The sequence below is a fragment of the Pipra filicauda genome, unplaced genomic scaffold, assembly GCF_003945595.2.
Source record: "Pipra filicauda isolate LSUMZ 115617 unplaced genomic scaffold, ASM394559v2 scaffold81_size6448238_pilon, whole genome shotgun sequence".
NCBI lineage: Eukaryota > Metazoa > Chordata > Aves > Passeriformes > Pipridae > Pipra > Pipra filicauda.
In genome coordinates, this window is record NW_024104998.1 from 5,401,277 (window position 1) to 5,473,365 (window position 72,089).

Here is a 72,089-nt window from a genome sequence, read left to right on the forward strand (position 1 = left end):
ATACTTTGATGTAGGATTTTTTTTTTTGCTAAAGCTTGCTACTCTTGGCTACAACTTTCCCTGTCTAATCCTTATTCTTATCTTGGGCACTGTTTCATCCATCTACACCATCTATGTTCTTGCAATGCTGATCTGATGGAGGGAAAAGGGAAGGAAATTTTTCTCTTCACCTTTTAATGCTTTTTAGTTATAAATTTCCCACTCTTCACAAGGACAAATGTAAAACCTCACCAAAGCCAAAATGAGGCCTCTAAATAGGCAAAGAGATTGAAATATGAGAGAGCAATATGATTAACATAAATTTATTTCAAAGTCTTGGGCTGAAAAATGCAACCCATGGACACGTGAAAACATTGCCAATGTAATTCAGGGTCTAAACCTTTTGTTCAGGATTTGAGAATTTTGCTGAATTTTTTTGCAATATGGAATCTAGTTGAATTTATGATCTCTAAGATTAACTGAATTATATTCTCTGTTCTACAGGACAATTCATCTTAGATTGATGTAATTTAGTACTGTAACTTGCTTATTCTGATTTATGTGGGGTTTATCTTGACTGTGGGTAATGAACGTTAATGTGAAAATGCAAATATAACCACTTACACCTGGAGTTTATTTTAAACAGTAGACTAGAACCACAGTAAATATTTGGGTGTTGTTTGTCTATTTGCTATGATTTGCAAGCTCATCTCTTGCTTTTGTTAATATAACTCTGAAAATAAATTATTTGGAAGCTACTTTTCCTTCTGGAAAAAAATTCTAAATACATAATTGTGCTACATTCCTACTGAAAAATTGTTATAATTGTGCAATCAAAAAAGTAAGAGACTTTGTAGGTTAATGCCACACTGAAGACCAAGATGTGTCATGGTTAAACTTTGTACCATGGTGCAGTAAATTAGCCACAGCTCAAATCTTCCCCCGCCTGACCCCACAGCTGTGGTCTTTAACTCAACTTGATTCGGCTTGCTTGGGTGGCTATTTGCTATAGGCACCCTCATGATTATTGGGTGGATACACTTTTAGAATAGAATTTAAACTTTTATTAAAGGTGAGATGGAAAGAAATCAAGTTGACTTGTTGTTGGCTACATATAGGGTTAAAAATCAGAGGAACATTACTTGCCAACTAAGCTCATTAATATGAAAAATATCGCATGACAGTGCTATCAGTTTTCAGAAAGAAACCTGTAATTTAAGGTTATACAAACACACCTGTTGGTTTTCTTATCAGCAGTTGCTTGACAGTGAACTTTCGGGAAGTAATAAATATGGCTTTAAAAGGAAAGCTTTAAAAAGAAAGCTTTAAAATAATTTTCCTATGTTTAACAAGCCGTTGAAGTAGGAGACACGTATGATGGGCTTATCGTAAGCTGTTTGAGTGGAGACTGGAATGTATTCACAAAGGTTAACTTCAGTCTGTTTGGGCTCACTGGCTCAGGTTTCCTCAAGAGGCAACAGAAGCAGAGCCACTCTCAGCCATCTGTGGGAGGAGCATATCTCCCTCCTTTGCCTGCATGAGCAATATAAAGAGACAGCTCATAAGGTTAGCACTCACCTGGGCTGGATCGTGTACACAGATTGAAGGGCAGGGCAGAGCTGCCCTCTCTAGAGCAGGCAGCGTACCACACAGATACAAGGCTTCCTGCTGCTCATGCCTGAAGAAGAAAGTGATTATATGCAAGCTGTCAGAGCCAGAATGGCTGGAGGACTTCTCATGTCTTGTGTAGTTTCGCAGGTTGCCTAGGCAATTTTCAGCTATTATATATGTAAGAACACCTGGCACTTTGATGAAATAAAATGTTTAATTTTAAATTATGTAGTTCCTTTTATTATTACCAAGAAAAAATGGGTGAGAAAACATGCATTTATGGAGGTTAAAGTAAAAATATGATCTTGGGAAAAAATGAGAGGGGAAAAATCTGAGCATACTTCTCCCAGCCATGTGATTTAGTAATATGTTTTTGTGTGTTTTGTAATGAAGATCTCTCAAGAGGAGGTCATGACAAGGCAAGAAGGCTTTCCTCTCTTAAGGATTACATACATCCAAGTACCAGATAATTCTGACAACTTCCAGCTGTCAGGTGGTTAAAATCCCATGGTTTAACTTCTAGGACTAATATATGCTGCTGCAGATATGTTATGAGAGGGACATGATTAAAAGGCCTTAATTATGCCATTAATACTAGCAATGATGATATCAGTGTTACTGTGACTGGACCACTGAAGTGCTTCTTCACTCTTTATGATAGAGTACAATGCAACCTGGGAAATTTGACTTTCGTATTAGAAATTTGTTCACCAAAATCAAATATACATGAATGTTGTAAATTTTGCTGGGAGGATATATTAGATTTCTCAATTTAACAATTGTCTCCTATGAAGACAGGCTGAAAGAATTAGGGTTGTTCAGCTTGGAGAAGAGAAGACTCAGGAGAGACCTTACAGGAGAGCTGGAGGGGGACTTTTGACTAGGGCATGTAGTGATAGGAGAAGGGGGAACGGCTTTAAAGTTAAAGGAGTAGGTTTAGATTAGATAGTAGGAAGAAATTCTTCACTGTGAGGGTGGTGGGGCACTGGAGCAGGTTGCACAGAAAAGTTGTGAATACACTATCCCTGGAAGTGTTCTAGGTAAGGTTGGATGGCACTTTGAGTAACCTGGTCTAGTAGGAGCTGTCCCTGCCCGTGGTGGGGGGCTTGGATCTAGATGGTTCCGATTCTATGATATCTATCCTTTCTGTTGTAATAGAAAAATTTTTTTTCATGTGACAGTGTGGTTAGAAATAAGCTCATACTTTGCCTGCAGAAAAAACCCGGAGAGTTAAATTTTCAGAACCATTGTAATTTTATTCATACAGTATTCAAATATGGAGAGACTTTATAAGAAAAAAAATACATACTTTAAACATAATTTTTCCAAGATTGTGTACCAAAATGAAACACATATGTAAGCATTTCCTACATCTAAGTACACATCATTAATGAAAACAACTGGAAAACAACTGCCTAAGCACATGCTCTGGAGAAGGTTCTAGGATTATAACGTATTTCACTGAGTGGTGTGAGAAAGTCCAGGGAATATTTCTAAGCAGGAGTTCTACAAAATAAAATTATTAAATGAATTTGTTTTCCCCACATTAGAGAAGAAACACTGAGCAATGTAGGAGTCATTATTTGTGTGAGTGCACTTGAAGAAGAATATAAAAAATTTTATGTGAATTTTGTAACCATACAGGGAGTTTACAAGCTACTGTGGGATGTCTGGGAAGGACACAGTACAGTTTTTAATTAAACTATCTTCATACTGAATTCACTGAAAGGCTGGGAGTATCCTTAGCTTTTAGGAAATGGATGAACATTAGAGTAGTATAGAATTCCATGAGGAAAAGACCTAAAGAATTTTTCTTTAAAAGTATGAATTAATATTTAATATTATTATTTTTTATAAGAAATTGATTAAGCAGTGTGAGACTTGAACAAATAGTGAATTTGCAACGTTTGGCAGAGATGCTCTCTGCTCTGTTCACCACCTGTTCTTGACACACAGGAAATTTCACTGATGTTAAATCTATTTACAAGTTAACTTTGAAAATTTTCTCTCAACTACCATCTGAGGGACTCATTTGTGAGTATGTTTATTGTTTATTTAAAAATTCTTGACTTACAACAGAGTGCTTGTTACTTTACTTACAAGTCAGTCTGATTCTGATCTCACATAAAGTGCTGTAAATAGGCATTTTTAACTTCACTAATGTAATAGAAATAAAAATCAATGTCCCTTAAAAAGGTCAGTTGGATTGCTTTGTGTATTGATGAGACTATTAAAGTACCTGTTTTGAAAGAAAGAAGTAAAGAAAAGTAATGTGAAGCTCTCTAGAGAAAGGAGTTAATCTGTTTTTTCCAAGGAATTGCAAAGAAAAAAATAACCAATACCGAAATAAAAGATGCATTGTTCTCCAAACACAATTTCATGGGCAAGTTCAGATGAAGGACCAGGGTAAAACACCTCATAAAAGAAAAAATGGACATCCCACTTAGTTTTAACCAATAATATATAAACGTATATTTACCAGAACTCTTGTCTTCATAAAGCTCAGACTTCTACTTCTCAATCAGTAAATTTTTGGTTAGTTAATAATCTTTCTTTTATTTGTTAATTAGAGGAGTTGTTACTAACTTTGTTATTCTGTTGAAAAGGAATGTCATAAGTCAAATATCCCTTATTATTTTTGTTGTGATTTATTAAGTTTATGGGAATTTGCCTTGCATAAAAAATACTGGATCTGACTTGAGATTTTTCATACATTATTAAAATTTTTTCTCGGTTAATTCGAGGAAGCCCAGAAAACAAGCTACATAACTCTAAGAAAGAGACTTTTGAAAATGACTGTTTAGATTACAGTGAACATCTACAGGAATTTCTTTTCTTAGTACTAAGACAGTCTTAATATAGCTTTGCTTAATTCACTTTGAAAATTAATTATGTCATACCATATTGGTGTTACTTTAATTTTGAATGAAACTGACCACTTAGAAATCTAATTCAGTTTAATTAATGTATTTAAATTTGTAGCTAATTTATCTGATTAAAATTAAATTTCCTGAGTAGTAATATGTAGTCCATTTCTCTTTGAGAGCTAACTGTGGAAAGTCAGAAATAGTTTCTGCAGAAATTACTATGTATAATGCATATTCATACAAGCTCTTAGATGACTTTGGAAATACTTTGTTATCTCTGTCACGTACTGTGATATTTGCAAACTGCAATTTGTCAGCTTTTATCCTTTTTCCTACTATGAATAAAATTATCCTTGACAGGAATGCAAATTATAAACTTTATTGCAGATGTAATACTATGTCATAAAATGTACAAATGCATTTTCCGTAGTCCTTGACCTGCTTTGTGGATGCAATGACTTGTAGGATGATCAACATCCGTCTGTTTCTACAGTCTGCTAGTCTTCTATGAATTTCTTTTTTCAAAGTTACCTTCATTGTTAGTTCCTGTAGACACATTTTCTTCCTGCTGTTTATCACTTCATATTAAACCAAGAAGAATACCACGCACTCAGAACTCCGTCTTTATTTTACCATCTTTACTGTCATGTAAAGATGGTAACTCCAGGACCTTACATAGGCCTCATAACTCCAAAATGTCCTCTGCATAAACTGATTAAGTGTGGTGCCATTTACTTCCAGTCTGAGTTATTTATATTTACATTGGTATTGATGTAAAGAGAACAGGATCTTACTGTAACAGCTCTGTTAGAATTGTCATTCACTTATGAGTTCACCTCTTTATATTTTCAAATCTTTTCAAACTTCAATGCTTGCACGTGAGCTTGCCCTAAATATTATCAGTTTTGTTTCCTCCATGATCCCCAGAAGTCTTATTTTAGTCCCCAGAAGTCTTCACCATTTTCTGATCATTTTGGCATCTCTTTCTAACTTGGTACTCAGCTTTCCCTGCCTGCCCTGGGCAGAGAGTCCCCAGCTGACCTGGGCAGAAAGGTTTTCTTTGGGCTTGCACTCACCACTTCAAGGTGAAGGAAGGGGTTAGAGGAAACAGACCTTATGATTGTTCTCTATCACATTTCCCATCATGTACAGTGGGAATAGAGGGGCTCAGTGATACTTCCTTAGCACTCTATACTGAGCTAAAAAAAATGTTACACTGTTTGTGACGTTCATTTCAAAATTCCTTTAGTACAGACATTTTAAAAAATAACAATATGTTAACTCAGAAAAGTAAGTTTTCATGATGGGAAAAAATGATCTGTTGTGAGCACACAAAAATATTATGCAACATACTTTTGACTATAGTGCTAAGCTAGAATCTAGAAGGGTAAAAAGTTTGCTGTGGTAAAGCTGTTAATTTCTCATATAATTTAAATTTTTGTTAATGCTAGATCTGGTATGACTATAAATTATTTGATTCATTTAGACTTAATTCCAGGATATCTATATACTAAAGCATGGAAAGTTTGTTACAAACACCAGTTAGTTTATTTCAAAACTGTTTATGGAAAAGGATTTTTCTCATTGACAGTTCTTCATTTTTGAGCCATGAAATTATTATCATATTTTATTATAATATTTTTAAAAACAAAATAAATTTGGGCATCAAATGGCTTATTATTATGAAATATAGTTCTTGGTTCACCTTTTTTAGTTGTATTTATTTAAATATTACTTTTCTGATCTAAATTGTACTTCTAAGATCCTTCAGTAGACAGTGGAGTAGACCTTCAGGTAATTTATTGTACCCTACAATCACTGTTTGAGAACTGCGGGATAAATCACCAGCTCAAGCACTCATTTCTGAAAAAAAGTCTATATTTTATGTGGTTAAAAATAAATTATTTGAGTCTTACTCTCTATTTCTAACATATAGAAAACCCCCCCACCAAACTGTCCCACAGAAATGTCCTTAACCAAAGATGAAATATTTTATTTAGATAATTTCAAATGTAAATAAAAAATGAGCTAAAATATTTTAAAGTACCTAAATAGCATAGTTGATTTATTAAATTTTAATGATTTTTGATAGATTTTTCAGGATCATAGGAATTCTTTTAATATGAGACGAGAAATTCTTCCACATCTGGCTCTAGAGCTAGCTATGTTTGCATTAGCAAGTAGTGGGGCTCAGTACCAGTTGATTTACAGAGTGAAACAGCTGCTACTGAGAACCCAGTATTCACAACATACACAGTTCACTAGCCCTCCTTTTTCAAAACTTGGTTCCATCTCACATTTCTATGGCAAAGGCAAGTTAGAAAATTGTTAGTTTTAAGAGACAAGGTTGGTGTGTGTTCTTCTGGGACATAAAACTCATTGAATGATTAGCAGAGAATGGGTCCTGAAAAGCTGTCAGATTCTTATTTTGAGAAAAGAGATTTGTTTTGACCTGGAGTCTAAAGCATGAGGATGAGGGAGCTGCTAGATCCTGTTCCTAACTCCAGTAGTCAGCTCTACTGTGCAATCTTGTTTCACCAAATCTGTGTTCACTACTGACGGATTTCAAAGGGAGTTTCTCACTGCATAAGAAACCCTCTCAATCCATCTGTTCCCCAGTTTCTCTATCTGCAGAGTTGGAATAAAAACTCTTTGAGATTCTGGCCCTTGTTTTAAAATATCTGAATTCTTTGAAATTGGCAAGATTTCCTTCCCTCTTTGCCATGAATTTTCCAAATGTAGGAGGTAAATTAATTCAACAAATTAAACAACTACTCTTTGGGAAAATTTGGGAAAAAACTTTGCTTCACAAAAGAACCGAGATGTCTGTGTGTTTGCTATTCAGCCATCTGTCATGTCCCCTGGTTATCAAATTCTCAAAGATCTGGATGATGTTCAGTTAATTTGTTGATTTCTCATGCCTCTCCATATTGTGTTATGACTATGGTGGGGCTTGGGGTGTTGGCTTCTTGTAAAAATTTAGTTGTGGTGATTTTTAGTTGTGGTGATTTTTAGCAGTATCGTTGCATTAATTCAATTTAATTCAAATTAATTCAATTTCTACCTTACTTTGACATAATTTATATGGTTCAATTTAATTTTTATCATCAACCTTCCAAGAAGCATGAATTTGCAAGCACATATTTGTGCTTTTCTTTTTTATCTTTCCTAGTCTTTCTCCTGCTGAGTAAAGTTTCTGAAGTTTTTAAAATGATTTATGCACTTTTGCTTACTTTCTGTGCTGAAATTTTAAGTTTCTGTAATAGTAAAATGACTATTTCCTCAGAATATGCTTTAACACCTGACTAAACAACATATGAAAGAGTATGTTTCAAAACTCTTTAAAATCAATGGGAGTCTTCCCATAGGTTTAGATTCCTTGTTGATCACCTTTTTCCAAGTACATATTGATTTTCCAAGTGCATCTCTGGTATAAAAATGTAAGTATGGCATCTGGTTGGTCAATCCTGACTATCTGCATTTATAGACATGCATGCACTTTTTTCAGTACAATCTAAAATGCTTTGTCATCAAATAAAAAAAAGTAGGCTTGATTGTACCCAGAGTTAAAAATAACTGTAAACCAGAAGTACAATTGGGAGGTGGAAGAACAAGACGGTGAAAGAAGAAATACTCTACTGACTCTTGCAGATCAACTTCGTCACTGGAGAGAAGCAGGGCTTGTGGAAGGGCTTGTGGAATGGAGCAGAAGCGTAATAGAGCAATGTAGGAAAATTTTAAAAAGGCTTGCCAAAGACAGGGGTAAGGTAAATAAACAGTAACCTGTCAAAAAACTTGATATAGCTAACTGGATAATATTGTGGCTCAGTATACAGATTTATGTCTTTTTATTTTCTTCAGTCTGATATTTTTTGGTATTGTTAAGACTGTAACATTTCATTAGAGACCCTCAGCTATTCTATGTATGTATTGATGTTGTTTGCACTACAGTGGGATTCCTTCTTACTCAGTTGTTAAAGCTGTCAGAAGATTGTAGATTGTATAGAATTTGTTGAACACTGTGGATCTGTGATAGGAAATAAGAGTCTCTTCACTACTTTCTTTCCAAGGGAAACATATCTTTAAACACCAAGTCCAAAACCATTTTGCATTTCTCTCCTGGGAAGCCTCTTGGAAAAGCAAAGTGCATTTCTGCTTGAAGCTTTGTGAGTGTCATTATTTGTTTCTGTGGGCTTTGAACCAGGCAACTCAGGGACTTTTGGGAGTTACATTCAGTTGTCAAAACCCAGCATTGGCCTTGCAGCACCAGTTCTGAGGCAGACTGGATGTCGTGCTTGAGAGGCTGCTGCTGACTGTCATCCGGGGTTGAGGGCATCCGGGTTTTACGCACATTGCCTGAAAACATGTAAGTGGATTAGTATATTGTCAGTGCTATACAAACCCATTATGAACAATTCGGGGGAAAAAAATAGAAAAGTAAGTCCTCTACTCTACATCTAGTGTTTAGTACACTGTGTTCTCAGAAGTGTTAAAAGCTTCCTGTCATTCTCAAATGCTGTTCTTCAGTGCTGGAACAGAGTCTGAGGGTCTTAAACAATTGTCCATGATGGTTTTTTTCTCAGATGATATATGACCAGGCTGAATTGGGAGGTGTTGAAAAAATTGAGTTAAAACCTGAAAATATTAGGATAGCTGTTGGTGGATTTAAGACAGTGGTCCTAAAGCAGTATATATTTCTATTTCTGTGTGCATTTACATCCATCCTCTGCTCTCTGTGAGATCTAATGTTTCATGGTTTGCTATACTAAGTTAAAACACCATCTGGTCAATGCTCATTAGGACTTCTTCATTAAGCTGCATTCTGGATTGACCTTTACAATAGCATGACAGTACACCTTACCAAGCCTAAATTGTGATCTCACCATTAAAACTGACTCTGGGAAAGGTTTAGAACACACTTATCAATTCTTTTTAGGAGAAGATCCTTTAAATAAAGTTACTGCATGATACCTTTGCTCATTCTTGGGAAAAGGCAGCACAGACCCCTGACCTATCACATCGGATTTACAATCTAATTGAGGTTGGGGGATTTTTTCAAGTCATCTCATGGTCATCTAAGAAAAGGCTCGGGCATTGCAAGGCTTATCCTTCCACCCATTATTCTTAGGTACTTACCTTGCACAGTGAAATTGAAGTCCTATGGCAAGCACTTACATGTTATATCGTGTATGGGGAGTAGGGAAAACCAGCCGTGAGAAAACCCTATGATGTTGGGAATAAGTATCTAAACCTTGGCTCCATGGAGTTGTGTCCCTCTTCAGTAAACCTTCAGTAAAAATTCACGTCAATTCATTTTAAGGAAAGACTTGGAATGGTTCATCTCTCTTCTACATAGAATGTAGGACACTCTATTTTTTGCTTAGCCATTGCCTGAGGGGTCTGAAGCTCTGAAGGTCAAGGCAATAAACAGCAAACTATTCACTGGAGATGCTTTAGCTATGTTTTTACTCCAAGGACTGCATGTTAGCTAATGATTGAGTAACACAAGACCAGAAACAGACTTTAAAAGTGTGAGTGGAAAACGGGGTTTACCCTTTCCCAAGAGAGCTGCCTAATCACTGCCAATAATCGTGCTGCTTTGCTTTTGTTCTTATTGGCTCTTCCTGACTGAATCTTTAATAGATTTTAGTTCTCTTGGGGTGGAAGGAAGTCCAAGTGCATCTGGAGTTCTCTGATTGGAAGGTATCAAAGAAAAATTGTGGGAAGAGAGTACTATTCTATGTGAAAACAGATATTAATACGCTCTTTGAAGACAATGGTCATGATCTGTTTTTTAGAAGAACTTCTTGTCTTGTCTATAACTTGGACACTTTACTGTACAAGACTCAACTGAAGGCATGAAGTAACTGCTGAACAGCTAAATCTGGAAATCTTCTGTGCACGTGTGCCATCAGAGCTTACATGCTTAAGTGACTTAGTGATAACATAGGTGTTATGAATCAAGGTGGAAGCTCTCAGGATCATGGTGGCTCATACTTTAGTGTCGGAATCCTTGTGTGAATCTTAGAGTTCATCTACTAGGACATCCTTGGTGAAGTAAAGTGATATAAACACTAATAAATTTAAGAGACAGGTTTTCTTTTCGTGATTTTTCTCTCCTCTAACAAGTTGCCTCATAAAATTGGTGAGAAGTTCAAAATTTTGAGAAGCCAATCCTTCTGTTGTATTTGATCCTTGTTTGATCACCAGATTTAAGAGCCACTGGGAAGAAATGACCTTCAGAGGTATGTGTACATACACAATAATTTCATCCCTTTTCTTGAGATATACTGACCTCTCTTGTAAGAAACTAACCATGGCACACCATTGAGTTTTGCAAAGTTACCAAAAGTCCTTCAACAGCAGGTGCAAAGCTGAGCATAGGAAGCCTTCATAAATTTGGAAGATGCTGTGTTATAAAGACATTCATGACCTTTAAACACAGCTTTCTTCAGATTCAGTTGTTACAAAAAAAAAATAATATTAAGATATTTCAGCTAAATGCAATTGAATCTTCCAGTTGAGGTACTCAGAGTCTGGTTGTGCTAATTTTGGCATTTAAGACTGTCAAGGCTTCACATGCAACAGGATGACTGGCAGCTACTGAAAAGAAGACAGTAAGATAAGACTACACAGCCTAAAAATAATGGAGGACTGAAATGGGCAATGCATGACAGTAATTAAAAAAGTAATGTTACTCACCTAATACATACACAAAAGAGTGACTTCAGATCTGGAAGAAATTATTTCAGCTACATTCTGAACTTGGCCTCATATCTTTTGTTTTGAAAATATCTTCATGTGAGAATAGATGTGATAGTAATGAGAAAGGTTCTGGGCAAGGAGAAAATAGTTGCTTGTACATTAATAAATAGACAAAAATACAGTTAACGACTAAAAACATGGGCCTCTTAAATTTAATTAAAAATTGTTATCTTGCAAGTTTCCAAGCTTTGGTCTCACTCAAAAAAGCAGTTGCACTTCTGCTATGATTATTCTTAGCAATTACAATTTTATATAGATGACTCCTGTTGAAATGGGTTATTTGTCTGTAACTACTTAACAATTTGCATAAAGCAAAGACAGAATGTGATTATCAAGAACTTTTTCAAAACTGTTAACATATGATGCTGTCATTTTCCAAAAACTCAGTAGAGAAGTGCAGGTAAAAGAGAAATAAAAAAAAAATATTTTGCTGGTTGTATGTTGAAAGACACTATTAATCTGTTGCACAAAACTTAGTTAAAATAATTGTAATGATTTTTTCAGTTTTTATTTGCTGTTGTGATTGGTACTTAACATCCCCTAAAGATTACCCCAAACAAAAATGCCTTGAGGTGGATGAGCTGTCCAAGTGACACACTAGAGAACAATACTCATTCAAGTTTGTCATAATTTTGCATATACCCTTATATTATATGACTTCTATTATGCAGTCTGGTCGGCTTCAAGGTCCTTTTCTTCCTGCAAATGAGTCAATGGGAGTGCAGCTGAGTCTGGAGCTGATCCAAGAACATGGGGTTTTGTGGGCACCAACATGAACTTTTTCTGCATGTGGTGGTGGGAATGAACGTGGCAGGTTCATTCCTAATAGCATGTCCCAGATCTTTTGGGCTTTAGAGGTTTGCTGAAGTTCTATGTACAAAAATGTGCCTCTTAAATTTTCACAAAGAATCAAAACTTGCTTTATGGCCACATTTTGATTTTTATTTTCTTCACAGTTTAATGCCATCATGAACAAACTACAGTGTTAGAGTATTCATAATATGCTGAAAGCAGCCACAGCTGGCTCTCCTTCCGTCTTGGGGTAGGAGTGAGGAGCAGATGATCAGGGTCACAGCAGTTCCAGGAGATTACTGTAAAGAGAACAAAGGGCTGAGCGGTGGTGGAAGCCCAGAGGCAGCTTTGTGGCTCAGTACAGATCCCACAGGTTTTGTCACTGCCATTTCTGCCCTCCTGCTTGGAGCCATTCAGGCCTACCCACACACTCTTGGCTACAATTAAATATATATATCAGGCATGACAAATAGACAGGATTTGTCACACAATGTGAGAAACAGATTTTGTGTTCTCTCTTCCAGTGACTGAATTACTCGAGGCACAATAAGCTATGGAATAGTGTAGTCTGATGTAAATAAATAAAAATTCTCCCGCAGAGCAATAAAGATGAGGGCAAATTTTATATCAGTGAATCCCACAGCCTATGATAAATGGAGTCCTGGCATGAAGTATGTCACAGATCAGGAATGAAAAATTGAATTTCTGATGTGTTTCATAAAAATCATGATTTTCCAAGTTTTCAGGTTTAGACCTTCCTCCAAATGTCGTTGAGTATCTACTGAGCATCTGAGGAGGTTGGAAATTGCACGATTTTGTCACTTTGAGAAACCAGGCTGTTAAGAAAAATAGCTGACATCCTTTTCACTTAATGCCAGCTTGGTGAAATCATGTTAAGAAACCAAATTTAGACTCCACCCTTTCATAAGTTATGTTGAATTAAAAAAAAAAAAAAGGCAAACAAGCAGTCTAGATAGAATTTGTTTCTATAACCTCCCTGCTTTTGGAGTGAGATATTTAAAGGAGGTTCTAAAACTCTGGGGAAACTAAACAGTTAACTATTGCTGTGAGATAAATGAATAGTTTAGTCACAAGTCCAAAAGCTGCTGTCTTTTACTGTCTGAAGTGAAGCCAAAACAGATGCAGAAGCAGAGACAAAAGTTTTTTTAAATTGATTCAAAGGTGTCAAACTCTTGCTTCTGGAATGAGACTGAAAAAAGTATCTTGCCATGTAGCAGAAAAATATGGCCAAAAAAAAAGTCCTGCTTGCTGCAAAATGATCTGCAGCAAGAGGACATGGAGGATAAGAAGCTATTTCCTTTCATTTTTTTTCAGTTATTATTTACTTCTTTATTATTTACTCAGTAATGAGAATTAAAAAAATGAAAAAATGAACTGAGTGAATTTTATAAACATTTAATAAAAACGGTTGTGTGTCATCATCTTCTGTAAGGAAAAACTATATAGCATTCAATTCAAAGGACAAACTTTGCACAGCAAGTTATGTTAGCAATTTGAAGAGATAAAGTCGATATGATATTCTACTAAGTCCTTCAAAGGAGGAAATAAAAAATATTTCCTATAGATGTTCTGTTTTAATTTTGGCAAATAAATTCTACTATGAGAAATCTTACACTGTATACCTTCTCTTTTCAGTGATTTAAAAAGGCTCTCTCAGAAGCATATTTTTCTATGAATTGTAATTGCTTTAGGGTTTGTTTATAGTTTTGGTTTTAGGTTTTTTTAAATTTATTTATTTATTTTAATTTTGTTTGTTTTGTTTGGGAGTTTTTTGTGCACTTTTTTTGGTTTTGGGTTGATTTTTTCTTGGGGGTGGAGGGGGGATTTGGGTTTTTTGTGATGATCATACACCACAGAATAAGTTGTTTTCAATTGATTGAAAGATGACTAAACCAGAAGAGTCACCCTGAGTAATCCTGGACAAGTTGTCTATGTGTAATGAAGAAAATTATATCTATTGATATGGACTGTCTTGTAATTTTTCTTGCTGTCCTTTAAGTTGGTGAAGTTAATAACATGTTATCATTTTCTATACTGGTAGTGTGATTTTATTTTTTTTAGTTAGATCTCCATTCACACATTCATCCACCAAACAGGAAGAAGAGGATGTTTTTAAACTCGAAAGTATCACAAATGTACTGAAATCAAAACAATAAATCTTCCTTGGGCTTAGGCAAAGTGAAATATTTTATTTTTCCCTTATTATTTATCTGCTTTTCAGAAGACAGCAGGCATTTGCAACAGGTTCCTAAAGATACCAGAAAGAAAAAGTAGTTGATTGAATTATAAATGATACTTTTCTGAAGTATAAAGTGCTCATAAGATGTAGAGATATGACAGAGAGAAACAAAGCAGAAGCACGAAGAAATGAAATGGTTGCTCTGAAAGCTGTAGTGAAAAAAACCAAAACAAAATAAAAAACCCAACAAACAAAACCTAAAATTTTAAGGCAGCATTGCCAGGAAAAAGCAATTTAGATGAACAGAAGAGGAATGTCTTGGTATGTTGTACAACTATAAAATTAAATACTGCTAAAATTAAAACCAGCCAAACAAGTGCGACAGCATAACATGATATTGAGATATCTTTTTGCTGAAATATGAAAATATATTTCAAAGGGAATTGCAGAAGGAAAAGGTTTGAAAGGCAATCCTTAATTCTCTGCATGGGAATTATTAGAGGAATCTTACTGATAGTGAAGGGGTACCCAACAGGCCATTAAATTATTAATGGAAAATTATTAAAAAAATGAATAGTTTATGTCTCATATTGATTGAAATCTTCTGTGTGTCTTTCTGCTTTTTATTCTGTTATTAAGTAGAAAATCTTCATTTTCTTGCATTTCATTGTAAAGAGTGCTGTATACAGCTAACTAACTTTGAATGAAAAATACTCATCTGTAGACACATTCTTAATATTTAGTTATCTGACAACAGGTCTTCTGTAAATTGAACATCTTGTTTACTAATACAGGGATAACATGAAAATGAAATGGTTTTCCATCCCAAAATCTAGTATTTTTTTTGTGCCTGGAAGCAGTCAGCAAGTTCTGTCAAAGGTTCATCTTCTACAATTTTAGAAAAAAATGTTTTACTGAAGTTCAAGAAAGCTTGTAAGGATCAAGTGATACTACTGCTAGAGGAACATATGCTTTAGATCCACTTCCATTAATTCTTAGTCTGTCCTACTTCTCACTTATTTTAGAAAAAAATTCAACTCCTGCTATCTTTTAAACCTGGCTAACTTGTTTCCCCTTCAAAAGTTCATCTTCTTTACTCTCTTTTTCTTATATTTTTCCCAAGTCTTTTTGGCTTCCACTGGTTTCTCTCTTATCAGGTAGATGGTTTATTGACATTAATAACAATGTTTACTCTCCCAAGAGGAATGCCTCCTCCTGGACATATTTCTCTCTTCCCTTCAGGACCTCCATGTCCTGTGAGTGTTGGAACATTATTTTTCTTCTAACTACTGCTCTCCATGTTTCAGGAAAGGAAGAAGAGTTGATACTGCTTTGGGTAATTAAAGTCTGCCATTATCTAACCACTTCCAATGTTGTAATCCCAGAACCTTACCCCAAAAAGACATTTGCTGCAGTGAAAACTTTCCATAACTGAATAAAAACTGCTGAGTAGGGAGTGGAAGAATATAAGCATACTGTAGATCTCTGAAAAAATTTTGTTCAAATGCAGAGAGAACATCCATGCCCTTTGATAATGGAGAGTCATTTTTAGACCTGTGTTCCTCTGATTTGGAATAGTACTTTCATTTTCAAAACCTCAGGATGTTCTCTGCTACATTTTTATTGCAAGGGCAGCTGAGGTAGTCTGAAGCTAATACAGGTGATATAGGTGACAGATTTACCTAATGTTGTAGATAGAAAAATCCATTCAGCCAATTCAGGATCACAGTTTATTAACCTTGCTTTTGGCATGCTGAGATGGCACTCTGCAATATGCCATTCATTTCAAAAGAAGAGAGTTGAATCCATGGTTTGTTGAAGTCTGGAAAGCCATCGCTTATCAGAAAGAAGATCATTTTTTTTTTGTAAGGAATTATTTATTATTATATTAATTATCAGGAGTTGAGAAATAATTATTTAAAAATCACATTATTAGGCCACATAAATCTTTAGTGTAATTTTGTTATACCAATGGAAGGATATCTGAAACACATTTGGCTATAATGTTCAATATTTCAATATAATTGCAGAAAAAGTTTAGTTTTACACAGTTTTAAAATAAGTAATTTTAAATAAATATTTTTCTTAGTTTCTGTATAGTCTTTTAAATTAGATGCTTAAATTAGGAATCTAATTTTTTATAATGAAGGTGTAGATTTGAGCTCTGGATTGAGATATTCTGAATCACCTTTGGAACGTTATAGACCATATTAGTTCAACTATTGACATTAGTCTGATAGTCTCATCCCTCCTTCTACTTATTTTCCCTTTCCTCCTGTTGCATAAAAATGCCTCTATCTTCCTTCAGCTCTTGCCCTTACACTTTACTTTCAATATAATTCACCTATTCTAGCAAAACTTCTTTCTTTATAACCTTTTTAATTAAAGGCAGGTAAAGATTAAAGAGTATATATCTTTTTAATATACATCTTTTGATAGTCATTCAATTTGGTTAATACTGCAGTAACACTTTGTGGGCAGAAAGAAGAATAAAAGAAAACAATGTTCAAAAGCAAGTAGTAAATCACAAACTTTGTCAGTATCTGTCGAATAATTCTTCACTTGTTGACTCCTTTGGAGGTCATAGTGGTTTTCAGACAAGATGGTGACTCTTTGAGGAGATGTGTATTAATACCTTCTGGGAGTGTTGATGCCCATTCCATTTCAGACTGTCTGTTACAAAGTCTTTCTTCCTAGATAAGAAAAGAGAAAACAAGTCAGCTTTTCTGCTCAGGATACTTGAGACTAAAGAATTACCAGGGTCTGATATGGCAAAAATAAGCTTAGTCTGTCCTATTTCTGTAAAAAAGACACAGTGTTAAAAAGAAAAAGGAAAAAAAATAGACCTTATATAGCAAATACAAAAGTATTGTGGCTTTATTTTTGTTACTGTTGAGACGATGAAGAGAAAATAAAAAATAAAGTGAACAGAAGGTGGCAATGAATACTGAAGATTGAAAGTGTCATAGAAGAACAGCTGCAGTTTGTTGAAAGTTCATATGGGTGTTATTGTTTAGGATCAGTAATACAGTATAATAATAACTTACATCTGGATCTGTGGAAGGTTTTGTGAATCTAATTCTCATTGAAATTCAGAGAGGGATGTGTAACATTCATGTTCTCTGTTTTAACACATTTTTTTGAGTCTTGGTAGCAAAGTCATGGACTTTATTTTCATTTTGTGAAAATAGCCTGGTGCTCAAGAAAAGAACCAGCTATTATTATAATAAACATTTAGAAATAGATTGTAAATAAGGACTTCTAGGAGCTATGGCAGATTATCCCTGCTGTGGAAATACTGCTTCTATTAACTTCAAGTGATTATTATCACTGTGCAAAACACAACAATCCTAAATGGCTGGGATTTCTAAAGATCATGTTCTCCTCTGAGCTCTGTTGAGGAAATGTTTTAAAAATGGGGAGAAATAGAGCTTACAGAAAGGACAGGACATGAAATCGAATCCTGACAGGTAGACATTAAGAGAAACTGTATACTCTAAGTGAGAATAAGACATTTTGTTATAATTAATATTAAGTTGAGAAACTTCAACAGTTCATGTGAAATAGGATTTTTTGGGAGTAAAAAAGGTACGTCATGTGCTAGTCTTGCTTTCCCACCCTGACAACATTATCCAGGTAACAGAACTGCACTGTAAGGGATATATTCAGCTTCAAGGTGGAAGAAGTAAGGAATTTTGATGCACTTTAGATCACTGTTATGTGCATCTATTTATGATGAGGGATTTTGAAACATCAGCTAGGGTGGTTGAGTCAGTGGTTCCATTTAGAAACTTATTATTTACTGAATGCATAAACCTTTCCAAAAGACCCAAACCTTTGCCTTGCTTCTCCCTTACTCTGTCTGTGAACAAGCAACAGATAGTGAGAAGACAGCAACACATTCAGGCTGTATTTATGCAGGGAAATAGTAATAATGGCAGAGATCAGAGAACAGAAAGTCCTAAGCCGGAGCAAGGCTGCCACGCTCTGTTGTGCGGTTCAAAAGAGAATAAAATGATCCAAGGGCCCAATTTTTACAGTGGTTCCTGATTCAATAATAAGTGACGATTCCAGCTGTTTTACTAATAGACCTGAGCAGTTTTGAGCCTCAAAAGACAAATAGGAGGAAAGTATGGATTTACCTGGGGAGAAGTTGAATTATGGCTTTTAGGTTCCTCTGCCAGTCAAGAGGAGTGGTCATGCCTTGCCACTAGCCCCAAGTGCCCTTTATCTTGCAGTCAGGTAATAGTAGCATCTTCCTCTGAGAAGGAAGATGGAGTTTTGTTAAAGGAGAGAACTCCTCTTGGCTAAATAAGTTAAAATAATTGTTAAGCTTTTGTCTTCTCAACCCATCAGTTTGGGGGAATGAATCAGCTACAAAGTAGAAATGAAATGGAAATGGCAACATCAAAAAAGATGATTATTTCCTTAAAACAGGAAGAAGTAGGAGTGTTATTCAAGATTCATATTGTCAAAAACTTAGTCTGTAAAGCACTGTGAATTCTAACTGTAATAATTTCTGTTGAGTTATAGTTTATAATTGCTTAAAAATTACTCTTTTTAGAAAAAGGACAGAAAAGGGGAATATATTTTAATTGTTAACAAGCTGATTTATCTAATGATCCCAGTGATTTTTACTTTTTTTATTTCCCTTGACAAATACTTTCTGAGTGGAATTCTACAAAAATGTGAATTTTTTTCGTGTTTCATTGCTGAAAAGGAGAAAAACAAGTGGATTAAATGTACTGTTCTAACTGAAAATAAATGTTGTGAGAAAATTTCTGATTGAATAGACACTGCCATTTTTTTAAAGATTTCTGAAGATTTATGTTTATGTTGGTACTATTTAGGATTCAGATATTTTTTCTCTTTTAGTAATCATTCGAAATTTTAGGAGACTGGTTGAGAAACTTCGTTGTGAAGTAGCCTTGAAGGGCAAGGGAGTCCAGGAAGGTTAGATGTTCTTTAAGAAGGAAGTCTTAAAGGTGTAGGAACAGGCCATCCTTATGTGCCAAAAGATGAACTGGTGGGGTTGAAGACTGATCTGGCTGAACAGAGAGTTTTTTCTGGAATTCAGGGAGAAAAAGGGAGCTTTTCACCTCTAGAAAAAGGAGCAGGCAACTCAGGAGGACTACAACGACATTGTAAGGTTCTGCAGGGAGAAAATTAGAAGGCCCAAAGCCCAGATGGAATTTAATCTGGCCAGTGCTGTAAAAGACAATAAAAAGTGATTTTACAAATACATCAGCAACAAAAGAAGGGCTAAGGAAAATTTCCATCATTTATTGCATGTGGGGGCAAACATAGTCACAAAGGATGAGGAAAAGGTTGAGGTACTTAATGTCTTCTTTGCCTCACTCTTTAACAGTAAAACCAGTTGTTTTCCTGCTACCCAGTCCCAAGAGTTGGAAGACAGAGACAAGGAGCAGATTGAAGCCCCCATAATAGGAAGGAACAGTCTGCTACACCTAGAACATCACAAGTCCGTGGAGCTGGATGGGATCCGTTCAAAGGTACTGAAGGAGATAGTGGAGAAGCTCACCAAACAACTTTCAATTATTTACCAGCAGTCCTGGTCAACTAGGGAGGTTGTAGTTGACTGGAAGCTGACAAATGTGATTCTAATCTACAAGAAGGGCCAGAAGGAGGATGTGGGGAACTACAGGCCTGCCAGTCTGACCTTGGTGCCAGGGGAGGTCATGGAGCAGATCATCTCAAGTGCCACCATGCAACATGTACAGATCGGGTCATAGGTTTGTGTAAGGCAGGTCCTGGCTGACCAACCTGATCTCCTTTTATGACAAAGTGACCTGCCTAGTGGTTGAGGGAAAGACTGTGGGTGTTGTGTACTTGAACCTTAGACTTCGTTTCACAGAATATTCTTCTGAGAAACTGGCTGCTTATAGCTTGGATGGGTGTGCTGTTCTCTGGGGGAAAACTGGCTGGATGACTGGGCCCAAATAGTGGTTGTAAAATGGAGTTAAATCCAGTTGGTGGTCTCTGAGAAGTAGTGTTACCCAGGGCTCAGTATTGAGACCAGTCCTGTTTAGTATCTGTATGGATGATCTGGACGAGCGGATCGAGTCCACCCTCAATAATGTCTCAGATCACCAAGTTGTGATAATGTTGATCAGCTTGGTGGGTAGAAAGGCTCTACAGAGGGATCTGGGCAGGTTGCATTGATGGACTGTGGCCAATTGTATGAGGTTCAACAAGGTGAAGTGCCAGGTCCTGCAACCCCATACAGTGTTACAGGATTGGGGAAGAGTGTTTGGGAAGATGCCGAACGGAAAAGTACTCGGTTGGTGAACAGTCAGCTGAATATGAGCCAACAGTGTGCCTAGATGGCCAAGAAGGTCAATGGCATCCTGTATCAACAACAGTGTGGTCAGCGGGACCAGGGAAGATATCATTCCCCTGTACTTGATGCCGGTGAGGCCACACCTCAAATCCTGTGTTCAGGTTTGGGCCCCTCACTCCAAGACAGGCATTGAGGTGCAGGAGCATGTCCAGGGAAAGGCAATGAAGCTGGTGAAGGGTCTGGAGCACAAGTCTGATGAGGAGTGGTGTAGGGAGCTGGGGTCATTTGGCCTGGAGAAAAGGAGTCTCGCAGCAGACTTTATTGCTCTCTACAACTACCTGAGGAGGTTGTAGCCAGGTGGGGGTCAGGCTCTTCTCCCAGGTAACAAATGACAGGATGAGAAGAAATGACCTGAAGTTGCACCAGGGTAGGTTTAGATAAGATATTAAGAAAAATTTCTTCATGAAAGAGTTGTTGAGCATTGAAACGGGCTGCTCAGGGAAATGGTGGAGCCACCATCCCTGGAACTGTTCAAAAAAGGTTATATAAAAAAAGGTGTGGACATGGCACTTGAGGATGTGGTTTAGTGGTCAGCATGATGGTGGTAATAGGCTAATGGTTGGACTTGATGATCTTAGAGGCTTTTTCCAACCTTAAAGATTCTATGATTCAATGAATTCATTTGAATATGGCAGTATGAATTTGCTATTATTTCTGTCATTAGAATATACACTATTGGTGATTTTTTCCTAGCAATATTTTCATATCAGTAAAAGACCTATTATATGAAATGATAAGGGAAAATTACCAGAGGGGTTGAAAACCCTCAGAAGCACTGCAAAAGTAGTTCAACAGAGATCCTTTCAGCTGGAGAAGGAGAATGGAAGACCCTAAAAAGCAACTCTGTGTGTGTGTGCGCCTGATTGAGTCAAACAAAGAAATCAATGGACTTAACCTAAGGTGTGAATTTAGCTCATTGTATTCCAGATTCTCAACATAAATAAGTACAGAGGAATGTGGTGTATCCTGGCCTAAAACTGCAAGCTATGACCCCAGATTATGGAAAAGATGAAGAGCACCTTGAAAAACTCAGCAGGAAAGTGTGTGTTAGTGCTGCGAATATTCAAGAGAAACAGCATGCAGCAGAGGGAAGAGAGCACAGAAGGATAAAATTGTCATTACACCTTACTTTAGTCACCAGTGGTGCTTCTCCGAGTCCCTGCTGTCGCATGACATAGCCAGCTATTGCTTCAAAGCAGGGATTTCACGGGTAGCAGGAGTTTCTAGGCATGGAAAAAGAAGAGATGCTCTTGCCCAAGAAATGGGAATAGTGTTTTTCTGCCAAAATACAGTAAGTGTTGGAATAAAGTTATGGCAGAGATGAAAGGAAAATGTGTGTTTTACGATTGGCCAACACCTCAAACAGATATTTTAGGAATAGGCCAGAATATGTGAAAGATTGTATAGAAAGATGAGTTTCAGAGACATTTTTCACATTGAAGTGGGAAAGTGAGAAAATAAATAGAATTAGACAGGCATTGATAGGCTTTTATATAGATGGGAATCTATCAATCTATTGGCATTGACCCAGTAAATACAGCATGTTCAGGACCACTCATTATAAACTCTGATTGATAACTTTATGACTGTCAAATATCTCTCTAGGAAACAAAGTATAGCTGAATTTTAAATGGAGAAATTATGGTATCCTCATATAGATTATTGAGAATTTTATTCTTCAAGGAGTTAGACTGATTTTTATGGCATTTTTTCTCCAGAGCAGATGAAAGGTGTATTTACATCTATGCTAGTAGATCTATTTTATATCATGAGACTGTAAAGCAATAATGTAATTGAAATATGGGTAAAATTGCAATCTGTTTTGATTTAAATTAAATCAATATTTATAGAAATTAATCTGAGTAATAACACTCTTAATAGGAAGCAAGCATTAAAATTAGTGCTTTTGTCAATATAATTATAATGCTTCAAACTCACAAATTAGATTATGTTAGATTATACCTTTCAAGAGTCTACCTTAGTTAAGAGACAGCAAACAGGAAAAGAGACTTTTGCTCCTGGTCTTGTGTCTAATCTCGGAGGTTGTTAATAGTTTGGGCTTCTTTAATGAGCTTTACTCAATATTTTATCAACTATCTTTCTAGAAAGCCGGTAGGCATAACTGTTTCTTTTTGGTCTAGGTTCACTTTGCATGTTCGTATCCATAGGGACTAATCAGGTAGAAACATGCAGGTGGTGAGGAGACAAACTTTATCCCTTCTTTCTTTCCTCGTCTTTCTCCCCCATACCACAACCTTGAAAATCCTATTTTCTTCTTAGCAAATTTTATTTTACTTCTGCCTGTAGCTAATCATTGCATTAAGTTTGTTATTGGCCAAATGATGAATGATTTATCTTTGGATATTTTTCCCTGTGTTGTGAGGATTAGGCATAAATTGATGAAACCCCTTTTAGACTACATCAGCTGGTAGATGTTGGTTTTCACCAAACTGTATGCTCAGTCATTAATGAGCAAATAAAGTTTTACATGGTGTCTGCTTTATTTGGGATCCACTTTCTTAATACTATCATAAAAAGTAGAAACATACATGTGAAAATAACATGAGACCAGATCGTACTTGTACTTTGCTAACTTCTTCACACTTCTTTGTGAAAAGGAGCGAATATTCCTTCTCTTACAAAGAGTTCGCAGACAGATGTTGTCCTGGTTGAAAAAGAACCGCTGAAATTAATTGGGATAAAAATTTCAACAATTTTGCAGCATTCATGAACTGTATGGGTAAGTCCTATTGCTTTAAATCAAAATAAACCCAGAAGCTTTGTCAGGAACAACTTCTAATTCCCAGATTGGGAGGTTTGGTCCACCTAGTCACTGTTTCAGGCGCAAAGTTCTCGTGTCACCTGTATGAATGAATGTGTGTAATTGTAGTCCACCTTATGACATGAGAAAACTATCTTAGAGGCACTGGGGTTTTGATGTGTCTGACCACAAGCTGTGCAGAGAAAAAATCTTTTTTTCAGAGAGAGGAATGCTTGTAAATACATGACTTTACAGTATTTTAAATATACCGAGGTGAAATGAAATTATGAGGACTCAAGTTGTTATTGTTCTCTTTAAGAGGTTAGAAATGTTACATGGGTTTGGAACACAAATAAAAGAAGAAAACAAAATTATTCATTAATGATTAATTAAACCCGTGAACAGGGACAGAACTCTTCATATACCGAATGTTTCTTCACAGGCCAAATTCTAAAGTTCTTGGAACATGTCCCCTGCTATAAATTGAAAATCTCATGAAAAGATGCAGGATTTGCTCAGACTTTTCAGGCAAAAGACTCACTTGTTGAATACTGTGGGCTGTGTTGAAACCTGTCAAGTGTTTATGACATGCCATAAAATGAATATATAGTAGTGGATAGCTTTGCTATTTTAGTCATAGAAAATCTGTTGTTCGTTGCCATAAACTTGCAAAAACTGCTGAAGCTGTGGAAAAATTTCTTTAAAGCTGGTTAGCTGAGCAAAACTTGTAAGTCATAAGTGACGCTTTTGAGTCTGAACTTTCCCTGCAGGTGACCCACAGAAGCATGTAAGTATATGTGTTTCGAACTTCCAGTATGTATCATTGTGGGTTTTTCTTTGGCTTTTTTTTTTTTTTTTTTTTTTTTTTTTTTTTTTTTTTTTTTTTTTTTTTTTTTTTTTTTTTTTTTTTTTTTTTTGCTGGTACCTACGGGTAGTTCATACTTGAAAACAGATCAATGAGTAGAAATGCAAGCTGTAAATTCTGTCAAATTGGTTCTCTATAATATTTAGTGGTTTCAACACAGTAAATGAGATTTCCTGGTGGTCTAGTGGTTAGGATGCGGCGCTGTCACCGCCGTGGCCCGGGTTCGATTCCTGGTCAGAGGAGTTCCCCGGGCAGAGGAGTCCCCCACTACACCCGGGCAGATGGAGCTCGTCAGCCCTGTAAGGCCATCCATCTAAGAGAAGGTCACTCTAAACAAACCTACGTCCCGAGGACTTCGCTGCCACTGTCTGAGCTTTGCTTGGCCCTGGCAGTTGAACCTCAGGATTAAAGGGTGGGCTCAGTTCAGCGCACACTGTGTCTCACCTAAAAAATCCACTGGCCATACATACATACATACATATACACAGAGCACAGGTGACTTTGAGATGCTAGCAGAGAAAAATTTAAAATGTGGAGCTTTAAAGTATTAAATCTCTCCAACACTTCACATCATGATGCTTGGCTGGAGATGTAGTCTATGAGGAAAACTCTCACCTGGACCATGCTTAAAGGTCTCTCTTTTTTCTACAGGACTGATGAACTTCTGTGATGGCAAAATGCATTTCCTAGTCACCCTCATATCAAGTTCATAGTAAGCACATTGCACATCGTGTACAGAAATCCTTGCTGCTTGCCACAGTAGGCGGTCTGAGGTGAACCTCATGGATTTTGTGGGTGATGAACAGATGTAGAATCAAGCTGACACCACATACACCCTGAAGACATGGCACTGTCAGTCTGACACTTTCAGAAAAGGATAAATTTAGCATACAGCTGAAATATACTCCATATTGTACATACCAGCTATGGACATGAAGCTCAGAAGTGGCCATCTACACAACTGAAGGTAGACTGTTTCCTTTCCAGCTGAATAGTCTGGTCATCACTAGTCATTGTAAATGTTTTCATCTTTGCTCACTTTTCTCACAGCTGGAGAACTCAGAGATTGTATCAGGTGTGATGAAAGTTGCCAACATGTATGGAGCTTATTCAGGGTGTAAGAGAACTCAATGTAGGACCATGGTGGTCTAAATAGTTGCATAAAGCCTTGTGTGAGTAGCTTGTGCAGAGCAATATTTGTTGGATTATGTATCTATGGACCATGGCATGCATGCCAATGCCTTGAAGAAGAACAGAGGTGCCAAGAAAAATATCACCTGTCTCTAGGAAAAGACAGGAGTACTTCTAGAGATCTAGAGATGATAAGCATCCCATCTTTTCTTATTCTATTCATTGTAGTGCTTGGTAGATCCTATGGCATAGGTTTGAAATGGTCAGTATGAGGAATTAGGGCAATGGAACTCCTACTTTTCTTTGAAGTTTGCTGCCAAACACCCAGTAAAAAATCCTTGGGCATTGGCAAGCTGATTATGGGGTTTTACTGTGACTTCTGAGATGTGCGGGCCCTGGAATCTGCGGCTGTTTGAACTAGTTCTCCCACTCTTGTGCAGGAAGACATTCTTTCATTAAGGAAGATAAATTTTCCCAAACCAATGAACTGGCATTTAGTACTAATCTTCAGAGGAGATTCTGAGATTGCAGGAAAGAACATACTGCTGAGGAGTGTTTGTGCTGGGGGCATAATTGTCTCAGATCAGACCTGTGAATTTCAGGGCTGGAGTATCTGTAACAACTTTTTTTCTGATTAGTTCTGATTCTCCACCTGACGTATAAGAGCTGTCTGCCACTTGTCTTCTTGTCCCTTGATCAGGGAAGAAATACGATAAGATGGATCGCAAATATCTCATGAGTACTGTGGAAGTGCTTGGTTTGGCTCTCTATTTACTTGGTTCTTCCAGGCTCTCTGGGCTACTCCAAGTAATTGGTGAAGTTGGGTCCTGTACAGGCCTCGGATAAAGCACATGCCAGGGTTGTCCTTTGCCCGGCCAACTCTATTTCATCACCAACAAGTCCCTTTGCCTCCTATGGTGGGAGCTAAGGGTGTTACTGCTCCATGAGCTGTAACACCCTTTGTTACAGCTTTGTAACCAGTTGTTCCTTCGGCTTCAGCTAGCAGTCTCACAGGGAACATCTTTTGCCACTTCTAAGGGCTGTGATATGACTGGCATGTCCTTTGATTCAAGAGATCTCCCAAGAGGTATCTCTTAGATTCAAGTCTTTTGCCAAGACCTCAGAGTTTTTAGGAGAAACCATGTCTCTTCTGGTTCCAAACTGAGTGGATGTCCTGGCAGAGACTCTGCTGCACAACTTTCCATTTTTACCACATATAGGTGGGTATTGACTGGGGAAATGGATATCCACTTATCCTTTTGTGCTCTGCCAGAATTCTAGACTCCCACACCTCACAGACAAGGTAGTCCCCACATTGCTTGCACAGTCTTATCCCATTTTGGACCACAAGTGAAATATTCCTTGAACCCCACAACACTTCCTACACAAAAGGGGTAACCCCCACACAACTGACATGTGAACGTGGCAGACCTTCTGATTAAGCCTTTGATCTATGAGCCTCTCTGTCCTCAGCTCCACTCCTGCACACCACTTTTGAAGGTGTTATGGCAGTCTTTCAGACAATTCCCAAATAGCACCTCCACCACGTACTTGTGCTCTGTTAGCTCCATTACCTCTTTTTTCAATGTCTTGGCAGAACATCTTAATGTCACAAAAGGATGAAGAAACATGGTGGCCCAGATTGTACCTTGAGCTAATCCCGTTGTATGCTGAGGACATAAAGTGGAAAATCCTTCATGGGGCATTGAGCACCTATGCATTGGTAGTGTTTTTCATGAAGTCTTCAGACTTGCAATACTTTTGTGATGAGAGGAGGATCTTGGAGCATGTGAACATTGAACTGGTCTGGCTCCACTTCACCTACTTCCCCCTTAAGGTCTTTCCACTGGGCTGCTGGATTGGGGGTGACTGAGTGCCACAGTCATCTTTGAAAAAAAGTGTCTGACCCCATGCTGATTTTGAAAAATATAAATCATGCAGGTAATGTTCACAGAGATTGGTGCATTATGAGTTGTAAGACAAGGGATTTCCCTACCAGTGGGCCAGATTAATCGTTCCCTTCTCCTCAAAGGCTTATGCTGGTGTCTCCCTCCCATCTCCTGTATATTGCCTGATCTGACGGTGAACGTGCAGGGAGCCTCATTGTGTAAGGGGATTTCCTTATGATGATGTAAGAGACCTTATGATGAGATGAAAATGAGATATGTAAAGGCCAGCTCCAGAAATACTGGGTATAAACTCCCTTAAAGACCTAATTTAAGACCTGTTCAAGTTCACTGCAAAGATATCAATCAATAAGATTTGCTAAAATGCTATGGAGCTGCCCCTTCAAATTAATGTGTGGAACAAGTCAATAGTTCCGCTGAAACAAATTCATCACAGAATCAGGTTATTGGTCTATGCAAAGGACATACAAAGGATTGGTCTCTTATCTTTAAATGTACTGTGGCATCTTGATTTATTAATCTCTATCTTTGCCTGGATTTCATAAACCATACTTATGAAAATATGAATAAGTTATGTAAGCCACAAAAAAATTAAACTTTATTTTTTTATCTGACAGTTAGGCCTGCAAAAAACTTGAGTCTGGAAACATTAAACTCACTCATCCTTCAATGCAGTTAGTTCAATTTGCCTGTCAATTTGAAACAATTATTTTCCTTGGAGAGTAAAACATTCTTTTTTTTCCCCCCTCCCTTGACATTCAGTTTAAAAAAAAAGACAAGATACTGTTCTCCTTCCATGATTTTTGTGAAAAGGCATTAATGCAAATTAAACTGTAATTTTAACTTACAGCTGTCTTTCAATGCCACTGAAATAGGTAACATCGAAAACACTCCATGGAGTTTAGTTGTGTTGAAATTTTGCATTGTGCATACAATCTGTTTGTTTTACTCTTCATAGCCTGTATACAGTGGATAGTGAGCTAAATATAAAATGTATTAATATTTGTTTTTTCCAAGTCCTTTGCAAACAAAATTATACAATGATTCACAGTATCACCAAAGAGATTTTCAGGACAATTTTAATCACGATTTTAGCCTTATGTTCTGATTTCTAAACAGCTTTTCTAATCTCCCCAAATGTAAAAGATATATATATATATAAATGTCACATTTAGCACCAGATTGTGTGCATTGGCTGGGCCAGGCACATATTCAACATTTGTCTATTGGCTTGAATCCAAGAGCTCACTTAAATTACTCATGTGCTTATGACTGGATAAGTGTTTAGTGATTTGGGGCCCAGACAGAGAAGGCTTTCTTTTTCTAGTTCTAAACTTGCAATGCTTGCCTAGTTATTATAGCTCTGAAAGCTATGTCATGAAATGTAATTTACCCTGTAATTCCTTCCTTTTTTTCCTCAGTGGAGCAGGACAGAAAGTGTGGTAAAAAGAACAACATGGTACAGTGAATTAAGATGATGCTAAAGTAGCTACAAAAAAAAAAATACAGTTTCGCTGGTTAGGACACATATTTGTCACTTTGAAGTGAAAAAGAAGACAAAAAAAAAGAGGTTATGATCAGATTCTCCCAACTTCTCTGTGTAGGACTGTTTTATTGTAACATGGAGAACCCCAGAGTAACATGGTTTGAATCTTCCAGTTTACCCCATCCATCTATATGCCATCGTTAGAAAGCTTTGAGTTGAAAAGAATTTCTGAAGTAGTTAATCAGCATGTTTTTAGTATATTTTAATTTTAAGAAAGTTAAATAAAAGTCAGGAACAATTAATAACATCCCCTACCTCCTCTTTCTCTCCTTCTACAGTTCTCCATATACAGTCAATGCTATTTTTGCATTTTGTCTTCCAATTTACTAAACAATATAGGCATATTTTAAACTCTCAAAGGGATAAGAGAAATGCAAAGGCTGGAGCTAACTGTGTATCTTGTTATTTGAAAGCCCATATCATATGTTGCTCTTTTTACTATGTCATTCCATTTTCTACACTATTGCTTTTCAGATAGTTAAGTTTTGAGGCAGAGACATTTATGCCCAGTGTCTTCTTAGAGAGTTACCAGTGTTGAAATTGTCCCCAAACATCTTTGCTTACACACAGGAATAAAGTCCTAATGCTATGTCAAGATGCAAAACAGGAGAAAAGGGATGATGTGACTTTTCTATGGTCAGGTTATAGGAGTTCAACAAAACAAGCAAATGAAAGTCATCGATGGGCATCTTGCAGTAATTGTTCTCAGCTGAAGAAGAGCAGAGTTTGCTGATGTTCTTTTCCTCAGGGTGACCTTGGCCAAAGGGTTGATGCTCAGCTGAAATCCCTTCCGTAGAGGGTCCTTTGTCCCCCCAGGGTGAAAGTGTCTCAGTGACAGGGCCTGTCATCTTCTGTCATTTCTCTTTTTTTTTTTTTTTTTATTTTGTGAAATTAAATAATATATAAGAATGAAATATATAATTCTGCCCTATTCTTGCAGCCATGCTGATAGTTTCCATAGCAACTTGCCTAGAGTTTGAAAGGAGGTGAGCTGCCTGTAGGAAGGGGAAGACAGAAAGGTGATGGGGCTTGTATTTTTTTTTTTATTTTTTCACTATTTTAGTCATCTCTGTCACCTGAAACACAGTGCAGGAAATACTGTTAACTCTTCTTAGACTTTTAATTCTCCTCTTTTCCCTCGGGCCTGTAGTGCATGAAAACGTCTTATCCCCTTTCCTTGCCACTTAGGTTCAAGGTGCTGACACTCCACTGGCACCAGTACTCAGGGTGTCCTGGTACCCCTTCCTCTCCTCTTCCTGATCAAACTCCAAAGGGTCTTGAGAGGTCACACTCCAGCTGACAGCATGTCTGAATGATTTAGGCAACTGCTGACACTAGTGTACCAATACTTGGAGGTTAATCTGTACTTAGTGGTAGTTATCTCCTTTGTCCAAAAGTAAAGTGAGGAGTGGATGAACAGCAGAAGGGAGGTGCAAGGAGGGCAGTGTTTCAGAAGGACTGCAAGTGTACACAACTGAGATGGCAGAAAATATTTGCCAGATAACAGTATAATTTTAATTCTGCAGCTCAACTTTATTCATATTGGTTAGTCACTGAAGGAAAAAATCGGAATTAAAAAATATGGCCCCTTAAAGAAGAGAGGAAAACACTACCATGAGTGACTAGGTAACTTACTCCTCCACTGTAATCTACACTGTTCTTTAGGAAAGACTATGAATTCAAAACAGTGATCACTTCACATTTCTGATACACAAACCTTTCCTCTCTGTATAAATTTTGGTTATGAGGGTTTTTTTTCCCTTCCTGCTCATATTAGCTGAGTTTCAATGATGCCAATTTTGAAATTAGAGCTTATGGACTTTGTTTCTAGTTGTGATAGTTTTCACACTAGGCCTTCCTGGAGATCAGCTTGTAACCAGGAAGGAACTAGGAAGGTGACCCAGGAAGTATTCCATGCTATTCCTTTACGTAACCTGGGGTATAAATAAGGCATAGATAAGAGAGCTCGCTCTCTTCTCTTCCGGCGAGGTTTGAGAATAGCAGATCCCTACGTGGTCTTGCTTATCTGAAGTGGAGGCCTGTATCGACTGCTGTTGTCTGCTGCTGCGGGAGGGGAGAGTGCTGGGCCGCGGTCTGGCTGTCCTGCTTTCCTCAGGGGAAGTGGTGAGATTTTGCCAGTTCTTTATTTTGCTGGTTACCGAGTTTTTAGATTGTGTAGACCTGTTTTGTTTCTGTCCCATTTCATCCCTTTTTTGTCCTTTTTTCTTTCTCCCTTCCCCTCTTCCCCTTTAGGAAGCTATTTGGGGTTTCTGGGGTTATGTATGGCCAGTCTTCGCGAGCGAAGATTTGGGAAAGGTCATTACCCTTCGAGCCTGCGCAGTGGATTTTTTAGGTGAGACACAGTGTGCACTGAACTGAGCCCACCCTTTAATCCTGAGGTTCATCTGCTGGGGCCGAGCAAGCTTGGACAGTGGCAGTGAGGTCCTCAGGACGTAGGTTTGTTTAGAGTGACCTTCTCTTAGATGGATGGCCTTACAGGGCTGACGAGCTCCATCTGCCCGGGGGAGTTTTTCCCTGGCCGGGAATCGAACCCAGGTCGCAGCGGTGAGAGTGCTGCAACCTAACCATCGTATTTTCACTGTATATATCTGTTTTGTATATAAAATATATATTTTGGCTATAGCTTTGTCTGTTTGGTTTTTTTTTTTCCTTCTTTGGGAAACAGGCTCTGTTGTCGAGTTTCGGAGACCTGGCGGGAAGCCAGCTCGAAACTTGCACGCTAGTTTTTAGGTAGAAACTGTCAACCAAATGCACTACTGAAGCTTTCCAAAAAGGTAGATTTTCTAACTGGGAAAACCAAACTAGTAAAAAGAACACACAAAATCTTCCCTGGAGGTAACTTTAAGAAATGCCAATTTCTTTTTGTCATGAAGTAGCAGTTGCTGATCATCATGAGGTTACAAATGACCTAATACTTTTTAAAAAATAGAAAAGTTAAGAGCTTTGGGATACTATATATTTTGCAGAACATGATCTGCGCAATGTGATGAACGAGTCGAAAATACTCCTCTGAGCAGAGAAAGTGACTGTGACTTTATCCATTTGCCTTGTTTGCAAGACTGATATTTCGGGGTGGGCGATATAATACAATGTAGCCTGCACACTTAGCGAGGTAAAAAGTCTTACTAGAGACTAGTTACTGTATATCAGTCTTAAAACTCATCAGTGGTGCTAGCTGTGCTACAAGGAAAAGCTCATATCAGCTGTGGTACAGTAAAATGAATTTGAGGATATGTGACCATGGCTAAGCATATGGTTTGAACCTGATAGGTCAGGAGCCTTTAAAAATACTACTGTCCTCTTGAAACTGCCATGGACTTACACTATTAAGGAACTGAATAAATGGCATTCCCCATTAATTCTTTGGTATTTAAATTCTCTGTTTAACAAATTCGTTCTCAGAACCTGATGCTGAGGTACCTGTGTGGAGAAATTATTTTACACTGCTTTCTGAGATGTTGCAAAAGGACTTGGGTAGGACCATGAAGTGAAGACTCTGAAAGGTAGCTCAACATCCATATTGCATAAAAAATTTTATTTCCATATCTTAATTGTGTTGATACCTCTTTCCTTTTTATTCCTATAACAACAAGGCAAAAATATCATAATTTATAAACTTTAGGCTGGCTTTTAGGGGTTCTCACAAATGCTGTTGAAAGAAAATCTAAGTGTTCTGGATAGTGCATTAGCTTAGCTGAGCTTCCCTTCCCTCCAGAGGGCAAGGATTTATGCTGTGAAGGTATAGTTCACCTGGAGGTCACTCTGACAAGCCTCTGATCAGACATTTCTATGCCTGGTTTAATATAGGACCAAGTTTTCATCTTTGCTTAGTGGCTAAAAGCTTAAGATAGTTTTCTGCTTTTCGGCTGCACCCAAAAAACATGATGCCTTCTCAATTATGTTGAAGCATCAGAGAATCTAACTTACAGATATTGACATTAATTTGAGCATTACATCAAAACAAAGCAGTTGAATCAGTCTGGACCTGATGGGATTTCTCTTTGCTGTTTTGTCAGTTTGCTGAAAAAATTAGGCTTCCAGTAATCCAGTTTGGAATTGATGCTGTTGGTATTTTTTTTTCTTTTTTTGCAAGGTTTGAAAGGAGAGTGAATTTCTCTCTTTCCCCCATATTTTTCTTGGAGCTGTGATCTCATCCAACTCTTTTCCGTGGTCCATGGCCAAAGCTGGTTCTGTGTTAATACATGAGGAAAAAGAGTTTCAGGCAAAATGCTGTGCAGGACTAGAGGAAATCTTCAGACTATCACTTCTGGTTTTGTCTCTTTGGAGAGACATCACTTTTCTTTGTCTATCTTTTGAGAAGTCTGTGCCTATTGATTTGGGACAAGTTCTTGTAGTTAGAAATCAGTAGGAGAAGTGAAGCTCTGCCCACTGAAGATGGTGATTAAACTCCCAGTAACTTTCAGAGATACTGACTGGCTTTTTAAATTTTTACCCCAGTGATACTTTACATATTCTGCATTGCAAGTGCCAACATAATGCTTTTTTTTGGTCTGCATTCTCCTCACCACTCTCTATATATGAACATCTTCAGGTGTACAGAAGTGGAGAAGCCAGTGAAAAAAAAAGCTGTTGGTGAGACAGTAAGTCTTGTGGCTCAACAGAAACTTTTCAGAAATGCATAAAGTGCTGAAGTGGGCAGAGTGAGTCTCACAGGATATGTGCCCAGGTATGACTTAAAGGACAGCAGCACCCCACCGCCAAGACTAGTGTAAAACTTTTCAGCATGCATTTGTGTTTGCTCTGAAGTGCAAATCCTATTCTCTTAGCTGATTCCACAAATAGAGGTGTGCTTTCAGACACCATTCCTCACAACTATTTCTGTTAGACTAAAAGCCCCCCTTGGTTGCTTTGTTCTTGGTCACTGACATTTGTTGCCTGGCAATCAGGTTGCTAATTTTTTCAAGGATATTTTTTTTTCAACTTCTGGGTTAGAAACTCTTTCAAAAGGAGTGTTCCCATTATGAAAGTATAGATGAACTTGTGCCTGGGATCTAAATAAAACCTGAAAACATTTGTGTGTGGGAGTGGGAGGAACAGCAGTATCACTGTACTTTAGAAAACAAAAAAAACTGACATTCACATTTGTTCCTTCTGGGCACCAAGGCTCCATCAGTCTCTTGACTGCCTTCATTGGCTCTAGAAGGTTTTGTCATTTGCTCCACTGCAACACCCTTGTGCTGGAGCAGAGCATCCTCCTCTGCTGCAAGAGGGATCCTGCTTTCTCCTGCTCCCAACACAGCTCCAGACTGCTCTCAGAACCCCACTCATGTGTTTATTCATCTGTCTCCCACACTCCATGTCACTGGGCTCTGTCTCTCAGTGCCGCTTCTTATTGCTTTGGCAGCGCAATCCCTGCTCAGTAATGTTATTGCTGGTACACTGTAATCTGTAGATTAGAGACATTCATTACAATGATGCCCTGTGCTTCATTTATCGACTTGGTGAGTCTTCTGTAATTGATGGCATGAGACTATCTGAGATTGTACTTCATGGTATTTCAATTCCCATTAGTACTGAACATTAGAGAGATGAAGCAGCACCCTACATGTGTACACACAAAAATTTCTGCGTTATTATAGCTCTTCATTAAAATTAAGTCCAACTACAGAAATAAGTATCCTTTTTTTTGGTGATCCTTATGGAAACTAATTTTTTGTTCCTGTGTGAAAAAACGTAATAAAAAATAAATATATGTTTTATAGGAAGAAGTATCTCTCTAGCTTATAGTAGTGACAATAAGCAGGACTTTGAAGGGCAATCGGATCTGTTCAAGGAAAACAGATATCAGAATAAATCTGAAGTGTGGAACACCAGAAAATGAAATGGAAGATATCAGTCAATGAGAGTCCATAGATTACTGTACGTGAAATTCAGTTGCTAAAGAGTTATAGAGCAATCTAATATACCTTTGCGATACTGTGTAATTACAGGAATATTGATTGGATTACCAGCCTAATCTATAGGCTTGGTAACTGTGGGATGGTCTACTTGGGTGAAACTAAATATATATAATGCCTGTATCCTATAAAACATTAACAACTATTAAAATGTCAATAGTATTTACTTTGAATAAGGCAGAATTAGTTTTTCCCTAAAGAAAAACTGTTTTCAGCACCCATCTGCTTGGATAAAATGCTGTCTCTTGGAAACTTCAATGAGAAAATAGTTCCTCTTAAGAGTGAACATCCTGACACAAATGGTGAGTAATCTACTTCTAACAGCCATAATGTGACCTGAAATATCTTTCTGACAGTGTGAAGACTATTTTTCCTACTTAGGGTTTTTGAAAACTAGATGACTTTTTGGCTTTTACTTCAGGAAAGTACGGTTAAAGGCATTTACATCTTCAGCTCAGCTAGAACAGGTTGCCAGAATCTGGTCACATCATTGTACTTTCAATCAGGCACAATTCCCTCCTGAGGAGTTAGTTGACAGAGAATGGCAAAAGCAAGCTCAAAATTTGGACAGACCTCAGTCAAAGCAAGTTAGTAGACCTTTTTTATTTATTTATTCCCACTTTGATGACCCTGAGCAACATTTCTGCTTTGAAATGCACTTCACAGTAGTTACAATTTTACAACATGATCTGCATTAGGTTTTTGGCATGCATATCTCTATTCTCACCTCACTGAATTTTGAGTAGATATCTCTCATAAGGAGGGTAATAAAAATGACCTGTTAGATCAAATTCTCAGAATTATTCTTTGTGTTATTTTTCCAATTTAGCATATTTTAGAAGTTCCTGTTCTGTACAGAAGGAAAAACATCAATAGACTGGCTAGGATTTTCATGGGAAATAGAAAAGTGTGTAAGATTAGCTTTCAGATGGTAACATTTTTTCTCACTAGGGAGTTCCACTGCTCTTTGCAGAGAGACATTAATGTGTTCCTAACAGTACCACAGTAGTGTGTCCTGAAAGGGCTTTTGAGCTGATCCTGCTTTCAAGATAAAAGCAATAATGTGTATATATATGCAAAACTAACATCTGCCTCACTTTTATGAAAATTCATGTATATTGGACACAGATGCCTCAGTAGGTTGTTATATATCTACTGCTCTTGTGAAAAGACTAAACCACATGATTGTATAGTAAGGCAAAGCCATACTCTTGAAGAGGAAGAGAATATTTGTGTGATACCAGCATAAGCTGACAGGAGACAGTGCTGCAGGGAGTTTACTGAGGGAAGTATTTTCCAAAGTCTATGTTGACCTAATTACAGTATGACTTCTGGAAAGACCTGGCTTCTGTTATTACTTTTATAAGACATCTGCAAAGGGAGCAAATACTGTGCTCACTCTTGCACTTCTTTTCCACACAGAAGCTAATCTGTCCCTGCAATGTTTCTTTGTTGTACCCACTCGTGCTTCAAACCTGTTGCTCAGACAAATTGCTGCCTGTGATGCTTATGTTAGTGATGATGTATTGACAAACAATACCTGAGGTATGATGTGGATCTTTTATCTCTGTTACCATTTAGGAAAAAATAAAATTGCTTTTAGAAAGTCCTTGACAGAGGCAGTTGGAAATACTTTGTCAAAATAACTTCCTAATAAGTGCAGATTTGTTAAGAATGGGTTTCTGTATTCAGACATGACAGCTATAGTGAAAACAAAAAAGCTCTTGGGTACACATTAGACTCTGATTAGATTGGGAAACATCCATTTGCAACCAAGAAAATCACTAGTTTGGTGGTAGATAAACAGAGTCTTTGGTGGCAAGGACCCTCAGAGAGGCATATCCCTGTGGCAGCCCCTCTCTGCTTTAAACTGGTACAGAGAAAGGATTAGGCAGCCTTTGGACTAGTAACTGAACAAGACTGGAAAGAGTACCTCAACTGTGCATGTCTTTCCTTGCACTTGGACTTTTTAAACAATGCATTATTTATTTGCTCAAAGGTACAAAGCAAACATAAAAGGACAGAACAAAGTACTCCTATTTTAGGTTTTCTCCTTGCTTTTTGCCTATGCTCATCACCCTTCCTAAGTGAATTCTTTCCTGTTGTTCCCAATTCCTCTGAAGATCATCCTTACTCTGGCTGTGGTGAAGCAGCTGCTTCCAGACAAATGTTGCCAAGTTTTGCACTTGTGATTTCAAAGTCCTGGGGCTTTTTTGTTTGTTTGTTTTCCTTCTAAGCTACATTTGATTTCAAAAAGTGGAGTATAGTGAACAGCTCAGATTTAATTTTCATAGGACCAAGAGATCTAAGAAATTTTCAAAAATATACTTTATTTAAAGTAATGTAATTATGTAAGACATTATGTGATTTCTTCTCAACTGAAAGCTTTAATGAGCTGTGTGAGTCTTTACTGATGACCCACGTGATTTTCTGTGGTGTCGGGTTTTTTGGTTGTTGTTTGGTTTTTACTTTGTTTCGTTTCAAATTACTCCCTATGTTTATTGCTGAATATAAAAAGTGCACATAAACAGTTCCTGGAAACTTATTCCCTTGCAAAACAAATAGTAAACCTCCACAAAAATCCTTATTTTGGAAAATGTTCTAACTTGTTATGAAACAAAGAAATAAATTATCTTAGATGAAGCAATATTTAAAATAAGAGGGAAGAAAGTGAAAAGCTTATTAGAAAGACTATAATCGTGCTTCTAACACTGTAATTACACAGCACATAAATTTCTCAGGCATCTGCAATTACTTTCAACTTTTGTAAGCAGAGTTCTAAATAGGTAGAAAATTCATTTTTAGTTGTAGTTTTCTACTTAGCATATTGTAGCTACAGTTCTGCAGGCATAACATGCAAAACAAGACCTGACAATCAGATTTTTGTTTACAAGCAATGGTAACTGCTATGTATTATTAAAATATTGTCCAATTAAATTTTCTGTTAGAAAGTAAATTAAAAGGGAGTTAAAAACTCTGCAGTTTAACTCTGGAGCAATTAAATTAACTGCATTATGAACAGAGTTGGAGGCACAGTTGTTGGACCCATTCATTCAATAAAAATGCTGGGAAAAAGGTTGGAAATTTTGTGTAAGACTTGGATGATTTTGATTAGTTTCGTATTTATTTAGGTTGGCTGATTCCTTGTACATATTAGTATTATAGCTTTTAGTGCTCAGCCACATTTTTTGTTCCTAGCTTTCCTTTTTTCTCTGCAATTTGGTAAAAAAGAAATAATCTGATTAAGTCCAAAATTTTCTCATGTAAGTTATAAATTGCTTCATTTATTTAAGTGTTTAGTAGTGATTTATATATATATATAAAGTATAGCATCCGGTAGTTTTCTCATTCCATGTTAAGAGGTTCATAACCCTTGTCTGAGAATTGCATTGGGTCCCTTAAGCAGTGTGCAGCATACCAGCATGAGAGCATCTGAGAGCCATTTTTCTCTCCATTCCTGTTAACTTCAGGTAACTTCGGGTCACGTTCTCTTTTAACAAATTGTCACGAGATGTTTTTCTGAGTACAAACACCTTTTAACAACAAAGGAAGCAGTTCCTTGTTTATGCCACATTTTCTTTTTCCGTCCTTGAAGAATTAACACTGCTACTGCCTTGCTTTGCTTTTCATCATGGCCCCTGACACGTGCTTCTTAGTAGGTAGATTGCAATTCCTGAAAGCTTTTGCAGCACAACATAAGCTACAAAATCCCTTTGCAGAAAGAGTGGGAGGCACTGTTGCGCAGAGAGTGCTGGAGTCTCCTTAAGGTAGGCAGGGGAGGGACAGAAGAACAGTTGACACTTCAAGTCCTGCAATTGATATAGCAAAAATTCAAAATATGATCATTAACAATGGTAGGGCCTACTAGAGTGATTTCTGCATTGATTCTCCTGTCATATATTCCAGCTTGGCTTGATTCATTTAACTGTGTTCTAAGTTATTTATACCAGGATTAATTTATTTAGATAACATTTCTTTATGTCTTTTTGGTTTTAGTGGAGTTTAGGTAAACGTAAGCAGAACTCTTCACCGCACTAAATAAACTTGTCAGCAGGGTTGAAGTATGTTCTGAGCTTTTTGGGAACAGCAACTTTTGAGAAGATGTATTACATTTTGGTATTCTCTTTACCACACATTGCCCATGTGAATGGAAAAGGTGTATCAGATAAGTATCAAAACCTTAGGAGAAAGGAAAGATTATCATACTCTTTTAAATCTTTTCCTTTTAATACTTCAGTGCTTCTTAAAACATAGGTCTGGGTTTTGTTTGGGTTTTGGTTTGGGTTTTTTTTGGTTTTTTTTTGGTTTTTTTTTTGTTTTTTTTTTTTTCATTTTTGGTTTTGCTTTTTTCTGATTTTGTTTCAAACTAGTCAAGGTATCTCCAAAAAATGATAGCTAAGTGCTTTCTCCCTTTATAAGAAATTTGCACATTTAGTTGTCCAAATTTGCCATCGCTTGTTGCAGCACCAGAAACCAAAAATGATCTATCCCACTAGTTCTTGCTGATACTTGAGTAGCTTTAGCTTATCAGAGATAACAAATGCCAAACTCTAAGGTTCATCACATATGGAGACAATAGTTTCTATAGGTACCTAATATAATTCAGAGGAAAGTTTTATATAGCATACTGCTGCTATGTCACTATGCCAACCAGAAATTAGCCTTGTTATTTCTTTAGCTGAAGATCTGTTTTATAACACACACTCAGTGACTGAGGCATAAAAGCCCATGTGCAATTTTTCAGATTCAGTTTTAAGGTGAATCTAATGCAGAATTGAAAAGTACACCTAGAAAAATACATATCTCTTCTGAGACATGGAAGGGAGCAGGCTCATGGTCCTCTCAGTCTTCCAGGAGGCCAGTGTCCCCAGAAAAATAAGTGTCTGCCTCTTTTAGATTGCAAATTTTCTTGTGCAGCTCTCAATTTTCTGTAGATGGGTAAATGTCTACCACAATAACCTAGGTTGCTTAGCGTTTTGGTGCTACCATAGTATCAACAGTAAATAACAATAATCAACCAACAGTTCCACTATTCTAACAATTTTCTATTGATTTGATTTGGCCTCTGTAGGCAAGGATGTAGTGCAGAAGTAATGCACCTCAGAGCTAGAGCTGAAGAATGCTTACCTGAAGGTGCCAGGTAGTGTAGCCTAGATTTCCTCCTGCAGAAAAGGAATCTGCTACCACATGGACATGTTATATGACTTCCATCCAATCAGAAACAAAAATATACACTACAGTATTTAAGGGGGCTGTAGCAACACCTGAACCTGTAGTAATTTATAAGGACACATTACGTTGTTGGCTATTCCTACATTAAAATCACACCAACTCTATCCAACTGGAATTCTGCCAGATATCTAAATTATTAAACGCCTTCCTCTTTATTAGAAACATACAGAGTTTTTTCTTCAATAAACACCTTAAAAATAGAATAACGTGGACATATTTTCATTAAAGAAAATCACCAGTTTTCTTCAAGGACATGACAGTTTTGGCTGAGAATCCCTTGCCTTACTGACCTGCCTACTGTCAGAACAAAAAATTCGAATCTGGGAGTGAAAAGGAGTTTTCATCGAAGTTTAACCTAAACTACTCCTATGATCTCAGCAGGCTTGTTCAACCAACACCTGTTAAAAAGTACCAATCTTCAAATTTTTCAAATGCGTATGGAGTCATGCCATTTTATATGTAGTTTACAATGAAAAAACCCAGTATTTTTTTGTTTCACCTTGCTATTTTGTATTGGTTTTGTCACTTCTATAACACAGCATCCGAATTAGCCCTCTGGAACATCTTTTTAGTCTTTAGCTCCTGTTTAGGAAAACAATAATGGCTTCTCAGTGAAGAACCAGTGCCACCTCGGGGCTGGAATATGAAAGTAGGAAAAGTGTCCAAAACACTAAATACACTCTGGGGATAATAGGAACCAGAGACAGAGAAAAGGGAAATAATGGGGCGGGGGGGGGGAAAATCGAGCTAATGAAAATAGTGGGAAGCAGAGTACAGAGTCATCCAAATCCTTGTCCTAGGGCAGCTGGGGATCCATAGGGCCACCCTAGTTTGAAGAACGGTGTGGAGGAGAGGTTATTTCTGCCTGCTGATCAGCCCAATGCTCCCCCAAACCACTCCCTCCGGGGGGAGTGGGAATGTGCAGGAGCAGATGGGTCCTCAGCTGCGTGAACAGACATCATGCCGGTTCGGATGTAAGAGTACCATTTACATTTGAAGAGGAAGCTTATAAAGAAACAGAAAAATGGCAAACAGGTTTTGAGATCATGCCTTTGGAAAATTCTGACCTTTATTAAAGGAAATGTCTGTCCTTCATTAAAGATATTTTAATATACTGTATTTATCATACTTTTGAGTAAAATTTGAGGAAAAGATGCCTTACATAGAAAATACATGCTCCATGTTGGGCATGACAGCAGAAACTCTTTTCCACTCAGTACATTTGCTAAATAAGTTGTCTTTGAACTCCCTCTGGTGGCATAAAGGTTTTGCAAGTAGAAAAATACTTTGGAAGCACTTGCAGAGCTTCAAATAAGTGTCTTAGCAATAAATTGATAATTTGTGCTTCTTCTTCATACTTCCAAAAGACAGCTATGAAAGAAGATGGGGAAATGGGAAATATATAAACCTTATGCAGAGTTTAATTCTAATTTTTTAACTTTGTAATGCAGAAAAATAAGTTAGTGGTGTTCTCTCACTTGAATCACAAACGCATAGCATTGCCTTGTGTTGCAGTCATGCTTTAAACTGGTGAAGCAACGTAAAGAACTTTCCCAGTTTCCACAGTGAAATTATTTCGAAGCAGAAAGAGGCCAAACAAACTGAAGGGGCTGGGGACCACTGTAACTGGGATGGGTTTGTCTGCAAGATCCTCACTCATAGTGGTGAGCAGTGAACCCTCACACAGGGTTAAGAAGGGAATAATTTCCTTCTCATGACTGGGCTGCTCATATAAGCAGCTGCTTACCAGAATGAGCAAAAGGATAGCAATCATTTATAATGAAAACTTGTCTACATTGCATATGTATACGTGGGGGGGTTGCCAGCTGCATGTTGTGCTGTGTGTGTTAGACAACAATGTCGATGTTAGACTCAATGTTAGTCTGTTAAATTCAAGCCTTTAAACTGCTGCTTCATCTGCTGCCTGCACTGTGTGAATATCATATCCTTTAATCTCTTTGATTAACTATCAATTAATCTAATTATGTTTTCTTTCCAGAAGTTTTGATGTCATGCCATTGAATTAGTTATACAGTTGAAATTATTAGGGCCCTATACAAATAGTCTCTGGAAAAGGAATGTTTACTGTATTTCCAGGCTCTGGAAATTCCAGAGTATCTGAACTCATAGAGAAAAACTCCATTTACTCAAATATAACTGGGCAAAACTGGTGCATTCTTCATTTAAGAGAAAGTCCTTATGGCATAAATCTTTCTACAGATATTAGACTTAAAAATAGAGTATAAATTTTCTTAATGGGAGTACTTAGTTTGAGTAAGCACAGGAAAAGTGTGGAACATTTTGCTCTCAAAAGTTTTATTAGAAAAAAAATTATCACTTAGTTGATTAAAAAGAGCAGAAACTGGAAACATTCTTAGGAGACAAGTAAAGGAAATTGATTCTTAGAAACATCTAAGAATTAAAAAAAAAAAATAAATGGGTTTGGTTTAGCTTGCAGGATAAATCTAAACAAAACATTACTTCATGAAAAAAAAATGTTCCTTTCTGAAGATGAACTTTCCTTTGACAGATGTGCCCAACCAGAGGCAGCTGCAGGGAAATGTCCAGATGTACTACAGGGATCATAAATCTGCCCATGTCCCATGTCACAGCCATGCTCATGGAGAGCGTTTCTAAGACTTCAGCTTGTTGCACCAGCAACAGGCAGCCTGAAAGTAAGCCAGGAAAGAATTCCATAATGTTTCGTGTCCCATTAAGTACTATATAGTTATGTATTATAATGAATATATATGCTCTAAGAATCAACTATTCAGAATTAGGAATTAGGGAGCAGACCCTGGATTTCCTGCTAGGACTCAGTGTGAGAACTTCTTGAACCTGGATTTTGGAGTTTCATGATATATTGATACGTGTACATGTCAGTACCCCTGTTAGGTCAGGAAAGTGCTTTTGAAGTAAACCTTCTGATCTTTCTCTTACCACCCTTTGATCCATTCTCCTTTGGCACTGTGTATTCCTCCTTAAACCTGCCTGCTTCCTCTTGATGTGCTGCTCCTGACTTCAGAGCAACTTTATGCTGTGGAAAAACTACTTGGAGAGATGCTTGAAAGTCTCTAAAATACAATTGATAGAGGTGCAAAACTTAATGAGTAAGTGACGTAGGGATGATAGAGGAGATGTATGTTTTGAAGGCTGCTTTGGCCAACATATCTGGAACATGAAACATCATGTGGCATGATGTATCCCTTCCGCTATGCCAGCTTACCTGAGCTGAGTCAGAAACTTGCCTAAATTCTCTGGTGTTAATGCAGTCCTCCGAAGGAGTCCAAAAAAAGCACGGAGATCGATGGTGGTCAACATCAGCTATGGGTTTGGGGTAGCCGGCTCAGGAACAGCCAGGCAACAGTGCTGTTGCTGGGAAAGTATGAAGGGTGATTTTTAAACACAATCTACAGAGAACTTGTGGTCCTGACGGAATATCTAGTTTTCCAGATATCTTTAATCAGAGCTCCGAGAGTGTGTTTTAGCCACTGAGGGACACATGCACTCAGGGTTCCTAGCTGAAGGTGTGCTTGGTTGTCACACACAGTTACTCTCTGGGTCTCCATAGGTTGCTACATATAGACTATAGGGACATGCTCATGAAAAGGGGCGCACGTCTTTTAGACGCCGAGGTATTGAGGACATTTGGTGCTGACAGTCTACAAAAAACTGGAGGCCTGATTTTGTTTAATCACACTATTTTTGCATGTGGGAAGCCGAATACTCACTTAAACAGAAAAGGTTAAACTGTTCTCTCCTACCTTGACTTATGAGACTTTACTGCAATCACACCAGCAAACACCTGTTGCCTTTGTGCTTCTGCATCAGAGGCTCAGATCCTTCTGGGTCCCAGAACTTTACCCATACCTGCTTTTTGCAGAGCAAGGCATCTGGCATTATACAGGTGTATGCTCCTGGTACTCTAACTAACCACAGCCCTGAGAATACAGCCCTGTCTACTCCTTCCATCTTGTTCCTCTCAAAAGTCACACACACACACACACACACACACACACACACACACACACACACACACACACACACACACACACAATTTCCTACATGCTTTCAGGCAGTGGCCAACAGTTTGAAATGCTGGATTCAAATCAGTCAGAGTGGTACAGAGGGTGAGAATGAATAGACAGAGGATGTCCCCGTGGGACTGGCTCTACCTATGCACGGGTACCTGCAGCTGTGCCCTCGCTGCACAGGCAGAATGGACTGGAACAGAATGATCTGCTTTGCAGCACCTGGAGGCAAATCAAATCTGCAAACTGCAGATGTGATGTGGCCTGTGGGGAAAATAGCTTGGGCAGCTGTGTGCATGGCTGTGAGCCTCAGCACAAGGGTCGGTTACTTGTGGTCAGGATGGCTCAACCCCGAGAAGGCTTAGTCTTTCATTCCTGGCCTGTCTCACCTACTAGGGAATCTACAAAATAGTTGCTGTTAGGTTAAAGTGCACTGAAAGCAACTTCCATCAGGCATGATAGCAATAGCCTGACAGCAAATTCTCTCATTCCCACTTCAATACCATGAAAAAAGTTCACCTTTTAAAAAAAAAATTCTATTGTATTTAATTATATAATCTGATTTCTGTTTTCTCTGCTTTCCTTATGGAAGGAAGTCTGTATCAAATATCTGCAAGAATTGTTGCAAGTTAGATTTATGCTCTGTGGAAAATGGATTTAATTTACTCTTTTTCGCATAAATAAAATACTTCCTTACAACAACTATACTGTCTTACAATGTGACACTCTTAAATTTCATTATATCTGGTGAGGCATGATCTGAACAGGAGCATAAATTACTGTTCTGGAAAAAAAAAAAAAAATCAGAAATATTTAAGGGGAGCAAATTCCTTGTTATGTTATCCTCTATTGCTGCTCCGGGAGACAAAGTTTAGCTTCTGTACAGCATCAGGTCATCCTTGTTGACCAGCAGTGTTGAAGATCAAACCTCTCTCTTTCCTGCTGAATTGCTGGATTTGGTCACATTTAGGCTGAGAATGTTCTGTTTCCCAGACCAAAACGGCATATGATGGAAGGAGAACTGGGTATCACCTGTTTTAATGCTGAAGCTCTTCAGGATGAGAGGGGGCCTTACTTACCATTTAATACCCTCCCCAGGTTCTCCAGGCTCAGCTTCCTCTTTCAAGTGGATACCAATCTGCAATGCCTGCAATAGGATAGGCTCCAGTTCCACCTCCCAGACATGTCATGGACACCACAGAGAGCACAGCTGTGCAGGGGGAGTCCTGCTCAATGTATGAAATTCAGGTGAGCACCCATGTCAGAGGGGGGCTGTTGCTCAAATCTCAGCCTGTTCTGTGACTAACAACTCTGGGAAAACTCCAGATGTTTGAGACACACAGAATTCTTCTTGGGTGTTCATCCTACTAGGAGGAACAGGTAAGATGGTTCCATAATGAGAAGGAATTTAGGGAAGGATTGTGTTTACCACAAGGTGATATTCTGTTTGCATTTTTATGTTTCTGATAGAAAAAAGACAAGCAGTCCAAGATACTTTGAAGTGAAATTTGTTAATGGATAATACTTCTCATATTTTCCCCTATGGACAAGAGGAATTGAGCACAGGAATTCTTCAGTCTTCAGGGAAGGATCACAACTAATGAGGAAACAACAACCCTTTTCTGAGAATAATACTGTTTATTTTTTAAACTGTATGCAGTCTTTACACAAGTAATGTTGTTATGAAAGTGATGACTTAGGAATACAAGAGGCATGGCTGTATGTACAGACGAACATCTTTCTCCATGGCAAGTGACTGACCACAAGACAGCTGGTGGGAAAAGCTTTGTTTCAGTCAGAAAGATGAAGTGTTGGACTCTGTTTCTTGAAGCATGTTTTCGCACGAGGTGTGGAAATGAGTAATCAACACATTTTGGTCTTGCTCTTTCAAAGGCCAGCTTCTGTGTCTGATGGAAGTCAATCATACACCCTCCAATGGAGCAGAACTAGACACTGTTGGAAACCTCCTATTTCCATAACAGCTAGGATGTTGAATTTAACACTAACAGTCTCAGAGAATATTAATATCTTATAAGGAGAAATGATTTAGTCATCGAGCCAGTTATATGGTAATATAATGTACCAGGATTTGCATAATTGTTAAAATCTGCAAGTAAAATTTTCATTTGGAGCTTCTTCAGAAGGATTTAGCAGAAGAAACTTTCCACGTGCCTATGGCAGAACTTTAGACTGCATCAGTGGGAGGTGCAAGGGCTTTCAGGAGGCACCTGCAAACCTGAGGATGTATCACATGAATCCTTATGCACTTCCTGAAACTCATCATCCCCTCCTGTGGAAATGCCATTTCTTAGCCACACTTCCTTATCTCTCTATATCCAGGGGAGGGGAAAATATCTAACAAAATTTGTGTTACACTGATTTAGCATCTGCCGCAGGGAAGAGCAGGGAAGACCACTTAAATGAGAAATGTTAGGTGACTGCAAATATTTTCTCGGTCTTCCACATTTTTTTGGTTTTTCTTAGAGGGCTAAAAGAGGAGATAGGAGGAATAAACCTCCTCATGTAGTGTTGAATATATGAATTCTAGAGAAACTTTCATTCACCCTCTCCATCCTCCTTCAGATAAAATTAACATAATCTTTTAAGTGTTTTCTTTTTAAATTTTATTTTTTCATTTCACTTCCTCTCCTTGAGAGAAATATTAATAAATCTTACAAAAAAACCCCAAACAGAATACAAATGTGTGAGAGATAGTTTAAAAGTAACCTAACCACTGCATATGTTATTTATGAATTTTTCAAATCCTTAAAAGTTAACTCGTTCTGAAAATACTTTTTGATTCTGTTTTCTAGGACCAAAAATAAAAAAAACAAACAACTGTATGTGCAACAAGATGGACCATAAACACATGGTAAATAATAAAGTAATCATCACTTCTGATACAAACAAAAGCTGCAGGTTTTACAAACTACAACCACCAAGCACACTGCCACAGCAAGTGGCTCCAAACCCACATCTGTGTGTTTTATTCACTAGTCAGGGTGTGCTTTTTCTTCCTTAAAGCCAGACTGAGGTCTCTTTTCTGTTTTCATGGATTTTGACTACCTTATCTCTGTCCCCTGTAAAATGAAATGAGCTCAATATCTTGCTTCGTTCCTTATCCTTTGGAGTTGTGCCTTTTTCAATCATTGTAAGTTTGCAAGACTTTGGGTAAGTAGGTCCTATGGGTAAGAAAGAGGCCGAGGAATCATTAAGCAAGACACTCAGTAACACACCTTTATTGGGCTTTACAAATCACCAGTAACTGAGACAGTCATGGGCTTGAGTTCACAAAGCAATACCTTTAAAAAGGGAAAAGGGACCTGCTGCAGCTCTGTGTGCTACAAACCTAGGTCAGAAAGCACATTAGAGAGAAGGAATGAAAAAGGAAAAAAAAAAGAAAAAGAAAAAGAGAAAGAGAAAGAGAAAGAAAAAGAGAAGAAAGGAAAAGGAAAAGGAAAAGGAAAAGGAAAAGGAAAAGGAAAAGGAAAAGGAAAAGGAAAAGGAAAAGGAAAAGGAAAAGGAAAAGGAAAAGGAAAAGGAAAAGGAAAAGGAAAAGGAAAAGGAAAAGGAAAAGGAAAAGGAAAAGGAAAAGGAAAAGGAAAAGGAAAAGGAAAAGGAAAAGGAAGAAAAAGCAAGGGAAGCAATGCTACAGAAATGAGTGCAGGACAGTTGAGAAAGATACACTTGTTCCCAGTTCATGTCTTGGGTAGTGAGGTAACCTGAAGACCTGTAGGCAATCACAAGGAGGCTGCAGAGAAAGCATTTGCTGGGCTGGAATCACTCAGGAAAAGCAGGTGACTGTGAGAGGTACAGATGATGGGACAGAAGGTTGGCTTTATGAGGTGGTTCTGCGATCTATCAGTTTGCGAAAGCTCCTCCGGAAACTGTCATCCAGAAAGGCATACAGGAAAGGGTTGAAGCAGCTGTTGGCATAACTTAGGCTGGTGATCAAGTAGGAAATCCCAATGATGAGTGGAGTTTGTGGGATGTCTGTGATGAGGGCCACCACTGTGCTAAGGTGATAGGGTGTCCAACAAAACAGGCACACAGCCAAGATGACAACTACCATCAGTGTCACCTTTTTTTTGGCTTTGTCCAGAGCTTTCGCATTGCAATTGAGTTGCATATGTCTCAGTCTGAACAACATAGTGGTGTAGAGGGTGCAGATGGTGGACACTGGGATGACAAAGCCTAAAATAAGGGTGTAGATCCGACTGCCTTTCCACCACACACTCTCAGGATGGGGAAACACAAAGACACACTGGGAACGCCCCTGCTCCTTGTGTATCTTAGCAAAGACAGTGAAGGGCAGGATGATGACTGTGACAAAAGACCAGACACAAAGGCTCACGATCTTGGCTGCTTGGTAGGTGTGGTAGGACGTCTTCCTGGACTTGGTGGTGGCCACCACAACAAGGTAGCGGTCAATGCTCATGACAGTGAGGAAATAAATGCTGGAGAAAGTGTTGTATTGGTCTATAGAGATGATGAGCTTGCACATGAACTCTCCAAAGGGCCACTGCAGGAGCAGGTAGTCAGCAATGTTGATGGGTAGCACCAGGATAAAGAGCTCATCAGCAATGGCCAGGTTGAGGATGAAGATGTTGGTTACAGTTTTCATCTTTGGCGCTTTGAGGATTACATAGATGACAGCAGTGTTGCCTGTCAGCCCCACAACACAGATGACTGAGTAGATGACAGGCACTGTGACGTAGAACCTGGGGCTAAGTGGAGGAGTGGACATATTCAGACCCCCATGCCGTCTCACAGTGCAGTCTGCACATGAGGAATTGGTCTCAGGGAAGGAGTAGTTCTCCATGACTACAGGAGAGAGTGGCCAGGCTCACTGGTAATGAGGATGACTTGCAAGGAGAAGGAAAAAAGGCGAGACCCCTGCTTTCTCAAGGCTGTCTCCTCTGGCACATCCAACCACAAAAGTCACATATGCTGTCCACTGTGAATCTGATGGAAGTAAAGGGAGATTACCGAGGGCGAAGTGTCCTACCTGCTGCTCCTTCCCTCCTCCCACACAGGCAAGTGCCGTGCAGGGTCAGTGCTCAGTCTCAGACTACCCCAGAGTGACAACCAGCCCAAGGTGACAGCGCTCACCTGGGAACCCAGCAGTCCGCTCGGTCGCTGTATCCGCCGTCCTTGGGCAGTGCCTCTGGGCCAGGGGGCCGCAGACCGCGGGGTTCCTGCCCTCTCGGGAGCTGCCGTCTTTGGTATGCTCCCCCAAAAAGCAAAATACACCCCCTTCCCGACGGGACAGAGCGCTTTGGAGGGGGAGAAAAGATGCACTGACCTCTGCCAGCCCGGCTACGGTGGTGCGACTCCCGGAGCAGGGGGGGGTGCGGGTCCGGGTCCCTGCAGGAGAGGGATGCCGGTGACGCTCCTTTGCTTGATCCTGAGAGTGGAATGAGTGACCGTCTAGATCTAGGCAGCAAGCGACAGGTAATGCGAACCGTTGAGAGGGTGTTTTAAAAGTGCTGGAGCACAGAAAACAGATTTGTGCAACTACCTGAAGTCACATCCCGTCTCGAGGTATCGCTGTGCAGCAACGGGGAGAAAAATCTCAGCTGTAGGTGGCATCTACTGGTCGTGCTGGGTCTGAGAGCTCAGTATTCACTGCCTGGATGGCTGCGGGCTTATCCCACTGCGGGGCGTGGGCAGCGTGATGCTGTACATCAGGCTCTGAGCAACCAAATCGAGTTGATGTCAATGATGGTCAAATGATGCTCACTGAGGGGAGTTGGACTAGATAGCCTTTAAAGTTTCCTTCCAACCCAAACTAATCTATGATTCTATGATCTTGCCACAAAAAGACATTTTTCATGGGGCATGGGTATCAAACTGAGGCAGGACATATGCACAAGAGTCCCTATGCCTCTGCCTGACACTTTCACTCCTTCATGTTGTGATAGTGATAAAGGAAAAAATATAACCCTGGGGAGGCAATCTTTTTTAGAGGGTAATTGAGAGTTCCTGATTATCACTTTTTTCAAAAAGTACATGGTGTAAAATATATCTCATTTCAGTTTCATTTTTTTTGCCTTTTCAATGAAAGAATTCTATTGACATTTGCTAAAGTATATTTGATAAAATTTTACATCTCTACAATTTGGAATGTAGAAAATGTAAACAACTTTTTTTTCTTTTCTTTCTTGCATTACTGATCACAAACATTATCATTAATTAGTAATAAATTCCTAATAATGTAATATATGCATCTTTTGGCAAATTGGCAAAACTGTTTAATATCTGTAAGCTAACACCATGTTGAGAGATAAATACATCTGTTTCTGATTGTCCCATATTCTGATGCATAATTACCTAGATTAGCAGAATATCGCAAATATGGAAATACAAGCAAATAAATTATTAAGTAAATTGATAAAAAAAAAACAAGAAAAGAAAAGTAGCTTTACTTTATTATGGTTCTTCTTTTTTGCCGTGTTCTGTCTTATTTTATTTCATACTACCAACTACATTATATAGCAAATGATACTTCACTGTACACACAGTCTGCTCTGTGATTCTTGACTTCCTTTACATAAAAACTGATAAAAAAAGGTTCACATGCCTGTGTGCTCCTGTAAGAATGACATAAGCATATGCTGCAGGCTTATCATGGAGTTTTGCTCCATTTTTTGCCTATAGTTTCACAAGCCAAGTAATGAAAAGGTCACCTTTGCTATGGAGTTTGTTGGAAGTTAGCATTTGAGTCAGATTTTGTGTCCCAAAGACTTTGGCACAGTTACCCCAAAGTGAATACAGCTTTGGAAATTCAGTGTGCTTGTTCCCCTACGTCATGCAGCAGTATGAGAGGCAGCTGAGCATGCCAAGTCCTGTACAAGGGACTTGGGGAATTCCTCCAAACTGGTGCCTTGTAGGCACTTTCTTGATTATATGCAAGTGCTGGAGGTGATCTCACTTAAGCAAGTGCAGAGATTTTGCCATAGTGCTTGTTCTGTAGTGTCCATACCCACCCCCTTTCTTTCAGCTGTATCGTTGGCCGAACCTGGAACCTTCTTCTCTGCAGAAAAGATCCCCTAACTTTAGCAATAACTTTATTCCATGGAATAAAAGTCTTGGATTTTTGACTGTGCAGGGTTACAAATGCAATTCTAATAAAAATCTGACTAACAGGAAGAATCTACATTTTTCCTCTCTTCTGGTAGTTGAAGAAATAGTTTTTTAGCCTAATAAATCTCAGTTGCTTTTATGTGAACTGCTATCTTTACTCAGGGAATTGTAGCTGTCTGTTCTGCACACCAATAAGCAACTTGTCTCTACTATCACATGTCCATGGCTGATATTGCTGCAGTGTTTGAAGGCATCAAAATATATCAGGTCTCACAGGCAGACATCAAAGTAATTTTTTTCCCATTTTATAATATCAGTTTCAGAGAAAGGCAATCAAAAATATGAAGGGCTTTATAAGTTTATAGCTGACTGCTATAAATGTAGAAATTCTGTACTTCTGTTCTTGTGTGGATATGCCCAGGTCACAGCACGGAACTCACTGTCTCAGCGGGTGCACAGACCATCTACTTTTAAGTGAAAGCAAAGAGAAATGAGAGGTGTTAGGAATAACCCAATAACTTCTCCAAGGAGAGACTTCTGGAATTTTAAAGTCTAGCCTGACAAACACAGCATCTCCTCAAGAAGCCATTAAAATCTGTAGGCCAAAATCAGCTCTTGGTCAACGAAGTATGACCCCATTACAGCTGGTGGAGCTGTGCCTGCTGACAAACAGTTGTTCCAGATGGTCATTAGGCATGCTCACAGCATATGCTCATGCCCTGAGAAGGCACTGATTTGTAATCATTATCTGTGCATACAGAATATCTCTGACTGTTTTCTTCTGAATACTTTAAGTAGTTTGTGCTGTCCAGGTTAAAAAAAGAAAAAAGTCAGATGTTGTTTTCCTTGAGCAGTGTGAATCATGATTGGTTCTTTATGATTCTTCAGTGCCATTATCTGGTGACCTAGATGAGCAACAAAGGAATAAATGACTTAATGAATTGCCACTAAGAGCTGAGATTTCTTCATAATGAGCCTACAAGTCTTGAACCTTCTCCATTCCAATGATCAACATCTGAATTTTAGAATGTAGCCCTTCCTCCTGTGGGTAAAACTCATGTGAGGGAGATCCTTTTCACCAGTTAACCCTTTCATGAGTTAGTCTTGAAGAACTTCAATAATCTGAGGATAAAAAAAGCCAAATAACTTCTCTTTGAAGGAGTGCCTCATCAATCAGACAGAAGCTAGCTCAGCAGTAGAGCCAGGGTGCAGCTTCTGAAGTAAAACCACACTCATTCTCTACCTTTGGAAATGGCTTATTTGCCAATACAATGTGCAGATGTGGAAGAGTGCAAAATTATTCAAGTGAGAGATTCTTTCAGAGAATCCTACTCTCTAAGGGAGGGAAGATATTGGATTAATAGATCTATTTATTAGGTGCAAAGGAATAAAGTTTCCAGCATGCCAGATGACATCAACATCAGACCGCCCTTTACTCATCTTCACAAATTCTTTGAATCTTGTATGAATTCTTTCAATAAACCTCCAGTGATGGCAAAGCCACAGACTCCCCAGATAATTTGCTCTAAGAAATCTCTTCTTCAAACCCTGATTTTTGCTATGGTTTTAAATCCTTTGGCTATTCTTAGAGCCTTTCCTTCTGGGTCATCTGTTCTAGATCAGAAAGGAGCACTTATTTCCAGTTAGTCCATGGCTTTTTTTTGTTGGTCATGTCTCCTATTAGGTTTTTCTGTATTTATTATGTGTCATGTCTTTGTGACAGTATCAAAGCAAAGTTTTACATCAGTAAAAAAGACCTGTGGCAAAGCTTCAGGTTGTTCTCCTTTAGCCATGGTTGACAGTCTTCTACATACTCAGTATTTGGAGGAATCAAGAGCCCTGTGAGGTAGGACTGAAGGGTTGGGAAGCTGTTATGGGAGAATATGTGCATGGTGTCTTTTGCACTCCATTACTCAGCTAGAAGCTGACCTGTGTCTATCACAGTTTATTGGTTTCAATTTAATACCACTCCACTGAGATGGAGTCCTACGGAGCAAACTAGTCTCTCTGCCCTGGGTTTCCCACAGTTTTAATCTGTGGGAGCAGCTGAGTTCTGGTGCTGCAACAGTGTGAATAAGTGTTAGACTTCAGTGGGCTGGAAGGGCACCCAGGTGGTCAGCAGCTGAACCATGCAGTCTTAGAAATCAGTTCTAAACTTGTTCAAAACATGGGTGGTATTAGTGATCTTTTTTTAAAACAAAAGAAAACCAAACAGCTTGCCCTAAACCCAAGTATATATATATATATATATATATATATATATATATATGGAAGTTAATTAGTATGATATGAGTAAACTATAACAAAAAGGTAATGGAAGAGAAACAAAACCACTTGCTGAATAATAATAATAATAATAAAGAAATGATCCAACCACAAACCCTAGGTATGTGTTTTTCTGGTCTTTGGGGTTTGGGATTATTTGGTAATCAAAAATTCACTGAACTGTAATGTATTCCTTGCATTTCTTGGTCTTTATTTTCTATTTGTGAATGAGAGTGTCCTGCTTCATCAGTCTGTCGAACTTAGCAATACTTCTAAATTCATTAATTTCAACATAATTTCATCATTTTCAACACAAACTTATTTACAGCCTTAAACTAGACTGTGTACTTCTTACTGTATTGGATATTAGTTCCAGAAATCCCTCAATGGCTTTGTTAGTCTAACATGAGAATCTGAAGGACATTTAAGTTGTTAGGGAAAAGGAATCCACTTACAGGACCAAAAGTAAGCAATAGAACAGCAGTAACTGCAATACAAAATGCAGCTGTCCAAACTTCATCAAAACTTCTAAAAGACTTGAGTGTTCTTCCGCCTACGAAAGCTGAAATACAAATGACCATGCTTCTTATCTTCCCTATTGCAATGGTTCACTTATGGAATTATTATTCTCCAAGATGGATCTTTAATAAAAACCCAGCAAAACTAAGATATTTAAACTCTTCTGTGCAAGCTCCAAATAACTTGTTCAAATTTTTAACTTTGTCACGGTAAGATGTCATAGACAATCTTAACTCTTTCTGTTTTCAGCACACAATGAAGGCTCTTTGTTAAGCTCTCTGAAGTTTAGAGAATACAGTTTTGCGATTTGAGGTTTTTCATCTTATATTCCCTCTTTATCAAGATTCAACCCTCTCCCTCTTACCTGATAGAAACATAGTCAAATTATTTTGCTTTTTCCTCTGTCAGACTTGTCATTGCATGCAAACTCACACTCCTAAGCTGTTTTTCATCTGCTACTGGTTTTGTTAGCTCACTATTAAAGCTGTCATTTATTTGACTATAGGACTGAATAAGTATGTAACTGTCACTTAAACTTCGTAATTCTCCTAAGAGGAACTTCAGGACTGAAATGTGGTATCTATCCGGTAGATTACACCAAAAAGATAATAAACTTGTTACAGATTCATCAGCAATTGCTGAAGTCCAGTTCAATAATTGATAGTATACCAGATCTTGTTTTTCAGCATACTATTTAAATTCCATATCATGCAGTTTGATTTGTCTGATATTATTTTTAGTTGGTGTCTTCAGTCTAGAATTTCACATACTTATTGATTTTAATTTTGACTTTTATTCCAAGGATGACTATATTTCCTGAGTTTGTAATAAGACATAAAGAACATCAAAGTCAGTACCTTGTCTTAATTAAATCAGTGTGGTGGGTTTTGGATTCATCTTTTTAAAAGCAATCTGTAAAGTGAGGGTAAAAGCTAAAAAAATCTCCAGATATTCATCTTGGGATGATGATCAAACATAGAAGGGACACCCTTCTGTACAGGGGCGTTACTACTGCCAAGATTGTTCTAAGTTAATAAGTCAAAAGGGAGTAAGAAAACATGTGAGAGCAACCTCAGGTTCAAGGGCACATCTTCAAAGACAAAGTATCAAAGAATACATTCAATGTAACCTTCACAATATTTAGAATTTAATTTTCTTTCTACGATTATACCAAATTTTCTCAAATGAGAAACAAAGTAGTTTGGACTAGAATGGAAAAAAATTGATAGAATCATATAAAGCTTGCTAAAAAGGATAAATAGAATTTTGATATGTCAAAAGGATACAAGTGTGTCAAATGCAAATATTGAGATGGAATTCTTACCAGCTTTAATAGAAATTGTACACAGAGCTGATAAAAATATTGAAAAATAGTTGACTTGAATATTTCCATGTTGTCTGCTGGGCTGAATTAACTAACATGCCTTCCATTAAAGAAATTTTAGAAACTTAGCACACATTCTAGTGATCTAGTGAAAGATATATCACACACTAGGAGGACCTCTAAAGAGGAGTTCAACGTGATTATGACAGTTAATCTTTCAAAGGGTGTTTTTAAATATTTTGGAATACTTATAATGATGGCTGAATATAAAAATCAAATAAAGAGAAAAAGAAATTAATGCTTTCCTCTCTCACTCTGTGGTGCAAAACACCTGCTAGTGATAAGCTGCACTGCCACAAAAGCCATTAAGTTTCATACCAGTTGAGAAATATAATTCATTATCTGGAAAGAATCATACACTTATTTCAGTAAAATAGTTGGATTCTTGGATGAAATATGATGCAGGGAGAGCAGCTTCACCATTGCCTCTTTTGTTTCATGCCCACAGCTAGCTAGAAGTGAACTTTTTCTCTGTCTGAGGACACAGACGCACATCTCTAGCATAGTCATGTAGGTCAGTCCTTAACAATGGGGAAAGTGAGAAGTTAATCATAATCTTTTATAGCTCTTTGACGTTTGGATTATACAGTTTTTCTGGAAATTTAGTTATCTGCCTTTTCCCCCTACAAATGCTTATTTGCTCTGAGAACTCAGAGTGTCATAGCAAGCATGTGTATTTGACTCCTCCTGTAAGTGCACCAAAGTGCTTCAGTGACATTAATATGAAGGTCCCTCACATGCACTTTGTGATTTGGAAGTTGAGAGTGAAGAATCTTATATTTTTTTCCCTTGGAACTCTTTTTGGATACTAAATGGTAATAAAAAGGATTACAATGGTAGCCGTGGTGATGAGATGATGTTACGAGCTTGTGAGTAAAGAGCTACTTGGTCAGTGTCAAACAGCTTTCCACTGAGAGAGACTATAAAAAGCTGCTTAATGGTACATTGCTCATAACTATTAAACCAAATAAACAGAGTTTATATTTTAGTATGCTTATAAGAAATATTTCTTAATTTTTCAAAATTTAGTCACAAATGCAATTTAGTCACTGGCTATTTAACACTTGTTCCCAGCTTTTACTTGGATACTTTCATGTTTCATATCTGCTTGATGACAGAAGCAATCAACTAAATAACTTTATTTAAGTTATTTAACTCTAATGATTTAAACAAGTGAAATAAGAAGACACTACTAATTTTTCAAATCTGGATGAGTAATTTTTCAGGAATATAGTGCAGGTCTTGGAGATATTTCTTTAAGAAATAGGGCAAATCATTAATATCTTTTAAATATACATGTAGCAAGGAGATCTTGCAAGAGTCAATGGGACTGCTTGTGGCCAAAGATGAATAAAAGCTTCCTGTTGCAGGAAAGCTGATTGAAATAAAAATCAGGGAGTTGAGCAGAGTAGGAAATACTGATTACTGAATATCATGATGAAACCACATGAAGTGCTTTTTTTTTCTTTGTAGTGTTTATCAGGCCCAAGTTATGGGTCTCAGAGAGTCAGGTTTTCCTTCATACCTTTTCTCCCCCACTGCTCTCCCACTGCTCCCCCTTCATTTAAGTGTTCAAATACTTCCAAATTTTTTAGTCTGTGAGCCATCAACATCTGTCACTTTGTGAGTTGTTTCCATCCCTTCCCAGAGGCAAAGCCAGTCATCTGTTCTGGGGCAAAGCCAACTTTAATCTTGGGACTTCTGCTTACCCTTCATCTCCCTTAGTCATGATGTGTTTATCACCTCATTCAGACTACTAAAATCTTCCCTAGAATGAGGAACATTGCCAGAAAGCACATGCTATTCAAATCATCACAAAGCATGAAGAACAAGCTGGTGTACTTCTGAGGCAATACACTGGAAATATGCTTTGTGAACAGAAGACAAAAAGCTCTTTTACCCTTCTCTCCTTTTATCAAGAAAACCAAACTCAGAGATTCTGGAAAGCAGTCTAGAGATTTATTTTGTGAAAAAAACCCACCAGACGTAACCCAAAAACCAAACACAACCAAGTCATAGGTGTGGCACTATACCTGATGAGAAACTTGTTTAAACATGTCTTAAAATGGCTCTTTGTGGTCCCTTTGCAAACACGTGTTTCTTCTTCCCAGCACCCCCCCCACAGCAACTGTTATCTCCCATGCAGGAGTGTCCTGGGAAAGGTGTCCTGAGGCGTCCCATTGGTCCTTTGTTTAACCCCTTCCTATTGGCTGTTGACCCTTTACCTGATGGTTTTTTCTGTGTGACCCTGAACTCGTGATTGGTTCCCCTTTGACCCTCCTAAAAGCCTTATAAACCCCTTCCCAACAATAAACTCTCTCTTGCCTCCTCTCCACGCCCGGTGTGCTGTCTCTGTGCCTGCCATGGAGCCACGTGGGTGCTGGGGGGAGGGGAGGGCACCTCTCCCCTCCAGGCTCGGGGCCTGAAAAACCCTGTTTCTGGAGTCCCCCTTCCCCGTCCCACAAGACGTCGGAAATGGTTCTTCAGACGGAGAAGGAACTAGAGCTGGGCTCCCCCACGTCGAGGATGGGGAAAGGGAAACCCATATCTGGTGCCATCGTGTGAAGAAACGAATCTTGCTGAACTCTTCTATGAAGATAGGTGGATTCCTAAAGCACAGATGCGACATCTGTGTTCCCCGGCGCCCCGAAGTCTCCCCCATCCCCCTCAATTCGCCGTAATTGGGCCACGTGGTGAGGCCACGATTGTTTGAACTCTTCTGTGAAGATAAAAGCAATCCCAAGCACAGACTGGGGCGAAGTCTGTGTCAACGACGAACCAGAGTCTAAGCGGCAAAAGATATTAGCAGGCTTGCATCACCACAAGAGAGCATCCTGTTCGGAATATCTTCAACCTTCCTGAGGAGCAGGTAAGGAGCAGACCCGGCATATCCCCTTATAAGGAAACTTCGGCATACTCCCTAAATCTCTCCCCCTGTAAACCTGTAACTACAAGAAGCGTGCATGCCTCTTTAAGAGAGAAAAAGCAAGCTTAAAGAACTTATGTAATTCCATCTGCAAGTCATCTAATAAGACTGCTTGCTAACCTGAAAGATAGTTACCACGCCAGCATGGCGAAAAAAGGGTTAAAGCTGCTTGAAACAGCTCCGCAGCAATCCCCCTGCGCGGCTCCTGGCCGCCCGCCGTGCCGCTCGCGCCGCTTGGCCCCGCGCCGCAGCCCCGACATCAGCTGCCTCTCCCCGCGCCGCCCGGCCCCGGGCCAGCCCCGCCGTGCCACGGCTCCGGGGAAGCCCCGACATCAGCCAGCCCCGCTCCTGCCTCGCTGCTGCAGCTCCCGCCGAGCCGCCCGGGGCGGACCCTGCCCCGCAACAGACCGGACCGGACACCCGCGGTGCCGCCGCCGCCCCGCCGAGACCCCGACGCTGCTGGCGGCCCCGGCCCCCGCCGATCCCGCCTGCGCCCTGCTCCTGCACACAGCAACCCCCCGTCCCGCCATGCGGCCGCAGCAGCCGCCGCCGCCCCCCCCTCCGGACGCCGAGACTGCCTCCGAGAAACAGAAGAAAACAACCATTTGGACTCTAATGAAACTAAAATTAACAGCAATAAGTAGTTTGTTTGGTTCTGCAGTAAATTGAAAGTTTGTGCCAGTGAAAAACTTGTTTCATCAATAAAACCATTTTTAAATTCTGTTTTATAGGGACACCCTCAGACACTAAGAGAATAGGGTAAATTTAAAATCCATATATCAATAAAAGACATATTCATCTTTAGTGAATAAAAAAGGTTGGGATGTAGCACTATACCTGATGAGAAACTTGTTTAAACATGTCTTAAAATGGCTCTTTGTGGTCCCTTTGCAAACACGTGTTTCTTCTTCCCAGCACCCCCCCCACAGCAACTGTTATCTCCCATGCAGGAGTGTCCTGGGAAAGGTGTCCTGAGGCGTCCCATTGGTCCTTTGTTTAACCCCTTCCTATTGGCTGTTGACCCTTTACCTGATGGTTTTTTCTGTGTGACCCTGAACTCGTGATTGGTTCCCCTTTGACCCTCCTAAAAGCCTTATAAACCCCTTCCCAACAATAAACTCCCTCTTGCCTCCTCTCCACGCCCGGTGTGCTGTCTCTGTGCCTGCCATGGAGCCACGTGGGTGGTGGGGGGAGGGGAGGGCACCTCTCCCCTCCAGGCTCGGGGCCTGAAAAACCCTGTTTCTGGAGTCCCCCTTCCCCGTCCCTCAAGACGTCGGAAATGGTTCTTCAGACGGAGAAGGAACTAGAGCTGGGCTCCCCCACGTCGAGGATGGGGAAAGGGAAACCCATACATAGGCAGAGAGGACTGGAAAAGATTGGAAGAAAAGAGATCTATGAAGTTATCACATGCAGTCTGATTTCTGTGGGGTGGGAAAGGGAGAAGGTAGACCTTGTAAAAGACATCTACTAAAAATCTTTTAAAGAGTGAAATAAGTGAAGAAGCTGTTATATCTTCCACAAATGTAAAATGGGAGCATAAACAAGTATAAAACCATACTGCTTTTATACATATATAGGGGGAGTTATGTGTAGATATAGTCCTGATTTTCTCCCTAGCTTATTGCTGAAATGCTGGCTAATGACAGATTCTGTTTGTGAGCTGGAATACAAAGACTTACTGGCACTTCACACAGATAATGAAAATAATTTCTTCTAAACTCTTCATGTTACCTTTAAGTTTGGTGCCACACAAATAGAAATCACAATACTCAGTGTTTCATGCTTTGCTTGTGCATGTGATGTCGATTACCTATGTTTTCAAGACTCTTTCTAGAGTTTTGAGATACTATTACTTATTTTTTGATAAGTGTCCTTGACTGAACATTTTTCATTGTTTCTTGACTACAAGTGTTTCTATTGTCTGTTTGTGGCTTCAGCTAGGCTTTTGTAAGTTTGATTGCTATAATAAATGACTCGTAAATGTGTAGCCTCAGACCACTTTGTAGTTGGGTCCACATTACTTTTCACCTCTTTGATCAGTTCTAGGTCTATGCTAAGCCCAGAAGTAGACTGTTCTTCTTCAGTTTATATATTCAAGAGCACTGGTATTCTCAGCTGCTGAGGGCTAGACCAATGCAGCCTTGTGTGCATGGTACTGTTTTTAGGTAAACTGTGGTTTATATGGTACACGTTATTCTAACCTGCTATTGTTCCTATAATATGTGAACACAGAGTAATATGCTTGCTGACGGACTAATACAGATTAGTTGCTGGCTGGACTACCCTAGTCTAGGAACACTTCTATATCCTATGTCCTGTGCCGTAACCTGTACTATCATTTGAGCAACATGGTTTAATGGAAAGTGTCCCTGCCCATGACAAGGGGGATTGGAAGGTCTTTAACGTCCTAGTCTATAATTCTGTGATTAATTTTAAGTTGTATTTCTTCTTGTGTTTTAATATTTAGATGAAACGGTTATTTTCAAGGTAGAGTGGAGAGGCTTGTAATGATCTGCAAAAGCTAAAATAATGTTAAAGGGCCAGCAGAGCAAATTTGGACCATCAGCGTTTCTCACGGACAGCTTGAACAAGAGGACCTGTCTCAGTGCCCCAATCAACCTGTTGATACAGAAACAGGAGCATATACAACCTGTATGTTGCCCTTTTTGCTGATAACCCTTTTTATAGGATGAGGAATGAGACAGTTCAAGTACTTCCATCTCTTATCACGGTAGCACTAACACAGACGGAGCTTCTGAAAATAGGTTGGTGGGGGTTTTTTCTTCCTTAGTAAAAAAAGTGAGAAATTCATGACACCTTCAACTCAATCTGGATAGCACCAGGCAGCCAGGAATTCTTCTAGAAAGATTATCTCAGTGGTAACAAGCAAAGAATTAATTAAAATCTGCACTTGGGACCCATAATTCTGCCAGTCAGTATAAAGAGGCAAAAAGTCAGGTTTGTGGCCAAGATTGTGAAAAATGGATGTGTCATTAACTATTCTGACTTGCTCCAGAACCAAGCATCCTCCTGTTTCTGCCTTGTATTGAATACTCAGGTAAGACTTTTTTTTTGTAAGGTTTTTATTTTGTTTTTCCACTCCTTGATATCTTCAGGGTAACCTGCTGTCATGGTTTAGCCCCAGACATCAACCAAGCCCCATGCAGCCACTTTCTCACTCCTGCACCAGGACTGGGGAGAGAATTGCAAGGGTAAAAGCCAGAAAACTCGTGGGTTGAGATAAAGACAATTTAATAGGGAAAGCAAAAGCTGTGCACACAAGCAAAGAAAAAAAAGGAATTAATTCACCACTTCCCATGGGCAGGCAGGTGTTCAGCCATCTCCAGGAAAGCAGGACCCCATCACATGTAACAATTATTTGGGAAGACAAACACCATCACTCCAATTTTCTCCCCTTCTTCCCCCCACTCTATATACTGATCGAGATGTCATGTGGTCTGTTAACCCCTTTGGTTAGTTGGGGTCACCTGTCCCAGCTGTGTCTCCTTCCAACCCGCCCTGCACTCCCAACTTCCTCACCAGCGTGGCAGTATGAAAGGCAGAAAAGGCCTTGGCTCTGTGTGAGCACTGCTCAGAAATAACAAGAACATCTCTATATTACCAACCCTGTTTCTGGTGCAAATCCAAGCCTCCTGGTTTTGCCCAAGTGTATGCACCTCAGGTGAACTTTACCCTGTCCTGAAGGTAGAACTATGCTGTATATAAAAGGTTTTGCTCCCTGTAAGCAAGCAGACAGTAGCAGCAGTGATGCAGTGGAGGAAACTCCATCTGGTGGGAGTGGTGCTCACTCAGCAACAGATACGGGTGATCTCAGCTAAGGTAGGAAGGGGGAAACATGCGGCCTCAAGCTAAGGGCACACTGATTCACATGTTTTTCCTGCTTGTTGAGCTGCTGTCCTTTACGATCCTCAGTTCATGAGGATTTTATGGTGGAGTTTTAGAAGAGGTTTCCAGAAAAAAACCTTATGGATCCTGGCTCCTGCACCGGATACACTTTCTACCACCCAGAACTGCATCTTGGAGCTTCTCAACACTGCAGTCCATTTCTCTTTCCCCAAGCATTAAATGATCCTGATTAAAGTGAGGGTTCTCTAACCATGTATTTAATTTCTACTTCCATCACTTTTTTTTTTCCTCCTAAGCACTAAAATATAAATATTCGACTTGCAAAATGCAGCAATTGACATGCAAACAAAACTAATTTAGGATAAGCTCTGTGTAATTTCTGTGTCTGCATGAGGAAAATTAACTGTTATCTGGATTTATTTATTACTTTTCAGACACTGAGGCCAGTAGGAATTAACAGTGAGCATCCTTAGTACTAAATCCTACCTACAAATCATGATGACATGAGAAGTACCCACTAGGAGTGGTACGGCGAATTGAGGGATAGGGGGAGACCTCCAGGCCTTAAGCTGCTTGCCCCATTACCTGCGAGGTGAATGCCCTTCCCCCCACCCCAGCACGTGGCCCGGTGACCCCGCAAGGAGCACACACAGACCACCTGGGAGGGACGGACGAAAGAGGAAGTTTATTGTGGGGTTGGGGTTTATAAGGCTTTTAGGAAGGTCAAAGGGGACCAATCACAAGTTCAGGGTCACACAAAAGAAACCATCAGGTAAGGGGTCAACAGCCAATAGGAAGGGGTTAAACAAAGGACCAATGGGACACCTCGGGACATCTTCCCAGGACACCTTGTATGGGAGACAATAGCTTCACAGGGGGTGTTTGGGAGAGGGATACAGTGACACTGCAGAAAATACACAAACATGTTGAGACATGTTTAAACTACAGTAAAAGCTTCTGTTTCCATAGGGTTTGAGCTGTTTTCCTCACCAGTCCATTTCTGGCAGGACTTTTTCCATATTGTATATGGCAAATTCATTGCCACAGAGTGGTCCCTGGCCTCTCCTGAGCAGTGCCGGGGAGTCGCTAAGAAAAGTGACTGGCTCAAGTGGACATCACGTCAAGGAAAATTTATAATGAGACATCACATCAGGAAAACTTCAGGGTGAGAAAAGAAAATGTTAGTTTTGTAACTATTTCCCCTTCTAAAAGGGATAATTAATTTTGATAAGATTACTGATTTCCTGGGCACTGTTTAGCTTAGATGTGTGCATGTGTGTGGAGCCATAGTGCCTGGCAGCAATGCTTGTCAGGAATGAACCCAAGTGAGAAATCTAACACTGAAAATCCTGTCCCTTTGCCAGCAGAACCACTTACTTTTCATTTCAGCCACAGGAAGTGGGATTCTTGGATACCTGGAATGCATCCATGTCATATTTTAACTTTGTAAAATAGGTAAGATTTTCTATAGCTTACAGTATAATAGTTACATTAATCTTGAGGTTGTTAATGATGCATTGTTTAGACAACTGTAATAGCAAAAGTTTTCTTGAGGTTACTTGATAAGAATGCTTGTGTAAGCAGCTTGAAAATGGTATAGGGAGTATTTAAGGAAAGCAGCTTAACTCTGAAGACCAAGGCTGATCACAGTGTGGGGGGCAGTTTGGATTGTGGAAGAGGTGGCCTGGAACATTTCTCATCCAAAAGCATCTGTTTGAACTTTTTTTTTGCTGCAAGTGAAGCAAGTTGAAGGTGCGAGAGCTGCCAGAGAGGCTCAGAGTGGGAGGTGGGGAGCAGGTCAGAGAGGAGCACAACTGAGTAGGCAGCAGTATTTGTTCCAGGTGCTTCTCTCCAACATGTGCATGGCTGTTCTCTGTCTTAACCTGTTGCACGAAACTTATATCAAAAGTCCATAGGAACAATAAGCTGTGTTTGTCTGAGAATCTGAGGCTCCTTGGAAATGCTCCCTTTACTCTGTCAGTCCTGGAAATCCGCTTATCTTCCTTTCCTGATTTTCGCTTTAGCACTTTTTTTTTCATATGTTCTGTGTTTTCAAGTCTCTAGTTTTTACATAATTACTAAAATTTTGCTTTAGCTCCCTCCAAATGATCCTGAGGAGGATATTCCCTACCCCACTCCCACAGCATTGCCATAAGAAACTTCTCATTTTTTCTGGCTACTAACTCTAACCAGTAAGACACATTTACAGTCTTTGAAACTTCACCAGGAGCATAAGAGAACCTTAGAGAACTTCAAAATCTGTCTCACCTTAGGTGAAAGGATACAGTATACCATCACAAATATTTAACAAATCATTACTTCACTTTTTAGCAACCAATGAGCGGGAGTTTCCCACGTGTGCTCAGCTTTCTCTTCTGATGGAATCTGATATGAAAATTCGTAAAGAAGCCCTTTGCTGGGTAGCTTTTGAGAGGTGGAAACAATGCACTGCACAGTAGAGTTTGTAAGTTGGCTTGGCTGGTGCCCAACACAGTGAGCATCTGATAATGCAGAGTGTGGTCTTTGCAGTTCATTATTGCAGTTGTGACTTGTGGCTTTGCATGGGGGCTGATAAACAAGTGCCTGTCCCACCAAGATACACATTAAATGGTATCTTGTGAACTTGATGTGAAAGAAGACAGCGAGGGACTTGGGTTGATATATGAAGGGAAAATGGCAAATGTGTTCATTTTGCTGGAGTTAGGGATTTATTTTTAGAATAAATTAGCTCTTAGAAAGGGAAAATTAAGCCAAGATAAATGCCAAGAGTTTTCTTAATTCCAAGTCTGTGTCTTTTTTCCATAGTCAGGATGCCAATTCTCAAGGAATCTTCAAAAATTATTGCTACTTAACATGTACACTAGAGCATTGAATGTATCACACAGAAGCAGATGAAAAAACTGAAAAAATCAAATATATTTTTTTTACCTTTTGCCAGATTCACTATGAAAAGACATCTGTTCCACTAGTAGCGTTATCTGCTCCTACACATTTCATATGTTCACATTTGCCAGTTGCAGGATGAGAATACCAGTGGATAACAATTTTTGTTGCCTCAGCGTGTCCACTGCATCTTAAATTACAGCTCCTTTGGGAGTATGTGAAGGTAGGGAGACAAAAATTGTGCTTTAATTTAGTTTCCTTAAAAAAACCCTGACTAATATCTGTGACTTCACTGAGGCATAGATGAGCAGGTAAAAATATTTTCCCTGAGTTTTAGCAGCTGGGCAAATACATTACTTGTTTAATCTATCAACAATATTTGTTTAATCTATCCAACATAGGCTAGTAGTGACTTTAAGGCCAACATAGACTCTTCCAGAGGACTTCTTGATAATAAATTAGCATATATGTAAGAACCATAAAGCAATGAACAGATAAAAAAATAATAGTGAGCACTGGACAGCACATCTCCACAGAAAATGACTATTAATATACCTTTTGAAGCTTCGTCTTAATAAACTGCAATAACTCAAAGCTCTTTAACAAGCTTACCCTTTTCTTACCTTTCTCAAAATACCCATCCTTATGCTTGCTAGTCTTTAGGAATAAGTAGTAGAATTGACTTATACAATCCTCAGGCAAGGGGAATAGGACATAGCCTTTAATACTTGTGGGATTATTGGCTGACAGTTAAACCTAGATATTCTATTGTCTTATGATTTTGATTAAATAATGCTATAAAATGCAGCCAGACATTGAGAAATAAATCCACAAAGATATATTGATCTTTGCATCTATTACAATAACATGTCATTTGAGATGGAATGTTAATGCTGTGATTTCTCTGTAGATTAATGACTTGGCTTCGTTCTCTTCATTTTCTGAAAAGCAACTTTTGTATTGAAGGAGTTGAGGACCAAATCAATTTGATGAAAGTGGTGCAAAAATGTTTGTAAGAGTAAATGGCATAGATTTGAACAGCCCTTCATGTGCACAAAAGACTTTGCAAAACAAGAGATGAAAGATGGAAATAAACAATTCTCTTATTTCAAATAAAAGAAAAAATAATGCCTTGTTACCTTTTTTTCATAATTTTTGATGTTTCATTCCTACAGGAACCCCCACAAAAAAACCCCAACAAATTTCTCCTCCAAACAAAACCACCAAAAGCAAACTCACTCCTCAAAATCCCAAACAAACAGAAAACCCCAGTGGGCATCGTCTCTCCAAAATGAAGGAACTGGCTCAGGAAAGACCCTTTAGCAGTAAAACATTTACCTAGCACTTTATCATCCTTTCTAGTAAACAACATTCTGTTTCTGATTCAGTAATGAATTTTCATATGAATTAGAGTTCTGTCTCATTGCCTATATTGCAGGGATTTAGATGTCTTCTTCCATGGCTTGAGAATTATATTAGAAAATCTTCAGAGCAGTAACTGACACCGCATGTATGAAAAGTCTCAAAATCATAGGGTGACGTGTAGTCTTTGACAATACTACTCCCATATTTTTTGTTATAGTCGGTGTTATGGGTGGAACATTTGCATTCTCCCTAGATGAAACCTATGTTATTTTTTTATGACTTCAAAAGATTATAGATGTGTAATCACAATACTTGTGGAATTTAATGACCTTGTTTGCAATAAACAGACATAAGAATATCCTGTACCAGGGAACTATCACAGTGTTAAAGAAATGTATGTGTGCTTTCTTCTGGGAGTTGTTCTAAAATATAGAAGAATGTAATTTTAATTTTATGAATATGGCTTAGAATATAAAAATGGGTAGTGTTAACTAAATTAAGATGAGACTCTTTCAATTAAAGGGTGATTTGTTGGAAAATCTGGATGAGTTTCATCTAACATGTATGCTGATGCGTAAAACTAGACCAGACTCAGCCTGTCTGTGGGTTCAGTTGTCCTAGAAAAATCACTGTAAACCTTGAACACAACCAAAGACAAAAATGCGACATATAACAACAAAATACGCATGGAGAAAAAATTACTGTGGAGATAGTGTTTCACTATGGATTTAGAGACCTCTTGGGTCTTGGGGGCTGGGAACAAAGGAGCAAAACTCAGCTGTATTCTCTGCTATTGCTTAGAGATGCACTTACATGCACCAAATTGTATTATCTGATGTTAGTGGTAGAAAAAGAGTCACTACTCATCGAATTGCTAAAACTTGTCATGTAGGGCGATTAATCATTTAGTTCATTAGATCTGTGGAAATATGCTGGAATACACACTGTTTGCAATATTTTGTACCATCTATTTCTGCAACTCAATATATAAGTTTTACCTCTTAGAAGGCTGGTAACAGGACAGTCTTTTTTTGGACAGGCTTAAAAGAACTGTTTCTTCAGCCTTGTGTAGTCCTGTCATCCAGACCTTCTCTTTTTGATGGTTTTTTTCACTGAACTCTTCTGAGTTCAATATATAGTTTTATTGATGTCCAAAACTGACCATCCATGTGCAGATCTGCAGTTCAATCTCTTCTACCTGTAGAACACTCTAAGCCAGATGCTGCTCCAGACTTGCAGGCTTAACACGTGTGATGTGTTAAGCCCTCAAGTACTCTCTCAAATGGCAGGTCTCTGATGCTGTGTATACACTTCATGAAATTATGGAAACACAGAAAGTAGAGATAAACTCTTGTGACTAGAATGCCCTTGCATGCTCTGTAAGAATTACTATATGGCAAAACAGGGACAGTATATAAACTTGAAAGAAACTGAAACAATGAAGTTCCCAACTGCCCTTTTTGTGCAGCAATCTCTGCCAAAAACATTAGAACATTTGACATATTTGACATCCGAGAGACAGCTGCAATAAATGAAAGTAGAAAACAGAGGCATCAAAGTGAAAAAATGCTGCATTAGAGAGTGTTATATTCTTGACCTTAAAGCCTGAAAAGTCAAAGTGCATCAAGCACTGCATACAGTAAGCTGCTTTCATGCTTTGTGAAAAAGAACAGCAAACTACAGCAAGATTGACCTAAACCCCTCACAGAACACAGAATCATAGAACTGTTAAGGTTAGAAAAGACCTCTAAGATGATTAAATCCAACCGTTAGCCTACTACAAGTTTTGCTTCTCCAAACTTTGCCCTCATAGAAGGGAAAGTTTGTAGTAAGGGGACTTTACTTCAGCCTAAACGTAGGAATCAAATGTATGGGTATGATGTATTTCTCTGTTTAATAAACCACTAATATAATGATATTCTGGAGTGGTAGTCAGCTCTCAAGCTGCAAAAACTTTCTTGTCTTAAAGAGACAGCTGGTGACCACATCTTTGGACTAGAAAATCCATAGGATTTCAGGGAGTATAGGAGTCCTGCAGAACTGTGTAGGACACTACACATCCAGAAAACTGCACTTTTACATCAGGAAACTAGTGTGCACTGTACCATTCTGGCTTCTGCCAGTAAAGTTGTGAAGGAAGACATCAGACTCCCTTAGCTTCATTAGCAAAACTACATCTCTTCTGAATCTAGCTATTCTATTGACTAATTAACAGAACAAACCCTTAAAAAGCAAAGCTCAAGAAAACTATTACGTGGACAGATATTCTTTACACCTGTAAAAATCTCTGTTGAACTTCATCAAGCTTCATACGCCCATTGAATCTCAGTGTACCATAATTGGATTGACACAAAGGAAAATCCATTTTTAACCAGCTTTTTTTTCATCCATTTTCCCCCCAGTCAATGACTGTGTGCACTCTGTCATTGTCCATCCATACCACCTTGCATGTGGACTGATGCAGTGTTTCTAGGATTGCTTCCCAGTACACTATTAATCCAGGATGAGAACAGTCCCATGCAATGTCTCTTACGTCAAGTAATTGATAGTGACATTTGTTTACCATAATACCAAGCCTTTTTTAATATTCTGCAATTTGATTTTCTGTTTGGTTTTTTTTTAATTTATTAATTAATACTTTACATTCCTTGATGCTTGTCTTCTGCAGAGGGAAATAAACAGTAATGGAGACTTTAAGGGTTTCAGTGACTTTTGAGCAGAGTTAGCCTTACATACAGAATATCAGAGAGAGATTTACTCTGGGGGATTTTAGACTTTACCCCATTTATGTCTCAGTCACCTTGCACCAATGCTGCTTGTCTGTTTGAATGAAGCAGTTATCCATGCCACACCTGCTGGGATTGGTATTTCCAGTATTGGAAAAAGCAGAAGACCTGGAATTAGGTGAGTAGGTGTGTGTAGAAGCACACTGCAAAACTTGTCCTTGGCCCAAGGCAGCATGAAACCTACATTTTAAAAATTCACTTTACAGTGTGTTGTACTCACTCTTACCTTTCATACATTTATTTTTTTCCCTTTTGTGTATAAAATAAGAAAACATTCATGGCATTACTCATGCCCAAACACAATGCTGTTAAAGTGTCAAAGTTAGCTTTTCACAAGTATAGAATAACCTTCACAGAGAGGTCAGCTTTTGAGTGTATGGAGTGGCTACTAAAAAAGCAATCAAAATGTAATATTAAAATACTTGCTAGAGGTACAATTGTTTCTGAAATATTGAAATCTATTTGTTTCAACTTAGGGAATGTCATTCTGATACTTAAGACCCTGAGATTAAGACCCTCAAAAAAAAAAGACAACAAATACAAAATCAAAGAAATAAAGAAACAAACAAACAGTTGCAGCTGGTATCTGGCATTAACAGAGAGCAAAAATTCGTGTTCCCATGAGTGCAAAGACTTCAAATGTTAAGTTTTTGAGGTATCAGAAAAAGAGAAATGTTAATTGAACAGAAATGATGTTCTGTTGACATCATTGTTTCAGACTTGCTTTCTAACTGGATATGCAGTTCATAGCTTATATTAAAACTGTAAAACTGAAAATGAAAAGCCAAGAGTGAATAATTTGCTGGGCTGTGCGATTCCTAATCACTTTGAGATTTGGTCTGCATGGCCGAGAACAGTCATATCAAAGTACTCTGGAAGATCTAAGATCTCTACCTTTCCATTTTAGAACCTTGCTGTCATCTGTGAGCAGCAGAAGCTGTTCATTTATGTGTAGATACAGCAACCTGAGACACAGAGCTGCAATTTCCTCTGCAACAAAGAGGTATCACTGGGATATAATCAGATTCCCTTTAGTGTTATAGGCTTTAATTAGGAAGTCAGACAGTTTACCTTGAGATTTTGCAGAGACCACCGCAAAAATGTGTATTTTGCATGTATAACTGCCTGCAAACTAAAAGTGATGGTAATTTTGGTAAACGGGAATTTTTAATCTAAAAAAAAATTGCCACATTCTACACACCCACTCCATGCACCTTAGAGTTTTACCATTGACAACATTGTGAAAAATTATTTATTCTTGGTTTCTTGAAGCTAAGGGAGAGGTAAAGATTTTGATTTTTTTCCCCTGAAAAACAGTATCTTACCAGATAATTTACACGTTTTCCTCTATGTAATTATTATAAAAATACCTGTATTATGAAAAGAGCAGGTATCCATGGTGATCAGCAATTTACCATTTTTTCTTCTTAGTTATCACTTCAAAGAAAGTAAAATAATGACTCATTATTTTGCCTAAGGACTAATTTCTTCACAAGACAAGATAAACTGCAAAATGGCAGAATAGGGTTATAATTTGCTTGCTAAAAGTATTAGCTAAGCTCATCTCTGGCAAACCAACATCTTCAATCGAATCATGTTATTGATAACATAATATCATTCTAAATGAAAAGAAGATATTGTACAATATTATAAAGGGAGAGCTAAATTTCTCAAACTTTATTTGGTTTTTTTTGGTTTTTTTTTGTAAACTAAGAAATTAAAAATTAAAAATTAAGAAATCAGTGAAGATTGAGTCTCACAATCAACACAGGATTAAGAAATATCTACATGGATATCTGCAATTTCCTCTTTTTAGCTGCAGAGATGTTTGCAAATTCTGAAGATGACAGAGTCAAATTCTTCTTTAAAGTCCACATTGATGTTGTCATCTTATTGGGATTATATTCATGCAAAGATTGTTTTAAACTTTTGGTTTTCTCTGTATGAGAACCATAAGATCTCATTTTTACTGTAATTTTTATTTATATTCTTAACTCACACACAGTTTTAAAAGACAGAGAAAATGTTCAGCAGATGAAACTTTGATGGCTTTCCTTTATGTTGTGCTAAAATGTACAGAGAACTCTAGGTATGACTAATGAAATAAAGGGAGAAACAAGGAAAACCCTTTCTGGCAGAATAAATTGCATAGGGATGAAAGAACTTGCTACTTAAACATCAGCACAAACACTGAAGATTACTGAATTATGTTATGGTTAGATTGAAGTAGATTCAGGAGGTACTCTGAGTCCTGAACTGTGAGGAGAGGATAATCTCAACAGGATATACTGAGTGAACTTGTATGAGTTGTTCACATGCCTGTCTCTCCTATTAAAGAGGCTGGTCCTCTAGTTTCTTAGCTAGAAACTACAGCTAGAGCTATTTTCTAGCTAGCCCCTTCCCAGTTGCTAATGGTCAGAGTAGAAGACAGGTTATGATGCTGAAGGGATCTCTGGCCTGACTTAAACCCATCTGCACTTACACTTTGATCCTTAAACATCCAGCTATGCAAATGGACATAGCTTTAGCAAAGCAGTAGAAATTCGGTATTCTGCAGAATTATATAACAATATTAATTTCTTATTCATTAATCATAAATTAATGTTTAACTACGGGTTCATAATATCAAGATCTAAAAAAGAGGATGGTAGTTGTGAAGTTCATGCACTTTCTAGGAAAATAAAACTTCTATCTTTTATATTTTCTCACCCATTATTATGCAAACAAGAATAAGATACAGCTTGGAATTTGGATAGAAGGAAGTATTTCATACTGCAACTATGAAAAATTCTAAAAAGGAGAACCTAGAACAGGCAATTTTATTATTATTATTATTATTACAAAAAAAGAGACCTGTGTTGATAACAGTTAATGAGAAATTGTCACTTTTGTATCAGTGAATGTAGAGAAAATAAAGATATAGGCTATACTTTTTGCTGTTCTATTCTTCCAACAGTACAGAATATGTTACAGTGAAAAAGACCAGTTTTCAATAGCAATTAAAATGTCCTTTTATTTGAT

General features: G+C 38.4%; 1 protein-coding gene, 1 long non-coding RNA gene and 1 other non-coding gene across 4 annotated transcripts; 2 read left to right on the top strand and 1 right to left on the bottom strand.

Annotated features, from left to right (window-relative positions):
• Positions 1 to 24,371: 24,371 nt before the first annotated feature.
• Positions 24,372 to 24,444, top strand: TRNAD-GUC. Its single transcript has one exon. It is a non-coding gene; the product is annotated as a tRNA-Asp (tRNA).
• Positions 24,445 to 42,400: 17,956 nt separating this feature from the next.
• On the top strand, positions 42,401 to 45,847 carry LOC120325082. The gene is made up of 3 exons (XR_005566896.1): positions 42,401 to 42,631; positions 45,086 to 45,367; positions 45,458 to 45,847. It is a non-coding gene; the product is annotated as an uncharacterized LOC120325082 (long non-coding RNA).
• A 1,711-nt stretch (positions 45,848 to 47,558) lies between these two features.
• NPBWR1 (neuropeptides B and W receptor 1) lies at positions 47,559 to 49,660 on the bottom strand. Of its 2 annotated transcripts, XM_039390421.1 has the most exons (3): positions 49,509 to 49,660; positions 49,293 to 49,423; positions 47,559 to 48,952 (listed from the first exon to the last, which is right to left on the bottom strand). In XM_039390421.1, the coding sequence occupies exon 3, from the start codon at positions 48,807 to 48,809 to the stop codon at positions 47,826 to 47,828; it is 984 nt and encodes a 327-aa protein (XP_039246355.1). In that variant the 5' UTR covers positions 48,810 to 48,952; positions 49,293 to 49,423; positions 49,509 to 49,660; the 3' UTR covers positions 47,559 to 47,825. The 2 variants fall into 2 exon arrangements, with proteins under 2 accessions (XP_039246355.1, XP_027583959.1); XM_027728158.2 differs by having other exon boundaries at positions 49,293 to 49,660.
• Positions 49,661 to 72,089: the final 22,429 nt, after the last annotated feature.

Excerpts from the sequence above, each read along its gene's own strand:
- NPBWR1 (XM_039390421.1), bottom strand. The coding sequence starts at position 48,809 with ATGGAGAACTACTCCTTCCCTGAGACCAATTCCTCATGTGCAGACTGC.